We start from the raw sequence: 72,089 nt of genomic DNA on the forward strand, positions 1-72,089 counted from the left end.
CCGTGTATCTATTCCTATCCTGTGTGATACTGACTGCTGAGCCGTGTATCTAATCCTGTTCTGTGTGATACTGTCTGCTGAGCTGTGTATCTAGTCCTATCCTGTGTGATACTGACTGCTGAGCTGTGTATCTAATACTATCCTGTGATACTGACTGCTGAGCCGTGTATCTAATACTATTCTGTGTGATACTGTCTGCTGAGCTGTGTATCTAATCCTATCCTGTGTGATACTGACTGCTGAGCCGTGTATCTAATCCTATCTTGTGTGATACTGACTGCTGAGCCGTGTATCTAATACTATTCTGTGTGATACTGTCTGCTGAGCTGTGTATCTAATCCTATCCTGTGTGATACTGACTGCTGAGCCGTGTATCTAATACTATTCTGTGTGATACTGGGCTCCCCCTGCAGTCTGTGTCAGAGGGTGGTCTGTGTTGGCACGGTAACAAATTGTGTTATTTCCAGCTTTACAGAAGGATGATAACACCATAGAAATTATAAGAATAATAGGCAAAATTGTTTGGTGAACTGGAATGCGCGGGGTTAAAATTTCTCCTCACAACATAGTCTATGACACTGTGCAAAAATCTGTGGCTGTAGCTGTGACGGTGCGGATGCCAATCCCGGACATACACACATACACACCCACACACATTGAGCTTTATTTTATATATTAGATTAGGAAATCAACACAGATCCCATATAAACAGCTGTACATTATATTCCCTGAGCTTTATAGGTGGGGAATGAACATGAAATAAATGTAGATATTAGAGGAATTAGCACATATTCCATATAAGCAGGTGTATGTTATATTCCCCAGCGGTGGCGAGTGGGGTAATATTTGAGGGGTTGATGTTACCTTTGTATTGTCTGGTGACATCAACCCCACGGCTTAGTAATGGAGAGGCATCAATAAGGCACCCATCCATTACTAATCCTATGGTTGTATGGTAAATACACAGCCACAATAAAGTCCTTTGTTTGAAAAAAATGAGACTCCTTTATTACTCAATTAAACCATACTTACAAACTCGCCTAATCCCAGCGAAGCCCTTGATCTCCTGTAATAAAAAATAAAATAGCAACAATATACCATATCTGTCAGTCGTTGTGTCCCACGCCGTAATCCATGTCTGGGGGATATAGTTTTCAAACTGGACGGTGCCAAAATGTAACCGTCCCGGCTGAAAATCACTGGTGAATGAGCTGCTGGGAATGCAGCGTCAGTGACCAGGAGTGACAGCGGGAGGATGGTGTTTAGCAGGGGAGAGGAGGGACAGATGCCACAGCAATTCTATCCATCGGACTGGACCATCTGAATTTGCATACTTCATTGGAGCACTTTACTTCAAAATGTTTTTTTGGAGGGAATATACAGGGGAGTGCGGACATAATGTACAACTTCTGGAATGCAGCACAGGGGCTGAGGAAGGTGGTATTGGTTCATGCATGAAAACAATGGTGAGATTCCTTTTAACTTATAAAAGTGATTAATACTGAACCTAGGTCGGATTCTGTGCCCTCTGGACAACAAGTCCTATTCGTTTGCACATTTAGAGCTGCAGATATTGCAGACTTGACACATCCATACATGACGTGATATACTGAATGGCTACCATGCAGTGAGGTTATGAAAACATAGATATATATATATATATATACTGTAGTGCAGCGGTAGCACACTTATGCAGTGAGGAGGCAGTGACCCACAAAGTTCAAAGCAAAAAGTCTCTTTAATGTGTTACTTCACACAATACTAATGTCCAACTCATATAAATGCATAGCATTAATGTCCAGTTCACATAAACACAGCGCACGATATCCTCCGGATCCCAGCTGGGCACATATCTTCTTGATTAGTCACTAAACACGCTAGTCCTCCTTTGACTAGTTCCCGTGGGCGACTGCACCCCTGTGTTAATGTCTCTTCACTCACAGCATTTCACAGTACACAATATATTTCAGTTTAGTCACTAAACCACACTAGTCCTCCTCTGACCAGTTGTTGTGCTACTCCCAGCTTTCCACAGGACACAAAATCCTTCAGTTTAGTCACTAAACATGCTAGTCCTCCTCTGACCAATTGCCGTGGATGACTGCACCGCTGTGCAAGCTGTGGCTGTTTGGCTCCGCTGGCCTGTGTTGCCTCCCACAGGTGAAGCGCTGCAGAGCCGATTGCTCTGTCCTCCTCGAAACACCAGACTGACACTGACTCACCCAAACCCTTTCCTGCAGGGCTTTTAACAAAGAAACCTGTGGCCTTCAGCCACATAGAAAACCAGAGCCTGGAATTAAACTGACTGTATGACTACCATCCTGCAGTCTGTTTCACAACACAATATTTCAGAGCAGGTTTTCACTACATCTGCCTTGGACACTAGCATGTCCAAGACTAGCACTCACTTTTATTATTTCTAGTCTGCATTGCAGCCACCGCTACGCCCGTGACTGCCATGCACAACCATGGTCTTCATACGCCTCCATGCACAACCTGGGGAGAACAGTGACCCCTACCTGTGACACCGATCACTGCCTCACAATATGTGTTTTTGAAATAAGGTTTCATAGAAATATATATTCAGTTTCTACAATCTCTCTGTCACACAGAGGACAGTCAGTAACCCATATATTTCTTGTCATCTTCAAAGCCGATTTAAAAAAAGAACAAGTTTCTGCTAAGAGGTGGGATTTATTCAGCAAGTGGACAGTCAGTTCTTATGGTTGATGTGTTCGAAGATGGATAAATAAAAAGTTTAAGGATGTAAGCGACTTTGACAGAAGCAATCTTGGCATGAGTAGAGTTGTCAGAAGAATGGCGCACAGTGACAAAGCCAAGGCTCACTGATGTGCATGGGGCACAACGTCTGGCCCATCTCATCCAAACAGCTACGAGCAGAAATTGTTGTATATGGGACTGGGTAGCCACAGATCAGTGAGAATAGCCATGCCGACCTGTTTATCACCTACAATGGGTATGAGCATTATAATGAGCAATGGAAGGCGGTGGCTGTAGCATTCAACATGTTCAAATTCCACTTTTTTTTTTCTGGGTAATGACACAATTGAAAGGTCTTGGACAATCATTTTCTGATCTGAACAAAAATGTGTTAATCCTATATTAGCGTTCTTCTCCTGTAGCGGTCTAGAAGAGTTGTGTGCATCTCATGAAGAAACTCAATCCAGGCGCCATGAGCATTTTGCAGATCTCGCCGCTGCTCTCACATCCACGTTCGTGAGATTTGCTCGACAGCAAATCTTTTTCTTTAAGACTGAGAACAATCATTGTATAAAAGGAAGTAGTCCCCAAATTTCCAGTGAATAAAAAAGATAGTGCTAAGCTTAGCGCAAGGCCAGAATTGGTGATTGACTTCTATCTTGGTGTTTCAGTATCATGTACCACCCCATAATGCTGGGCATAAAGGCGCTCATACACAAGACATCGGTCATCTTAAATTGTGCAAATATCTAGTTCTCCAAAATACAATGATTTGGAAGTCTCTCATAGCCATATTCATGACAGTACACAAATCAGATGAACATAGGACATTTTTTCCATTTGAAAAAATTATGTCACTTAGAAATTGATGGCATCAACACATCTGAAAAATCTGGGACAGGCCCAGATATGACATTCTGTAGACTGGCCCATGTTTGGCTGTTGTAGGATTCTACCTGCTGAACTATCCTGGGTCTTCTCTACCGGATTTTTTGTTTTATGATTAAGTTTCCCAGTGGCTCAGTGGTTAGCACTGCAGCCTTGCAGCGCTGGGGTCCTGGGTTCAAATCCCTCCAAAGGCAACATCTGCAAGGAGTTTGTATGTTCTCCCCGTGTTTCCTCTCACATTCCAAAGACATACGGATAGGGAATTTAGATTGTGAGCCCCAATGCCAGTTTTTCACCTGAATCTTTTTTCTGCAAAGCCATGCTGGTGTAATTGCCTTGCTGAAATATGCATGTCCTTCTCTGAAAGACATTGTCTGAATATATGCTGTTTCTACGTATTGCACCCGCCCTTTTTGCGCTATTGCACCCGCCCTTTTTGCTCTGTGCCGAGCGCACAAAAATGCAACACAGTGCGTTTGGCACACGTAGGCGTAGCGCAAAAAGGGCGCATGTGCCGGCAAAAACATACCAGCGCACAGCCAGCGTACCCTATGCTAAATATAGGGTACGCAGGTCACATGCAGCGTCATGCGACAAGAGGAGCTGACCGGAGGGGGCGGAGCTTAGCGGCGGCCCTGCGCCTCCTAACGCAAGTCTGAACGTAGCCTTACCTGCGGTTATACAGTCATGTCACGTTGTTGAAAATTGACCTGCAGCTGTTTTTCACTAGTATCATTTACTTTTCCAGCCTTTTGTTAACCCTGTACCAATTTTTTTTTTTTTTAAATGTGTTTCCAACATCAGTTTCTAAAGGAGTTACTCTTCCAAAGAAACAGAAAAATGTCCCAACTTTCAACCTCTGATATGTTGTTATGAAGAAAATATGGCTGTAAGACTTTTTCCAGATTATTGCATTTTTGTTTTCTTTACACTCAACACAGCATCTCAACGTTTTTAGGAGTAGGGGTTATACTCACCTGCAATTTTTATTATTTTTGTTTTTAAATGGAAAAATGGCATAAGAAAACTGGCATTAGTCCAACTCCTGCAGGACCACAGAATCTGGCATGTTGAAATCCAACCCAATCTTTCCATCACCTCCTCCTCTGTCATTGGGGAGTCAGGAGAAAGATGAAAATACTGGTCAACCCATACAGCCATCTTCTTGATGTTTCTGGAATGCCCCTTTCAAGAAATTGCTCCTCTCAACTTAGGGTATGTTCACATGAATTTCTGCACCTATGGGATCCAAGAAGTATTGTTTCTCCTTGCAGAGATTGATATGCTAAGCATGCCGAGATGAGGAGACTTAAAGCCGCAATCGGCAAATTGAGATTCTGGTTTGGCTTTTATCAAAAGTCATGTGACAAGGCTCATAAAAGGGTCGACATTGACTTTTAGGATTGCTACTTCCAATAGGTGGCACTAGAGTTCTAGTCCTCTTCCTCTCTGAAGAGACAATTTGCATATTTCCCAGAGGAGCATTGCAGCTTTAAGTCTCCTCATCTCGGCATGCTTAGCATGTCAATCTCTGCAAGGAGAAACAATATGTGTGTGGCCTCTCTCACAAAGCCAATCCAGATCTCACACTTTGCACTGATGAGGGCCAGTACCCTGAAACACTCTGCAAATTGAGATTCTGGTTTGGCTTTTATCCAAAGTCATGTGACAAGGCTTGTTAAATGGTTGACATTGACTTTTAGGATTGCTACTTCCAACAGGTGGCACACATCCTATTTATGTGCTGCAGAACAATGATTTTTTCTTTATTTCCCCAGCTTATGTTACCCAAGAAACAAAGTTTTTGCTGAAATGTGCATTCGTTGGAACATTTGTTCACAATAATCGAGCAGTATTAATACAGCTTAAGTGAAATACCACTTATTACAGCTGTTTTTACTGATGTGTTAGCAGGAAAAAACACAGCATAAAATTCATGCATTTTTCCAATTGATTAAGGCCGGTTTCACACTAGCGCATTTTCAGCGCGCGCACGGCCGTGGGTAGCTCCGCCCCCGATCCGGCTCTCTGCCCGGCGTGCCCGCCCCTTCCTTGTAGCGCCGCCTCCTAGCGGACAGCGGCGCCTGCGATCGGCGCACCCTATCTTTAGCATAGGGTGCGCCGATCGTGCGCAGGCCGTGCGCTAGTTGCGCTTTGACCTGCGCTGCGCACTTTTGACGGTGCGCCGTGCGCGCCAAAATCAAACTTTTCGGATTTTGGCGCGCACGGCGCACCGTCAAAAGTGCGCAGCGCAGGTCAAAGCGCAACTAGCGCACGGCCTGCGCACGATCGGCGCACCCTATGCTAAAGATAGGGTGCGCCGATCGCAGGCGCCGCTGTCCGCTAGGAGGCGGCGCTACAAGGAAGGGGCGGGCACGCCGGGCAGAGAGCCGGCTCGGGGGCGGAGCTACCCCCGGCCGTGCGCGCGCTGAAAAAGCGCTAGTGTGAAACCGGCCTAATATGGGTAAAAGCTGCAGGAAAAAACACTGAAATAACTGGTGTAAGTTTGCAAGGAAAAGAAATAAGCAACATGTGCATGGGACTTCAGGAATCTCATTCACTTTGCTGGCATTAAAAAACCCTTGAGGTTTTGTGACAAAATCGCAATGTGCACACAGACCGTAACTTGTTATCGCTGATAACGTGCTGACCCGGTAGACTCATGGCGACAGGCCATTCTACTGCATAAATGAAACCCCCCCCAAAAAAATTAGCAGAATCACTTTTTTTCCCCCCTCTTCATTTCATCCCCCCTTGAAATTTTGTGCCCTGCTGTCACTCAAAACTACAACTCATCCTGCAAAAATGAAGTCCTGAACTGGCAAGAGATGGAAAAACAAATTTATGATTGTTGGGGGGGATTGGCTATATCCTAAAGAAGGTAAAGACCTCTTTAAGAACAGATGGGGTATTTTTGACAAGTCTCCATTATATCTTGTGACCAACATCTCTGGCCCAGATGTCACCTCTCTGCTGTCCAGAATCCCGGAGGGTCTATCAGCCATTTCCTCCGTTTTCACCTCTCGCTTTCTAAAACTCAATGTAGACAAAACTGAACTCCTCTTTCCTCCATCTCACGTATCTTCACTACCCGATCTATTACAGTAAACGGCATCACGCTCTCTCCCACACCTGAAATCCGCTGCCTCGGAGTAACTCTCGACTCTGCCCTGTCCTTCAAACCACAGGTCCAAACTCTTGTCAGCTCCTGTCGCCTCCAACTCAAAAATATTTCCAGAATCCGTCCCTTCCTCAGCCCTCAATCTACTAAAACTCTTGTACATGCCATCATCATCTCCCACCTTGACTACTGCGACACTCTCCTCTGTGGTCTCCCTGGTAACTCTCTTGCACCACTCCAGTCTGTCCTCAACTCTTCTGCCCGACTAATCCACCTCTCCCCTCTGCAAATCCCTCCACTGGCTCCCAATTCCCCAATGAATCCAGTTCAAACTACTAACACTGACCTACAAAGCCATCCACAACCTTTCCCCTCACTATATCTCTCAACTAATCTCCCAATATCTTCCCTCACATAATCTTCGATCCTCTCAAGACCTCCTACTCTCCTCCACACTTATTCGTTCCTCACACAACCGCCTCCAAGATTTCTCCCGAATATCCCCCATCCTCTGGAACTCCATGCCTCAACACGTCTGATTATCCACCACCCTCGGATCCTTCAAACGGAACCTGAAAACCCAACTTTTCAGGAAAGCTTACAGCCTGCAATAACCATTCTGCCTCCTCATCACCACCAGAGCTGCTGCACCCCCGACCTTCTGTCTCTTCCCCACTATCCCGTAGAATGTAAGTCCGCAAGGACAGAGTCCTCTCTCCTCTGTACCAGTCTGTCATTGTAAATTTGTTTATTGTTAACGATATCTATAATTTTGTATGTAACCCCTTCTCACGTACAGCACCATGGAATTAATGGTGCTATAGAAATAAATAATATCTCCCTCAGATCTCTGGGGGGGTGCAAGCTCTACAGCCAATTAGCAGGACGCCGATTGTCAGGCAAGTGCTAAAGAAAATGTTACACATGAGCCGGAGACCTGGCCTCACTGCAGGAAGTGGGTATAAGGTCCAAGTGTTGGACAACCCCTTTAAGGCCTCACGGCACCACGAACAGTGCCGTGGAGCTTCCTACTAAAGAGGCCATGTGCTTCTATAAAATATGTACCTTTGATCTATAAAGCTACAGTATGCAGGTGTAGTGATGTAAACCAGATCCATAATAAAACCATGTGCTCAAGGCTTAATGCCAAGACTTGCCAGATATACAAAGTACCACTGAAGTGTACCAATAAGTGATGAGCAAGCATGCTCGTAGCCCAACAAGAGTGTCTTTGGCGTGCTAGAATATAATTTTCTAATCCCAGCGTCTGCGTGTCTCACAGCTGTTCGACAGCCTCAACACATGCAGGGATTGTCTAGCCCAAAACGCGCAGAGACTAGACATAGCATTCGAGCGCACCAATGATACTGTTAGCACACGAGCATGCTCGCTCAGCACTAGTACTAATCAATGAATATTGACATTATGCCATATTTTTCCTCCAAAGTTTTCCAAGCAATCAAGAAAGATGCAAACATAACCAACAATGATCATTAAGAATTTCACGGTTCAGGGTTTCGTTTTTTCGTTTTTTTTAAATCTTTTAATTACACAGGAATATAATACTTCCCGTCCGTTCCCAAACAAGTCTCGTTTATCACCGAAGATAAAAATCCTTGAGAAATAAACCCGGTGAGGATTAATTCCTAGGCACCTTCTTGACAGAAAAGAAACAAAAACTAAACAAAAAAAAAACAAAAAAAACCCCATGGAATTAGAAATATCAGAGATATTGGTTTATCACATACAGGCTCAGATCATGTCACTTTTTTTTTTGTTTTTCTAATGAAAAAGTTTTACATGTTCAAATCGGAGAGTGATCGAAGCCCTCGACTTATTCAGAAACTTTATAAGGCGAACAGGAAAACAAAAAAAAAAAAGGAACCTATTAAAAATGGTCGATATTCACATGAATGTAAACAAAAAAGGGGACAAGAATTGCAGACAGTGTATACAATCTGAACAATATGAAAGCATCTTTTTTTTCAAAGGCTTCATCTGAAGGAAAATTAAAAAAGAAAAAAAAAAAAAAAAAAAAGAAAAATGTAACCTTCACAAACACAGTGTCACAAATTTTGTACAGTTAGATTTATAATACATCTCAAATCATTCTAGGAATGCACGCTAAAACTGCACACTACTTCAGTGAAAGAAAAAAGAAAATAGACTTTGTGCAATTTGCTGCCCAAAATGGCAGTGATCCCTGCATTGTATTTTTTTTTTTGTTTTTTATTATTTCAAAAGGATCTTAACCCCTTTCAAAGCCAAAAGGTGTAGGCTAGCAAGGCTTGGCTGTTCTCCTCAAGAGAGACCGGGTTAAGTAACAGTTACATGTACATATAAAAAAAAAATTAAAATAATGGAAAAAGGAAGGCAAAAATTGGCAAACATCCAGCATCTCTAGTATTTTTTTTTGTAAGTTTGTGTTGTAATCGGGTGGATGATAATGTCATGATTAAAAAAATGTTACTTTCTGTTGTTTTAATAAATATTCTGTTTCTGACATCTGCACTGACATGATTACAGAATGGTATCAAAGTAAACAACTGGGCCCGCAGCGGGCCGCCGGGTGCGTGTGAAGTCCTTCCTCTCATTGCGTTTGGTATCCAGCCATACGATAGCCTGTTTGGTTTGTGATCAAGGTCCCATTCTGACCGGGGGTAGGTTGCACGCCATAATTTGGTCCCATCCATGCTGTTGCAGATGATGGTGTTTGACTGCGAACAAGAAAGAGATTTTACATATGTGTAAGACATACTCACCTTCATTGTAAAATGTTATGTATGAAAACAAGTGTTAATGAAAGTGTTGGATTTGCCGACAGAAACCAGATTTGCATATGAATGCAGAAAGGAATTGATCTGTGTGGATGCGATGGATAGAAATGATCGTCAGTTTCTTTATTCGAGGCCCATTGCACATAATACGTTAAATTTTGCTTAGTCCAAGTGGGTATTATTAGAGAGTTTTCACTGGGAGTGTGCTCTTCTTCTCCCTCTATGATCTAGACCAATCATAAGCAGGCAGCAACACACTAGAGAAAGAACAAGTCCCCACCTCCAACAGCTTAGGTTTCACGGTGTGAGAGATGTAATGATACAACTTTGATCTCTTTGTTGAACCTCCGCCATGATTAGAAAGTGCTGGATGATTACAGCACACCTTTCAAATAGGGTTCCTACAGGGGAAGACAGTGCAGCTGAGTTTAGCTGTGTCACATTACAAACCCTTCTATCAGCTTGGTTTCTGACATAGCACTGTCAGCTCTGCTGCATTTCATCTCTCGCTACACTGTCTGTCCAAAGCGGAGTCACACTTATGTCTGCTGTGCTCACAGCATCTTGTAATTGCTCTGTAAAGAGTACAGAGCTGAGTGTCATTACATCTCACATAGGAGAAACTTGTGGCGTTCTCACTGCAAAGCAATTACAAGTTTCCCGTAGCGCAACAGACAAAAGTGTGATAATGACATTCCAGGCAAGCAGTTTCATGGGGTGAAGAGGCAGAGCGGATAGTGCTACTAGTGCACTTTTTAAATCATGCAGGTTAGACCAGGAGATCAGGGTTGTATCATTGCACCTCACACACTGAGAAACCTAAGCTACTGGGCAGCGTGTTCTTGCTCTATCATGTTGCTACCTGCTTATGATTGGACTGTATCATACAGGGAGAAGTACACCCCCCAGTGAAAGCTATCTGACTAGAGAGCTTTGAGCTTCTGGAGAATCTCAACATGACCCTTTAACCTAGTTTCACCTGTACAGCAGTGCTCAGGTCATCTAAGGAGACGCAGCCAGTAAAAGCGGTGTTGCTGCTGTTCATTCTCAGGACTAGTGGGGTCCCAGATTTAGAGGCCACTACATTATAAGATGTTAATAACCAATTTAAAAACACTTCAATAAACCTTTTGAAACTAGTAACAACCATTTTAAATCTTTGATGGATTTGGTTTGAGATGCGCAAAAACCTAATTATTTCTATATATGCACAAACATGCAAACATATGTAATTACATATGTATAACCCAAGTCTGAACACAACTATAAATCAGCCGTGATGGGCAGATTTTGTCCCCAACATGACTAATGGTTTGTGCACATGGCATCTTATAGGCTGTCGTTTTTTTTTTTTTTTAAGATTTTCAGATTTTTTTTTCCAGTCTTTTACTCTAAATTTTCAGGTATAAAAAGCGTGCGTCTTCAGCTTGTATGGTTTGGACACTTGACTGCTTCAGGGTTTCCAAACGTGACATAACATGAACCATGTGCACTTTAGTGGCTGTCATTCAGATTCCAAAAAGGAATCTGCCTGAAAAGGATGCCATGTGCGCATAAGCCTTAGTTGGCTGAGGGCAGGATATTCCTGCAGAGCAGAGTAAATGCACAGCAGCCGTTCACAGATGCTATTACACACTTACCTAAATCCCTGCTGATTCCACGCTTGGCCATATACTCCATAAGCAGGCACCTGCCAACCATTGGGCATATACTGGCCTATTTGCTGGGTACCACCATACCACTGCCCCCACTGTCCATAGGGAGGAGGAAAGCTAATTTGGCTTTGCTGAGGCAAAAAAAAATAAAAAAAAGTTTGAGAAATGCAGAACACAGTAAATTAATTTAACAATAGATGGTGCAGAAACCTGGGTAATCCCGCATGCAAGAAAACCAGGTTAAAGGGAATGGTCAGTAGGATAAATCCTCCTAAGCCGTTCATAATAACATGAAGATTATGGGAAGGTGAATGAAATGAAATGATATCTTAAAATCCACATTTTTCTTATATGTGAATGAGCGGTTACTATCTATGGGCCGGACACTGATCTGCAGGAGAATTTACCTCCAGAGATTACTTTATATAAATGGAGACATTACCCGTGTGAGACATGTAACACAGGAGAACTGAACTTTGTCTTTTTACAAACACGTTTGCTGCAGCTCTCACAGCTCTGCTGTATTACAACCCTATCAACCTGTGAGATAGAAGCTGAGAGGAACCTGCAGATGTGTCAGGTATAATCACACACAGCTCTGCAGTGAGATCATGAGAGGAGAGAGCGGCCATCACACTGGTAACTCCCCCTTCTGGAGGCAGAGTTATATTACGGGCATTGTCCTTCCCGTCGTGTGGAAGAGGTCATTTACATAAAGTGATAAATGAGGATTTATCCACAACAAGGCATCTGATGTGAGACACACAGGTAGGACTTATTTCAGCATTCTATAACCCATATTAATAGTTTAAATAGGTCAAATGTGGTGACAAGTTCCCTTTAAGGGCACCTTCACACATTCTGTATTTGTAAGCCAAAACCAGGAGTGGGTGATAAATACAGAAGTGGTGACGTGTTTCTATGATTGTTTCTCTCCTGGTTTTGGCTTACAAATACTGATGTAAAATACTGATCAAATACTGAGTGTGAACATGGCCTAATACCAGAACACACTGAGAAATGACCTTATAGTCAGCGGCCTTGAAACATAAGTAAAAAGACATTTGTAAACAGATTATATACATCTACAGTTCCAAAGGGTCCATAAAGCAGAGATAAGAGCAGCTACATAGTGTGGGCATCACACGGTACAGCGGTCATCTGTTCATGCAGAAGACACTGGTTACTGGAAGCTTTCTCTATCTAACAGCAGCCCCAGATCTGAGACCATCAGGCAAACCCCCCCCCCCCACTGTTTAATGCACCCTTTTCTCAGATAAAGGGGCTCTATAGCAATAGGTGGAAGAAAGATCTTGTAAATTGTAATCAGGGCTGTGGAGTCGGAGTCTAAGCCCATTTTGGTGGAGTCTGAGTCAAGAGTCGGTGCCATGGAAATTGAAGAGTCGGAGGTTTGGCTTACTGACTCCACAGCCCTGATTGTAATGGGACATTTTTTTATTCACCTTGAACCCCTTTAAGCTTTCTTTATACACTAGGCGATATTAAAGAAGCCCTCCTGACAAATCTGTGTAAACGTGTGTGTAGTTGCATTAAAATACTTACCAATTGTTGGTTCCCCGGTTTCCTGTAATCCTCATCTTCGCAGGTCCAGACAAGGACAAGTGTGGGGGTCAGTGCTAATTATGGTTGGAGCCTCAGTACGAGCCTCGAGTTACAGTACATTATAGAAATGACTTCTGGCCAACACACAAACCCACTGAGTGATCCGGCGAGAAAGAATTGAAGTCACGCGAGTCAGAAGAGGACAAGAGAAACCCTGGAAATCGGCAAACATTGTAATACAACTACACGAAGATTTAGAAATGTTTAAAGGGACCGTCAGCAGAGAATGACTGCTCAAACTAAGTTGGTGCTTCACAGCGTGGCCAATCATTTATACACACCTTCCCACCTGCTTGTTTTCCCTAAATCTCCATCTCCCCTCTTCTTTGTTCGACAGCTCTTGCTTCACAGCGCCAGAGAAGGGTGGAGATGGAGGGAAACAAAGCAGGAGGGAAGGTGCATTACAAATATTTGACCTCGCCATGAAGCACCGAGTGCCTGTACTTGGTCTGAAAGAGTCACTTTAAAGGAATAAAAGTTGTCAGGAGGGCTTCTATAATACGGTGTCAAGAAATGACAAATAGGGATTTTTGTGTACTCACCGTAAAATCCTTTTCTCCGAGCCAATCATTGGGGGACACAGACAGTGGGTGTTATGCTGCTGGCCACTAGGACGCTAAGTAAACCAGAAAAAACGTTAGCTCCTCCCCTGCAGTATACACCCTCTCGCTGGCTGAGATTTCTCCAGTTCGGTGAAAAAAGCAGTAGGAACATAAACAGTCAATAGTAAACCATAACTAAGTCAAAGCCTAAGAATGCTACAGTGAGCCCATAGGCTAAACAGGGTGGGTGCGGTGTCCCCCAATGATTGGCTCGGAGAAAAGGATTTTGTGAGTGGGTCTCTCCTGGAGGGAGAATGACCAACCCACGGGAAGTGTCCAAGATCATTCCTAAAAGGGAAATCTGCTGAGACGGTTTTTGGAAAGATTTTTCAAAGTTTATCTTCCACCCCAGGTGAGAAAGTTTATTTACTGTTATCCATGGATTCCTCGCAGGCTGGAAGGGACGAACCCTTGATGAGCAGGCCGTCCGGATACGGTAACACCACCACTCCCCGAGAGTGGAGAATGGCCATGACAGCCGCCATGACCTTGGTAAAGACCCTGGGGGCGGTGGCGAGTCCGAAGGGCAAGGCAACGAACTGGAAGTGTTCCTCGTGAATTGCAAAACGCAGGAACTGCTGGTGGGACGGGCAGATCGGAATGTGAAGGTAAGCGTCCTTGATGTCGATGGATGCTAGGAACTCTCCTTTTTCCATGGAAGCGACAACTGATCGGAGAGATTCCATTCGGAATCGCCGTACCTTGACAAACTGATTTCACAGTTTGAGATCCAGAATGGGTTGCATCGTCCCGTCCTTTTTTGGAACCACAAAAAGGTTTGAATATAATCCCCTGAATCTTTTGCGATGAGGGACCGGTGTTATGATGAGTCACCGAAGGAGGAAAAAACAAAATACCAGCTAAGTCCAGAAAAACCAGAGAGGTTGGCAGCTATCGGATTGCAGACCCCTGAACCTATCACAACAACTAGCAGTAGCCGTGGGGGGTTCCTACGGTGCCCTAGACCCCTCGATCACAGCCGGAGAACTATATAGCCTAAAGACAGAAAGGGGAAAAACTAAACTGCCCCAGAGCAGACCCCAAAGCAATAGGCAGCCCCCAACATATAATGACGGTGAAGCAAGATAAAAACACTAACACAGATAGAAAGATAGGTTGAGCAAATGATGGGGCCCAAGCTAACTACATAGGACAGGATAGGAAAGCTGCTGTCTGCCATCCGCAAAAACCCTATCAAAATGAGCCAACCGACTGATAGGAAAAACAGGCCCTGAAGTTGCTAGGCTTCAAAAGACTATATCAGCACTCAGGTATATTCTGAAGACAGAGCAAAATATCAACAGATCAGAGACAAAAATGGAATTCAGCTCACCCCCGGCCAGGGATGGCAGAACTCCCAAAAAACAAGGCAAAACAAAAACAAAACTTAGCTTTGAGATGCAGGAATCAGACTGGTCTCCAAGAATCCAGCAGGAAAATCACCAGCCAGGAAGAAGGGCGTCGGCAGCCTTATATCCAGTCCTCAATTCCAGCCACCCAGTCATCATCTAGCTGCCCAGGTGTTTGGTAATCAGTCTCACTACCTTCCTTCACTAGAGGAGGGAGTTCATCAGACCTCAATGGTGAAGGGAAAAATGAACTCACAACAGACCGGAATGATGACTCCGTCCCTTAGCAGAGCCTGAACAGCCCGAAGGAAGGCTCTTGTCTTTTTCTTGGTGGGAGAGAAAAGGAAAAACAGAGTTGGAGGGGGAGAAGATAATTCTGTCTTGTATCCGGAGGACACCAGCTCCCTGACCCACTTGTCGTCATTGGGTAGATCTATGAGATCTGGCTCCCCTACATCCAGAAGCCCTAGGCCTGGGTTTCCAAGAGCGGTTAGGTCTGTATGAGACCTTGGAGCCTCTGTCTCCGCACGGGGACCGACCTGATCCAGAAGAGAAGGTAGAGGAGGACCAACCAGAACTGTTGCGAGAAGATCGAAAACGCGTTGGCTGTTAGTTGCGAAACGGCCGAACAGCTTCTTTTGTTGAGGAAGGAATTTACTTTTTCCCCCGGTAGTATCAGAAATGAGCTGGTCCGGTTTTTCTCCAAAAAGATGACCCATTTGAAAGGGGAGAGAAGTCAATGATCTTTTAGGTGTGGCATCCGCCCGTCAGCCGCGGAGCCATAGAACTCTTCTAATGGAGATCGCATTAGCGGCAGTTTGAGCGGCGCAATTGGCGGCATCAAAAAAAGCATCTACTACAAAGTCCGCTGTGTGAACTATCTGCCTGGCGACAGTGGTTGCCTCCGGAGGAAGATTAGTGCCCTGGAAGGAAGTAATCAAGACTTCTGCCCAAGCGGCCATTGCCTTAGTGACCCAAATTGCTGCGAAAGATGGTAAAAGCGCTGCTCCTGAAGCTTCAAAAAAACTGAACGGGCAAGGTAGTCAATTTGACGATCGGAGGGGTTTCTGACTGAGGAACCCTCAGAAAGAGATAGGAGCGTTTTAGAAGCAAGACGCGATACAGGAGGGTCCACCGGAGGGGACTGTAACCAATCCTACATTAGATCTGGATGAGAAGGATATTTAGCCTGAGTAGACTTTTGACCTGTGAACCGCTTATGTGGCCGATCCCTATGTTTCTGGACGGCTGGTAAATAACCTGCGCACACGCTAGGTTTTCTTAAATGAGATAAGAGTGTGCTGGAACGGGAATGTTTTCCTCATCCAACCTCAGAATCCTGTTGACTGATTCTGTAAGAGAATCAAGCGACTCTTGATCAGTTGGGGGATTCTGAGGGGCAGACGAGTCAGATTCGAAATCAGAGTCGTGCTCGCTGTGAACCTCAGGAGAGGGAGAGCGAGACAGGAGTTGCCGATGCTGACGGGCGAACGTGACTAGGGGACGCGTCATGGGTCCGCTTTCTAGAGTCCTGACCATCCCTTGGACGAGTATGGCCCCTGCTGATGGACGGTTCCCGGCCGACGCCAGAGCCCCCCTCGGGAGGTAAGGACGCTTTCTGACGTAAAGAGTCCTCCCGGAGGGAGAATATAGCCTGGGTCACCGACCATGACAGGGACACAGCCCCCTCAAGGGTACTAAACGCAGGAGACCCGTCAGCAGCGGCGGCGGATGTTGGAGCGCAGGACAGGGCGCAGTCCAGGTCACAGTCTGTGCATAATGGATTAGTCTGTGCACTGGGTAAGGCAGACTTGAAAGTGCTACACACGGTAAAAAACGCAGTGTGCTTCTTAACAGCCCGTTTAGCCTCCTTCGATTGAGGCATAACGCTCCTGAAAGGGTTAGCAGCAGAGTGTCTGCAGCTGCAGGGAATGTGCCGGGAAGGCGTTAAGCTTTAATCTGAGGGCAGATGCAGCTTACCCACGGTCCTGTGCTGTGTCCCCCGGGAGGAAAAACAGTGGCCCTGTGGTGTCACCCGGTATCAGGCTGTCCAGAGCAGGCATGGCGCTCCTGAAAGGGTTAACGGCATTTGAAGACATGGCCGCACAACATTAGAATTGCGCGTCTCGTAAGTAAAGAGAAGCGCCAAGAGGAGGGGGCGGCGACGTTAGCTCAGGCGGCGCTGTTCAAATTGCAGCCTAGTGGGCTGGAAAAGCCGGGGACTAAATTTTTGGCCTACCCGAGCGCGCGGTGGTGGGTGGGGTCCGCGATGGGGCGCCGATGCACCGCCGCTGACGTTAAGGGCAGGTCCCGACCCCATACCTCCAACTCCTGCTCTCAGGCGGATCGTCGCTGTCCGGGGTCTTCCAGCTGCAGGTGTGTGTCTCATCCTCCGGGCGATGTAGCAGAGCTGAAGGAGGTCTTAAAGGGGTATTGCTCAATCAATCCACCCTGTGGTAGGGGGATGGAGAGCTCTGGGGCTGATTCAGGGCATCCAAAAAAGCGCTGCTCAAGTCCTTTTCCATGCACTCCTGTGCTACGTCCTATTGCGCTTGCCCTCGTATCCGTGGAGTACCGACTGTAAGGGAACCATCGTCAGAGGAATCAGCCCCATTCGTCGCAGGAAAGCGTACGGGGAGGTATACTCCGCATGCCTGCCTGTTGTTGGTTCGGGGGAGAGCAGGCCGTAGAAAGGAACTGTCGCCCCCTTCACTCCGTTAATTAAAAAATAAAAATTTACAGAAAATTCAAAAATAAAATAAAAACGGTGGGGTTTGAAACCCAAGTGCCTCCTACAGACACTAAGCAAAGAACTGGAGAAATCTAAGCCAGCGAGAGGGTGTATACTGCAGGGGAGGAGCTAACTTTTTTTCTGGTTTACTTAGTGTCCTCCTAGTGGCCAGCAGCATAACACCCACTGTCTCTGTGTCCCCCAATGAGGTGTAGGAGAAATTAATGATAGGTATGCCATTTTTACTAGCTAGCCAGAGACATTTAGGAAATGTCAATGCAGTAAAACTGGTTTATGCTACCGGTGGAAGGTATACTGGGGAGATGCCAGGAGTGAAACAGAACTGTGCCCATGTAAGCCTACGTTCACATGTCCAGAAATCATCCTTTAGAACAGATCCAGCAGCAATCCGTTATCTTTACAGACAACTTTTTTTTGTCCAACAGAAAACTGAATATGACAGGATGTTTTTAAAAATTCACGTCTATGGATAACAACCACTAAATTGCCATCCTTTTTTCTCCATTTGTACCAGACCGTTTATTTTTTTGCTTAGAATGGATGGTTGCCTGACATTTCACATGTCCAGTAATCATCTGTTTGAAACTGATCCATAGACTTAAAAAAAAAACCACAACAGATCCAGTAGAAATCAGTTTTTTAGCCAGACAAGAAAATTGTTTCTGTAAAGATAATGGATTGGTGCTGGATCTGTTTCAAAGGCATGATTACTGGCAGTGTTAACTCCGCCTAACAGATCATAGTCCTGGAGCAGGTCCGGGTGTCAGTAAGCGGGTAGGTCTGATCCATATGAATACCCAGATCTTACTCTCCCTATGTGCCTAGATTTACACACGTGGTCAAAATTGTTGGTATCCCTCGTTTAATGACAGAAAAACCCACAATGGTCACAGAAATAAAGTGTGTCTGACAAAATTAATAAATCAAAAACACATCACAGGTGTCTACAATCTTGGAGTCAGTGAGTGGGCCTGTGTAGAGGGCTACAAACACTCACTGTGCTGTTTGGGGACATGGTGTGTATCACACTCAACATGAACCAGAGAAAGCGAAGGAAAGAGTTGTTTCAGGAGATTAGAAAGAAAATTATAGACAAACATGTTAAAGGTAAAAGTTATAAAGACAATCTCCAAGCAACTTAATGTTCCTGTGACTACAGATGCACATATTACTCAGAAATTTAAGCTCCATGGGATTGTAGCCAACCTCCCTGGATGGATAATACGAATGGTAACAAAAGCGCCCAAAAAAAACTTCTAAACAGCTTAAAGGTGAACTTCAAGCTCAAGGAACATCAGGGTCAGATCACCACCTGTCGTATGAGCCAAAGTGGGAGACAACCAAGGAGGACACCATTGTTGAAAAAGAAAAAAAATCAAAAAAGCCAGACTGGAATTTGCCAAACTACATGTTGACAACCCATAAAGCTTCTGGGAGAATGTGCTGTGGACAGATGAGACAAAAATGGAACTTTTTGGCAAGGCACATCAGCTCTATGTTCACAGATGGAAAAATGAAGCATATCAAGAAAAGAACACTGTCCCTACTGTACTGTGAAACACGGAGGAGGCTCTGTTATGTTCTGGGGCTCCTTTGCTGCATCTGTCACAGGGTATGTAGAATCTGTGCAGGGAACAATGAATTCTCAAGACTATCAAGGGATTCTAGAGAGAAATGTGCTGCCCAATCTCAGAAAGCTTGGTCTCAGTCGCAGGTCATGGGTCTTGCAACAGGGATAATGACACAAAACACACAGCTAAAAACACCCAAGAATGGCTAAGAGGATAATATTGTATTCTGAAGTGGCCTTCTATGAGCCCTGACCCAAATCCTATTGAGCATCTTTGGAAAGAGCTGAAACATGCCGTCTGGAAAAGGCAACCTTCAAACACGAGACAACTGGAGCAGTTTGCTCTTGAGGAGTGGGCCAAAATACCTGTTGAGAGGTGCAGAAGTCTCATTGACAGTTACAGGAATCGTTTGATTGCAGTGATTGCCTCAAAAGGTTGTGCAACAAAATATTAAGTTAAAGGGTACCTTCATTTCTGACCAGGCCTATTTCATGAATTTTATTTTTTTTTTAATTCTGTGGAAGCATGGTTGAAAAGCAATGTCTGACTTCACTTGTTCATTTTCATTTCATTTTTTTTTATTTATTATTACTTTTGTCAGATTCAAGTTACTTCTTGAACCATTGTGGGGCACCAACAATTTTGACCACGTGTGTACATTTCAGGATCAACACTTTTAAATCTGTTGTAATGTGAGCGGGGCGAAAGAGTAACCATGTGAGTATCCAAGCCATTTGCTACATGCCCTGTACACGGCAGTCCCATAACTCATAAATGAGAGAAAATCTTACCTGTTGCACAGTATTCAGCATGTCAGGCGTCTCTTTGCCCCAGTAACATTTTACCACGTGGCCTTCAATGGTGGTCCCATTCACACTGACTATAGCATGAGCTGCACTTTCATGAGCATTAAACCTATAGACACAAGATTTGCTTAATTACACCCAGTATTCTGTGTGACCAGCGTGACAAAAACAGCAAAAAAAGAAACCCCACAAAATCATTTAATTTTATTTTTTTTTTTACATGTGGTGGGCTTTGAAGAAGATTATAATGTTAAATTACTGTCTATGTCACACAGGTTTGACTAATTCACAATTGTGGAAATGGATGGCACGGTATTTGGGGTTGCAGGGTAATGGCGGATAAAAAGGAGATTTTTGTGTACTCACCGTAAAATCTCTCTCTTAGCCTCTAATTGGGGGGACACAGAACCATGGGTGTTATGCTGCTGTCCACTAGGAGGCGACACTATGCATCTGAAAAAGATTAACTATGGCTCCTCCTCTGCAGTATACACCCCTGGACGGCGTCAGCCTTCTCCAGTTTTATGCAAAAGCATTAGGAGGAACGTAACAGAAATAACATAACCATGCCTGTAAGAAGGCTACTATGCACGAGCTCAAAGAACAATATGAGAACTCAACCATAAACAACGGCCCGTAAAGGCAAGAGGGTGGGAGCTGTGTCCCCAATTAGAGGCTAAGAGAAAGAGATTTTATGGTGAGTACACAAAAATCTCCTTTACTCTGTGCCTCATTGGGGGACACCGAACCATGGGACGTCCCAAAGCAGTCCCTGGGTGGGAAGCAATGGACGAATATCGTGCTAGCAGGTCCCTAAACTTGAGGCACTGCCGCCTGGAGAACCCTTCTACCCAGGCTCGCATCCACTGAGGACTGGGTATGAACACTGCAGTGTCTCGTAAACGTGTGTAGGCTAGTCCAAGTGGCCGCCTTACACACTTGTTGTGCCGAAGCCTGGTGCAGAATGGCCCAGGAGACCCCTACTGCCCACGTAGAGTGTGCCATGATACCGGCCGGAAGAAGGGAACTGTTAAGTCGATAGGCCTCATGTATGGTGGACTTGATCCACCTGGCAAGGGTAGCCTTGGAAGCCGGCAGGCCCTTGTGACGCCTTCCGGAAGAATGAAGAGGGAATCAGACTTCCGGAATGGTGCAGTCCTGGACACGTAAATCCGCAATGCTCTGACGAGGTCAAGCGTATGCAGAGCCTTTGCCACTATGAACCGGACAAAGGGATGGCAGTGAGATTTCCTCATTAAGGTGAAAGGTGGACACAACCTTCGGAAGGAAGGATGGTACAGTACAGAGAACCACCCTGTCCTGGTGAAAAGCTAGGAAAGGCCGTGTGCAGGAAGTGCTGACAATTCCGACACTCTGCGTAGCGAGGTGATTGCCACTAGAAAAACCACTTTCTGTGACAGAATGCAGAGTGGAACTTCTTTAAGGGGTTCGAAGGGTGGTGCCTGCAATGCTGTCAGGACCAGGTTGAGGTCCCACATTTCCAGTGGACGTCTGTAGGGGGGAACCAATTGGGAAACTCCCTGGAGGAAAGTCCTTACTTGCGGTTTGGTAGCAATGCGCCTTTGAAAAAGGACTGAAAGCGCTGACACCTGACTCTTAAGCGAGCCTAGGGATAGATTGGCGTCTAGGCCCGATTGAAGGAAACCTAGTACCTTCGGGAGGGAATAAGGGAGTGGGACTTGTCCATGAGATTCGCACCAGGAAAAGAAAGCTCTCCAGGTACGATAATAAATCTTGGCGGAGGCTGGCTTCCTCGCCCTGATCATGGTCGCAATGACATCCGGTGAGAACCTTGCCTGGGTTAGAATCCAGGTTTCAAGGGCCATGCCGTCAAATTGAGAGCCCCTGAATTCTGATGGTAGAACGGACCTTCTGACAGAAGGTCGTGACGGTTGGGGAGACGCCAGGGGGCGTCTGCTGAAAGTTGTACGATGTCGGCGTACCATGTACGTCTGTGCCAGTCCAGCGCGATCAGGATGGTTGGAACTCCCTCTTGTTTGATCTTCCTCACGACCCTGGAGATCAGGGGGAGGGGTGTAAAGATGTACAGGAGCTGGAACTGGGTCCAGTCCTGGACCAGGGCATCCGCTCCGAGCGACCGCGGGTCGTGTGTCCTGGCCATGAAATTGGAGACCTTGGCATTGAGATGGGATGCCATTAGGTCCACATCCGGGGTTCCCCAGCGTTGACAGATCTGGTAAAAAATTTCGGGGTGGAGAGACCACTCCCCCGAGTCCATTCCTTGCCTGCTGAGGAAGTCGGCTTCCCAGTTTTCCACACCCGGAATGTGGACCGCAGAGTACTGACCTCGTGTCTTCCGCCCAGTGGAGGATATGTGCCATTCTCTCATCGCCTGAGCGCTGCGGGTCCCGCCTTGGTGATTCATATGCCACCGCCGTGGCATTGTCCGACTGTATCCGTATGTGCGAGGCTGCAAGCAAGTGATGAAAGGCTCTCAGTGCCAGGAAGATGGCCCGGATTTCCAGGATATTGATGGGCAAGGTCGCTTCCATTGGTGACCACTTGCCTCGTGCCCTGTGATGTAGGTGCACCGCACCCCAACCTGTCAGGCTTGCATCGGTGGTCAGGACCTTCCATTGACCTGAGAGAAAGGGATTTCCTCGTGCAAGCGCAGTTGGCTTGAGCCACCAATGTAGGGACCTCCTGGTTGACGATGTCAACCGGAACTCCCTGTCGAGGGAGAAGGGATTCCTGTCCCAAGATCTGAGGATGGCTAGTTGAAGAGGCCTTAGGTGAAACTGGGCAAATGGCACTGCCTCCATTGTTGATGCCATCCTGCCGAGGACTCTCATGGCAAACTGGAGAGATCGGGGAGGATTGCGGAGGAGCGTGCAAACTCCCAGACGGAGGGCCAGTGTCTTGTCCTTGGGAAGGAGCACCAGACCCCTGGAGGTGTTGAATAACATTCCCAGGAAGGTTAGAGTCGGACTCGGGGTAGTCGATTTCTGTAGGTTGACTAACCATCCCAGACGACTCAGTGTGTCTATTGTGATTGAGACACTGACCTCGCAGTCCTTGAAGGTGGAAGACTTGATGAGAAGGTCGTCCAGGTACGGAACGACTAGAATGCCTCTGGAGTGTAGAACGTCCATGGTGGCTGCCATGACCTTGGTAAACGTTCTTGGAGCTGTGGAGAGTCCGAACGGGAGGGCAACAAACTGGTAGTGGTTTTGGTTGACCGCGAACATGAGAAACCTTTGATGGGCGGGAGCAACTGGTATGTGCAGATATGCGTCTTGTATGTCTATGGAGGCAAGGTATTCTCCCTGCTCCATGGATGTTATGATGGATCGGAGGGACTCCATGCGGAAATGACGGACCCGTACATATTTGTTGAGCTGTTTTAAGTCTAGTATGGGCCAGACGCTGCCTCCTTTCTTGGGAACTACAAATAGATTGGAGTAGAACCCTCGGAATCTTTCGTTCACGGGAACCGGCACCACGACTCCTGCTTGAAGGAGAGGGGAGACCGCTTGGTGGAAGGCACGAGCCTTGTCTGATGGTGTTGGTGGAACAGAGAGGAAGAACCGGTTCGGTGGACTGGAAGTGAACTCTATCTTGTATCCGGAAGACACCCTGACCCACCTGTCTTCTGTAATAGGCAGCCAGACTTGCTGAAAGAGTAAAAGTCGCCCGCCTACTGGTGGGATGTCTTCTGGAGTTCGTGAGTCATGATGAAGCGAAGTTCTGAGGCTTTCCTCCCTTGGGTTTCGCTTGGCCTACTTTCGACTGCCAAGTCCTGTCCGGTCTCTGCGCCGTCCGTGGGTTGTCCCTGCATGGAGAGCGGTTACGATTTTGCGCTAGGCTCGAGACGGACCAGCCTGAAGAGTTCCGAAAGGATCGGAATCGTGTCTGGTTTCTCCGTTTAAACGTGCGTTTAGGTTTCAGTTGAGGAAGAGAGGTACTCTTACCCCCAGTGGCATTGGATATCATTGTGTCCAACTTTTCGCCGAAATGCCTTCCACTAAGGTACGGAAGATGCGTGAGGGACATCTTTGAGGCCGCATCCGCTTTCCATTCTCGCAGCCAGAGGATACACCGAATCGTAATGTTGTTTGCCGCTATCACCGCTAGACCTCTTGCTGAGTCTAGGGCTGCATGAAGCATGTAGTCTGCTACCACTGCTATCTGAACCGCTTGGTCCGAGAGCCCGGTATTTGAAGCTTGAAGACCCTCCTGCAGTTTTTGGGCCCAAGCCAGGATGGTCTTGGCCGCCCAAACTGAAGCGAACGCAGGCTGCGAAAACTGCTTAGTAAGTATCTTCTGAAACTCATGGTGATTAAGGAAGACCTTAGGTGGTTTCAGAACACTTTCGAAGCAAATCTTATATTCTGGGGCTTCCGGGGCTGGCTCCGAAATTTCCAGCACCCGATGGATGGCAGAGATTATGTCCTCAACTAGCGCTGTATTGCTAGGGGGAGATGGTACCACGGACCTCTCCGTTTCGTTGTCTGAGTCGGAGTCACAGATGCCTTCCGAATCCTGTGTATCGCTAAGGTGTTCCCTGGAGGGCGATCTGGGGCGGAGGTCTTCTGTGGTGGGGGATCTGTGTGGTGAACTGCATTGTCTGTCTCTGACAGGGGACTGCCTAGGAGACCTGGAATGACTGTCTCTCCCTGGGGTGGGGGGGGATGACCTTGTGCTATAGGCTGACTCAGGTGATCGAGACCTGTGGGTCCGCTTACGTCTGTGCGAGTCGGAAGCAGCATGTTCCTGAGACAAGCTGTCCGTTTGCTGGGTAACGTTCATAGCTGGGACACGACCCTGCAGCAATGTAGCGGTTAAGTTATCTATGGACTGTGTCATAGACTGCGACATCTGAGTAGCCCATTCCGGCGTGGTATCTGACACTGAAGCGTTGGTAGGGGCTCCCTGGAGTTCTGACCCAGAGTTCTGGATGCAATCCCGGCAGTGCGGATACGTGCTGCCACTGGGGAGCGACGCTTTGCAGGCTGTGCAGAATGCATAGAAACATTCCTGCCTGGTTCTCTTTCTTTAGTCCGGCATAGTGCACAGAGGCTGGCTATCAGGGATCCTACAGGGGTGGCTACGCAGAGGGAAACCACAGAGAGCCTTATAGCTAGAATGGATTCACAGCTGAGTAAAGAGAACCCAGCTGTGAACTTACCCCACCAGTGTGCCCCTAGGTACAGCGCAGACAAATCCCAGTTCTGTGCCCCCCGGAGACTGCTGTGGTTCTCCTTCTTGCTGGAGGCGTCCGTTGTCAGGATGTCTGCAGCCAAAAAAAAAAAAATGGCCACGGGACGCTGAGGAGAGGGAGGAGAGGGCGGAGAGCTGAAAAGGGCGCGCTGGGCTATGTAGAAAAGCGCCCTTTCTGCCTCGATCCGCCCCTTCTATGACACTATAGTGTCATTTTAGTCATCCGGGGGGCGGGCCGGGGGGCAGAGAAAAGGCGGCGGTTTCAGCTAGGCCGAAGACGCGGTCTCAAGTAGAGAACTGATGCCCAGGAGGGCTCTAGAGCGGCGCAGTAGTCCGGGAGGGGGTCGGATTTGTACCAGACCCCCCCAGAATGGGCGACTGGCTAGCGGTGGGGGCAGCAGGGGTAGCGGTTCCTGTTTGGGGGGTCCCTGTGGAGCGCTTTGGAGCCGCTGCAGAGACAGGGGCGCAGAAAGCCCTGTCTCTGCTGTGCCATGTCTGCCTGCACCCTCCCCCGGCCCCAGCAGGATCCCACAGCTGGTCTTGGGTCCCTGGTGCAGAGTGCCATCTATTCACCGACCCTACCTGAGGTGTCTCAACCTAATGCCCCCTGAGGGGGATTAGGGAGGGTGGTCTGTCACCGCCAGGGGGTCTTCATCCTCGCCTCGACCTCAACCCAGACCCCAAAGGGGTTGGGGAAGGAGGGGGGGGGGTCTCAACTTCGGACCAGTACCCGAGGGACTGGGGAAGGAGCGACATGGGGAATAGCCATCTCCACTTCAACTGGGCACCCCTAAAAAGGGGGCCAAGGAAGGAGTCATGCCGGGAGTATCGCTGGAGACCCACTTTTCTTCATCTGTATTCCAGACGAAAAAGGAAATAAACGGACGAAAAAAAAGGTGTGCCTCCTTGCGACACTAAGCAAAAACTGGAGAAGGCTGACGCCGTCCAGGGGTGTATACTGCAGAGGAGGAGCCATAGTTAATCTTTTTCAGATTATGCATAGTGTCGCCTCCTAGTGGACAGCAGCATAACACCCATGGTTCTGTGTCCCCCAATGAGGCGACAGAGTAATAAAGATAATAAGTTGGAACGTTAGGGGGTTGGCGTCCGGAGTAAAAAGACAGGCAATGTTTACGTTCTTGCTCAATGCCAAACCTGCAGTTGTATGCTTGCAAGAAACCCACTTGATAGAGAGTAGAACGCATCTTCTTAAAAAAGTTGGCTGCAGGCGGGGTATCATGCAACATATTCCTCATACTCACGGGAGGGGGTCAGTGTTCTTGTTCGCACAGGTATGCCTTTTGAATAGTGTAAAGTGATTATAGACCCGCTGGAACGGTTCGTATGCTTGCTATGTAAATTGTCTGGTATACTGATCTCGATATATATCCCTCCGCCGTATTGTGGGAAATTGCTGTACAAGGTCATGGAGGTAGTGGGCGATTTCCCGGGGATTCCCTTTCTGATAATTGGCGACTTCAACAATGTTCCTGATGCCCATTGGGACAGGGGTCGTTGGGAGGTGCGGAGACCAGGTGGTAACGGCACCCCCTTTGGGGCGGTTCTGAAGGAGACTGCACTAATAGACATATGGAGAATCCATCACCCCGAAACCTATAAGTACTCCTGCTTCTCGCAAGCCTCTGCCTCGCTGTCCAGGATTGATCTGGCTCTGGGGAATGGTCCGATGTTAAGTCTAGTGGGTGAGGTAACTTATTTGGCTACACCTCTGTCGGATCACTCGCCTATGTGTGTGGTGCTTCAGGGGCAGGGCTCCGAGTTTTCCAGGAGACCCCTGTGGAGGCTAAATCCATTCTGGCTTCAGCTGATTGATCTGGACGGCCATGTGGGGGCTGACCTGACAGAGTTCTTTAAAATTAATATGGGCTCAGCCTCGGTATTAATGGTATGGGAAACCATGAAGGCCTACCTTAGAGGGCTGTGCATTAAAGTCATATCGCTAGTTAAGACCGAGACGGGCAGGAGAGACCAGGAATTGATTAGGTCATTAGAGGAAGCAGAGGCGGCACTAATTGAGGAGCAAACCCCCTGAGGCCCGGGACCATTTGAGATCAGCGCTGAGAGAGGTTTGTAATATGACTATGAAAACTGCGGAGAGGAAAAGGCTGTTCTGCACAATGAAGTTTTCGAGGAGGGAGAGAGAGTGGGTCACCTTCTGTTCAGGGTGGTGGCGGCCCAAAGGGAATCGGCGTATATTGCTAAATTAAAGGGGAAAGACGGATGTGAGCATACAGGCAGTAGGGCCATACTGGAGGTGATGATGGGATTTTACTCCAATCTGTACCAGTCACATGTGCAGCCATCGGAGGAGGAAATTGATAACTTTTTAGTGGGGGTGCAGCTTCCACGACTCTCACTAGCGGAGCAGAGGCTTCTTGAGGAGCCCTTTGATATGGAGGAACTTGAGGCAGCTCTGGCCTCTGTCCCTAGTGACAGGGCCCCGGGGGGGGGGGATGGTATCCCAGGGGAAGTCTACGAAAAATACAAGGAGGTGTTGCTTCCCAAGTTGATGGAGGTTTACTCTTCGGGTTTAGCGGGGGGGAAGAGCTGCTCCGGTCCATGCGAGAGGCGATAATTGTTGTCCTAGCAAAGCAGGGAAAAGATTTGACGGACCCAGCTTCATATCGTCCGATCTCCTTGTTGACCACTGACATTAAGTTATTGGCCAAAATGCTGGCGAACCGACTTAACAAGGTCATCGAATCCCTAATTCACCAAGACCAGTCAGGGTTTATGCCCAATAAATCCACAGCTATAAATCTCCGGCGATTATACTTAAAACATGCAGGCGAGGGCGGATAATGTGGGACAGAGGGTAATGGTTTCCCTAGATGCCGCTAAGGCGTTCGACAGTGTGGAGTGGAGGTATTTGTGGGCGGTAATGAGAAACATGGGATTTGGTGATCAGTCTGAGTTGGGTGCGTTTGCTATATACATCCCCTAGTGCTAAAATACGGGTTAATGGTTTGCTGTCTGAGAGTTTCTCCTTATATAGGGGAACGAGGCAGGGGTGTCCCCTGTCCCCCCTGCTGTTTGCGATTGCGGTAGAGCCGTTAGCGGCAAAGATTCGGGGTACTACGGATATCCGGGGATTCCAATATGGCTGCCACGTAGAGAAAGTGGCTTTATACGCGGATGATGTACTGCTGTTTCTGGCTGACCCGAGCGACTCCCTGAGTTCGGCTATGGCAGTTATTGGTAAATTCGGCTCTATTTCTGGACTATCAACTGGGATAAATCCGTGTTGCTTCCCGTGGAATCGGCTGCTCCCCTAACGCTAGACCCTGGGTGGGACCCCTTTGAGGGTGGTTAGGGAGTTTAAATATTTGGGCACTGTGGTCTCGGCTAAATTGGAGGAATATGAACGGCTCAATCTTACCCCCCTTATCAATAAGTTTCAACAAAAAAATTGGAGCATGGAAGAAACTATTCCTGTCTGTGGCAGGTAGAGCAAATTTATTAAAAATGATCCTCATGCCCCAGCTCCTATATATACTTCATAATACGCCTGTCTGGTTGGCGCAAAATAAATTCTACCGGATCGATTCTCTTTTCCGGGACTTGATCTGGAAGGGTAGTAGGGCACGCATTAAACTTGAACATCTACAGAGGTCAAAAGAGGAGGGGGGCCTGGCAATCCCAAACCCGTGGGTTTATTATGTGTCATCCCAATGTCAGCATATGGTGGGGTGGGGGGAGCTAACTCAATCTACGTCGGCCGGGAAGGTCCTTGAGTTTATAGCGGGCAGAGGTCCGCTGCTGGCTAGTCTAGAGGTTGGTAGGTTCCGGGTGAACCCTAAAAGGCTCCCGACGATCGCTACGGTGGACAAGATTTGGCAAAGAGTTAGACAATGGGCATTACGGAGTTCACGCGCTTTTCGTCGGTTTGGTTAGACCCGAGACTGGGGGAGTTAATACGTCTGAGGGGATTTGCTCAATGGAGAAGGGTTGGGATATGGTTTGTGTCACAACTGTTGGTTGACGGCATGCTTAAGATTTTTGACGAGATCAGGTGGGAGTTCCCTCTGAGTCAATCCCTCTTCTTTCTCTTCTTTCAATATCTGCAGCTGCGGCATGCAGTCAATCGAAAGCTTGAAACATCAAGAACAGTGGTGCAATCAGATGTGATGGTGAATCTTATTGGGTCACTGAGGGGCACTAAGGGTTTCATCTCCCTCGTATATAGAGGTTTTTTGGATTCATTCCTAGTAAGGCACCCGGCTAAGTCCAGAGAAAAATGGGAAGAAGATGTGGGACCAATCTCGGACTCTCAGTGGGAGAGCGTATTACAATTCATCCCCAAGGTCTCTATGAGTGAAGCCAGGAGAGTCTCACAACTCTACCTAACACATAGGGTATACAGGACCCCGGTCTGGATGAAGAGGGCGGGCCTGAGGGGAGATTCTTGCTGCCCACGTTGCTCTGAGGATGGGGCAGATCTCCTACATATGATGTGGTCCTGCCCTGCCCGACAACTTTTGGGTACAAACACTTAATTTGACTCAGGAGGTAATGGGAGTGGATCTTATAAGGAACCCGCTGACGTGTGTATTGGGATGCATGGAGGATATTGCAGTGGATGAGTGGGGGAAGCTAACCATAGCCAGAAAGCTCATTGCGGCCCACTGGTTAGATGACAAACCGCCAGTTAGACAGGAACTGATTAATAAGGTTAACTTTATTGTTTTGATGGAACAGAACATATGTGTAAAATGAGGTCAACACATGCAGTTTGAGAATGTGTGGGGTGGCTGGATGGAGCACCCAGGCCTGGTTTCGGAGGCTCTTATGAGAGAAAGAATGCGTCTACCTACGCGCCCTTGACCCTCTGTGTTGGTACTCTAAACAGGGATCTTAAGTGGCTGTTTCGAAAAAAGATTCAAAATGTGACATGGTGTGTGATAAGTGCAATGATTTAAAGGGATGGGGTTAGGGTGGATGTGGGGGGAGGGGGATTTGGGTAGGGGATTTAGGATGCAAGTACAGTTATATCGCCTGTCAGGTTGAACATAGTTTATATTATATGCTAAAGTTGTCAAAGTTTCATGCTGACTAATTTTTAAATAAAAATCATCTGATTTAAAAAAAAAAAAATTCAGAATGAAAAGAGTTTTTTTGCCAGTATGTCATCAAAATACCGACTGACTTCCCCAATCTCCAATAATTTTGTATCCTGTTATGGCACGCAGTAGGAAACAGCAACTGGACTGATAAGTAAATGTCAAATTTTGCTTTAAAATCAGCTTAAGAATAATTGTCTGAACTTACCGTACAAACGAGTACCCTTTATCTGGAAAAACACGGACCTCCATTATTTGGCCGAAAGGAGAGAAGGTCTGACGCATGAGTTGTTCTAGGACAGGGACATAAGGTTAGATTAATAACCCTCTTACACAAACCACATAGATCAGGAATCACATATCGGGCGCCTACCTGTTAACCCGGATGTAACGCCTCCACAGTACACGGTGCAGTTGCTTGGGCTGGACTGGTTCACCACTTCTTCATAGGACAACTGTTTTGTATTGGCTGAAAGGGAAGCAGGTATTTTTTGTTTTGTTTTATACAAAATTAAAAGGAACATGGCAGGCGATTCATGGTTCCCAAACTGTGGGCAGCATGAGCCGCAGCATGACTGCAGGATTGCAATCAGGTGTATGACCTCTGAATTCAACCGGCATGTCAGAGAAAATATAATTTGAAGATCTGACCAGAGACCAGAAACCAAGACTACAGAAACCAAACCAGTCTAGTTTTTCTCCACAATGCTGGTACTGTAAAACGCCTCAGATCTTATGACACCTGGAAAAATTCATACCCCATGCCGTCTCCGATACGGACACTTACATTCATAGGTGCTCTTTGGAGCTGGTGGTTTTCTTGTGGCCCAGTTAGTTCTTATCTGTCGACCTCCAAGCCACTGCCCTCCCATTTGTGCAATGGCGTTTTCTGCATCCTGTGGACATAATGGAAAATGGGGTGATAATGACTATCTTTGCTAGAGATGAGAAAACCCCGAAGACTGCTGCAACGGACAGAGCGGGGCCAAGACAGAGCGGGGCCAAGACAGAGCGGGGCCAAGACAGAGCGGGGCCAAGACAGAGCGGGGCCAAGACAGAGCGGGGCCAAGACAGAGCGGGGCCAAGACAGAGCGGGGCCAAGACAGAGCGGGGCCAAGACAGAGCGGGGCCAAGACAGAGCGGGGCCAAGACAGAGCGGGGCCAAGACAGAGCGGGGCCAAGACAGAGCGGGGCCAAGACAGAGCGGGGCCAAGACAGAGCGGGGCCAAGACAGAGCGGGGCCAAGACAGAGCGGGGCCAAGACAGAGCGGGGCCAAGACAGAGCGGGGCCAAGACAGAGCGGGGCCAAGACAGAGCGGGGCCAAGACAGAGCGGGGCCAAGACAGAGCGGGGCCAAGACAGAGCGGGGCCAAGACAGAGCGGGGCCAAGACAGAGCGGGGCCAAGACAGAGCGGGGCCAAGACAGAGCGGGGCCAAGACAGAGCGGGGCCAAGACAGAGCGGGGCCAAGACAGAGCGGGGCCAAGACAGAGCGGGGCCAAGACAGAGCGGGGCCAAGACAGAGCGGGGCCAAGACAGAGCGGGGCCAAGACAGAGCGGGGCCAAGACAGAGCGGGGCCAAGACAGAGCGGGGCCAAGACAGAGCGGGGCCAAGACAGAGCGGGGCCAAGACAGAGCGGGGCCAAGACAGAGCGGGGCCAAGACAGAGCGGGGCCAAGACAGAGCGGGGCCAAGACAGAGCGGGGCCAAGACAGAGCGGGGCCAAGACAGAGCGGGGCCAAGACAGAGCGGGGCCAAGACAGAGCGGGGCCAAGACAGAGCGGGGCCAAGACAGAGCGGGGCCAAGACAGAGCGGGGCCAAGACAGAGCGGGGCCAAGACAGAGCGGGGCCAAGACAGAGCGGGGCCAAGACAGAGCGGGGCCAAGACAGAGCGGGGCCAAGACAGAGCGGGGCCAAGACAGAGCGGGGCCAAGACAGAGCGGGGCCAAGACAGAGCGGGGCCAAGACAGAGCGGGGCCAAGACAGAGCGTTTTCCAGCTCAGTCGAGTTCCCATTCTTTTCAATGGGGTTCTGGTACAGTTCTGGTACCAGAAACCGAACTTTCATGGTTCCTTTCATCCCTAGCCTTTACAGCTTATGGCAAGACCACTGGATAAAAATAAGAAAAATGAAAACGTACCCATTTATTGAAAAAGGACACAAAGCCGTAGCCTTTAGATTTTCCTGTTGTCATGTCTTTTACCACCCGCGCATCTCTGAAATAAAGAATAACTTTCGTTTAATGAGGAAACCAAGACTAGAGAAACATATAGATAAAAGGGAAGCAAAATCACAACAGACCACACAGTGCCCCCGAAATTACTCTTCCATCTTTTATGACGTAGCCAAAGAAGGAAGTGTCAGCAAATGAAAAATTGTAAAGCGGTCCTTTTAACTCTCTCTCTGTGGAAGCTGAGACTAAACGCTTCTAATTAAAGCAAGAGGAGGGGGATCAATGACACAATCAGGTGTACATGCAAATCAACCAGGTCTAAGGACACACGGACACATACTACAGCTTCTCCCACTCACAACATGGCTACTTCCACATCAAGCATGGTCTAAATCAAGCGGCTGAAAATCAGGTCTTATTTTAAGCCTAGTTTGTACACCTCCGGAGTCACATGACTTCTATTTTAACTCTTTCAGTGCAGAAGAGACCTGCAACAATGGTGCTCTGCAGACCACCCCAGCTGTGAAAAAGCTAAACCATGCAATTTTCATCCTGCTCATCGCAAACACATTCTAAAATTACTCAATGGAAATAATAAAACGGAAACTAGGAAAAATGATATATATAGATAAATATATGTATGTAAAAAAATAGGAATTAAAAAAAAGGGCATACGTGGCCTGTTAACTGAATTCTCAGGTCAATGCGTTAACCCCCTTTTTGGTCTGTGGCCAGCTGTAAATTTTGAGAAATTAAATATTAAAAGCCAGTTATCAGTAAGAAAAGAAAAAAAATGCAATAGTGAAAATTATTTTTCAGAGAGGTTTGGAGAACGCAGTATGTAAGCTAGAGGAAATTCAAGTTGCACAGTAAAGGCTGGGCTCGGGGGTTGTTACTTACGATATTCTCCCAAAGGGTCCAAAGGCTGCTTTTATGTCATCGGTTGTTATCTCGGGGCTCAAATCACCAACAAAAACATGGAAATGATCTTGTTGGGAAAAGGAGATGGGAACAGGGTGAAAGAGGAAAACAACACATTTACAAGTCTGACACATGACATCTATTCAGCTGATCTCACATTAGCTGCAGTAACACTACATGTATGACACAAGGTGAGGATTTAGCAGAGCCAGCAAGAAAACCGGCAAAAATAAAGATACTAGCCCCAAATTAGATACCAGATGTATCGCATCTTACTAACCACAGCCCCAATACAAGATGTTATAAGGACAGGAGATAGGAGAGGGAAAAGCTGGGAACTGCCCCAGAAGAACAGGTGTGTGCTACACAGTGGCAGAGCAATGCCTCGCTGTAGAGCTCTGCAGAAGGATGAAGGGTCACGGATTATATCTCAAGACTAAAAGCCATGTCAAAGTAATAGTGCTGTAAGTGCCATGACGAAGGATGCCAAGTGCTATGTTATGATGGCTGCACCTTGGAGCAGAAGGAATGAACATGGTAACCGATTACTACTCTCAGCATTACCATCTACAGTGCTGGCAAGTCAGATGGAGAGAAGCAATACGGCAGCCCTCTGCTTACTGCATTCAGCTACACAGCACTGGCTGTTAGACTTCCCAAGGCTACTAACCAGCAATCCACTGTATCAATAAAGGGAAAGCATTTTCCACTATTCGTAGGGTAGGGCTCAGATATGACACTCCCACATTCAGGTGGCATATATCCAGCCACCGCTGGAGCAGTGTATGGAGGGCAAGATCTCCAGCTCCGTCACACCGTTTAGTGGCCGCTGCAGATCAGGATAGGTTATCGCTGATCAAGTACATGGAAACATTGCTACGTTTTCATGATTCACCAAGGAATATAACATTTAAAGGGAATCTGTCAGCAGGTTTTTGCTATGTAATCTAAGGACAGCATGACACAAGTGTTAAAACATTGAATTCAAAGATGTGTCACTTATCAGGCTGTGCGCTGTTCACTTACTATGAAGGTTTTATCACTAGGTCATGATCATTGCTGTGATTAGTGCCAAGTCGTCCGACTCTGCTCTCTCCTGTGATAAGCAGCTCACTGTCTATATACTATGTACATACAGAGCATGGTGTGGGCAGTGGCAGCTTTCTGAGCTCTGCTGCACGCTACATCTAAGATGAGCTAGCAAAAACCTGGTGACAGATCTTCTTTTAAACAAACGCTGTCAATATTTTTTTTTCTTAACTAAACCAGTGTAAATGTTTAATGTAATGTAGTGTAAGTGTGTTACTATACTCACCGATCAAGGTCTTCCCCAGTTTCCCGGGCTGCTCTGCTCCTCTTCTTTCATTCTGACTTGCCGGTTCTCATGTGCGAGCCGGAAGTCGCTTTTACAATGAAATGAATGCATCACAGACTTACACCGCAAAAGCGACTTCCAGCTCGCACATGGGAACCGGCAAGTCAAAATGAAAGAGGAGCAGAGCAACGCTGGAAACCAGGGAAGACAGCGATCGGTGAGTATATTCACACACTTACAAGGGTTTAGCAAATAAAAAAAAAAAAATTATTTGGAGTGATTCTTTAAAAGGTGAGACATGCCCTATAAGCTAATTTTCCTTACATGGTAACTGAGGTATTTTAACCTCGGAATTTAGGGCGCTTTGTAATAATTTATCTCCTTAATACATTGAAGTGGCTCCAAAGGTAGCGCTTAATTTTCTGTAAACCCCCAGGACATTCTCATTTGCTTCCGTATTAATGCGTTACTCATTAGATGATCATCTTTCCCCTCTGTTCTTGCAGTAACTGAAATCAGATATCCATGTACTGCCTTTATGAGGAATGAATGCACATACGTAGCGGACAATTGATATTGCCCAAAATATAAATATGAAATATTAAATCTGCATGAATATACCTTCTGCTTCAGGGACAGGCTTTATTTACGAATTTGGAATTGTGCCTCCTAGCACCTTACAGCACCCCATAGCCTCAATAGGTTAGAGGAGCACGTGAACACCTGCTCTTTCCATAGACGCTCCACAACTGTGGCGTAATATGGCACCATATGTAGATTATTAATCCAGGGACACCAATGTTAAGGCAGTGTAAGAGGTGAGCTAGGGTTACAGGACTCGCTGGGTCCATTGAATGTACTCAATGATCCCGCTGCACCCAAAGTAACTGAGAAGAAAGTAAGCAGCTCAGGTGGGTGCTTGCAGATGAGAGGAGTGGAAAAAAAGAGCCTGACTTTTGCTGGTCACCCGAAAAAGAATTTTTATCTGTAAGAAGACACAATTACCTTGAGAACGCAGTGCGCTGACAACCGAACTACCTGATGACAAAGATTAGATTTGTTCTTAAATATATTATAGCACAAACACGGCAAAACAAGTCATCTACGGCAGCGTTTCTCAACCCTCTTGTTTTCTACCAAGTGCCTCCATTCTGGTCCCTTCTTTTATTTTTCTTTCAACGCAAGTCAATGAAGCTAGGAATGACTACCCAGGATGTTTCCTAGATACGGGACTACTATGCATGGGTTGAGAAACGCTGATCTGATCATTATCAAAGCTTTGAGCTAATAAATAAGTAAAATAAATGCACTCTGTAGAGTTAGGAGGTGCAGGCTGAAGTTGGAAAAAGTCCAAAATAGTAACCAGAGAAGAAAACAGCTGCACTCAAGAACTGTCCATATTTGCAAAAAGTATCTATTTATTACATGTACAAAAATCACCACAGAGCAACACTTTTTGCAAATATAGACATTTCTTGAGTGCCGCCGGTTTCTTCTCTTGAGCTAATAAATGACATTTCTTCGATAGTTACTTTTACTTGCTACGGTAATGTACGACAGGTAGAAGAGGGAAACTTACTGTTTGCGTCTTTCTTCTGGCTGCTAGGAGTGGTTGCCCAGTTGACCTTGACTTCCTATGGGAATGGGATGAATACAGAAATTATGGATCATCAGAAAATAATGGATCTGTAGCAGAAATATTACAGATATAACGCGCTTACCTTGCCCATTATTTTGCGACCGTTCATAGCAGCTAGAGATGCAGCAGCATGGCGGTGTTCAAAGAACTCCACAAAACAGTAAGGGTCGTTACCAGCAGTCTGTAGAGTAAGGAAAAAACAACAAAAAAAACCATTAGAAGCAGAAACCATAGAAAACTGCAGTGTTCACAGAGTGGCATGATGCATGATTAAAGGGGTTCACCAGGACTTAGCTGCCATCAATATCACCTTTATGGGGGTCTGATCCCAGTGTCTCTGCTACTGCGATGGCTGGTGGTACACAGGGCAGCACACCTCCACCCCCTACACTGAGTAGTGGGCATTATCAGGCCTGCAGTTCAGCCGCCATTGAAATGAAAGGGATTGACCAATGTCTAAGTTCTTGACCGCTTCTGTAAGGAAGGTCTACCACGAACTTTCAGCATCAGATCCAGCACGACAACTATACTAGTAAATAAAATTATATCAAGCATAACTTCCCCCAGCTCCATATGCCTCTCAATTCTCTGGAGGCTCGAGGTGTATAACATGATCCTTTTCAGATGGCTAAGGCTGGTTTCACATTAGCGCTTTTTAAGCGCACGCACGGCCGGGGGTAGCTCCGCCCCCAAGCCGGCTTTCTGCCCGGCGTGCCCGCCCCTTGCTTGTAGCGCCGCCTCCTAGCGCACAGCGGCGCCTGCGATCGGCGCACCCTATCTTTAGCATAGGGTGCGCAGATCGTGCGCAGGCCGTGCGCTAGTTGCGCTTTGACCTGCGCTGCGCACTTTTGACGGTGCGCCGTGCGCGCCAAAATCAAACTTTTCGGATTTTGATAGGGTGCGCCGATCGCAGGCGCCGCTGTGCGCTAGGAGGCGGCGCTACAAGCAAGGGGCGGGCACGCCGGGCAGAGAGCCGGCTCGGGGGCGGAGCTACCCCCGGCCGTGCGTGCGCTTAAAAAGCGCTAATTTGAAACCAGCCTAACAGGAAAAGATCATGAGTGTTTGGAGAGCTCCCTGAGGAGTAGACAGAGGGTTCCTTATCAGAAACCTAGAGCAGATATTCACTATACAAGTACTATGAGAGCTGCTGTAACTGGCTACTAATCTCAGAGCTCACAGCGTCACTGAAAAAGAGGGATTTTTGGTACTCATCGTAAAATCTCTTTCTTGGAGCATTCAATGGGGGACACAGGTAACCATGGGTGTGTGCTGCTGTCGCTAGGAGGCTGACACTAGGCAAAATAGTAAAATAGCTCCACCCCAGCAGTAAATATCCACCAGTGGCACAAAGCACCTCAGTTATGTGTTAAAGCAGGAGAAGCAACCAAAACTCAACCAACCCAACAGAGGCACGTAGGCTCAATAGAGGTAAATTAGGGAGGGTGCTGTGTCGCCCAATGAATGCTCAAAGAAAGATTTTACAGTGCGTACCAAAAATCTATCTTTCTTTATCACTTCATTAGGGGACATTCCAAAGCAGTTTCAAGGGTGGGAAAAGAAAGAATACAAAGAAAAACAAACTCAGGTTGGCCACTTCGTAACTGCCGCCCTGCAGCACCTTCCTTCCCAGGCCTGCATCAGACGAGGAGTGGGTATGAACCCTGTAAAACCTTGCAAAGGTGTGCAGAGAAGACCAGGTCACGGCCTTACAAATCTGTAAAGCGGAGGCCTGGTGACGACCTGCCCAGGAAGCTTCCCCCTTCCCCTAGTAGAGTGAGTCTTCACCCCCGGAGGAGGCTGTTTGTCCTGAACGCGGTATGCCTCCAATACTGCCGAACGAATCCAACGGGCAATAGTAGACTTGGAAGCTGGGAGCCCCTTACGACGACCTTCGGAGATGACAAATAGGGCATCAGAGTGATGAAAAGGAGCAGTACTTGAGAGGTAGACTCTGATAGCTCTGACCAGATCCAACATGTGGAGCTACTTCTCCAGGGGATGGACCGGAGTGGGACATAGAGAAGGAAGGACGATATCTTCATTAATGTGAAATGAAGAGACCATCTTAGGCAAGAAGGAAGGAACTGATCTGAGAACTACCTTGCCCTGATGTAGAATCAGAAACGGAGAACAATGCCGCTAAGAAACTCTCCTGATGGACGTAATGGCAACTAAGGCGGCAAATTCCATGACTAAGGGTGCGTTGTCACCAGAAACACGTTGAACGCAAGCCTGTACTATGCTGGCATTTTAACCTCGTCTGTATCACATGAATTAGAGTGAATAAAAGAATAGTATATTTTCACCACATCGCAGAGCTGGACAATTGATTCATTTCTCAAGTCTGAAGCTACCAGCATTAAGGGAATCCCTTCCACCTTTATCTTCTTCACGACTCTCGGAATCAAAAGGAGAGGCGGAAAAAGGTAAGACAGTTGGAATTGTGACCACAGGATTACTAGAGCATCACAAATTATGGCTAGTGGATCCCGGGACCTGGCTACGTACTGAGGAACCCTGTGATTCATCTGAAACGCCATCAGGTCGATGTCCGGTGCGCCCCATTTCTGGCATAACTGGTTGAAAACGGCAGGGTTGAGAGACCACTTGCCTGATGCAAAACCCTGACGGCTCAGAAAATTGGCTGCCCAATTTTCCACCCCAGGAATGTGCACGGCTGATATGGCGGAAACGTGACGTTCCGTCCATCGCAGAATCCTTGCTACCTCTACCATAACCTGTTTGCTGCGGGTCCCGCCTTGATCGTTTATGTAAGCCACGGCAGTGGCGTTGTCAGACTCTATGCAGACTGGCTGGCCTGCAAAGAGGGTCTGCCAGCGGTGAAAGGCAAAGAAAATTGCCCTGATCTCCAGGAGATTGATGGGAAGGGCGGCATCTTGGATGTTCCAGCGACCCTGCGCTGTGTGATGAAGATCGCTCCCCATCCGAGGACACTGGCGTTGGAGGAGATGACCTGCCACTGGAGAGGACGGAAGGACTTCCCGCGCAGGACTGATGCCGATAGCGTCCACCAGGTCAGGGACTGCCTCACCTTGAGAGGCAGAAGCACGGGCCGGTTCAGGGAAACTGTCCTCTTGTCCCAAGCCGACAAGAGGGCCAGCTGAAGAGGACGGGTATGGAAGTGGGCAAAAGGCACAGCTTCCATGGCTGCAATCATCTTCCCCAGAACTCTCGAGAGCAGGACCATGGGGAGAGAGGAGATGGTCGCTTTAGAGTGCAGATCTCCTGGTAGAGGGAGAAAAACTCCTTCAGAAGGAAGACACAGGCTTGGGCTGTGTCAAACCTCATGCCCAGAAAGACCAGGTGCTGTGATGGGGTCAGGGAGGACGGCTCCTTGTTGACTATCCAGCCGAGACGGACCAGAGCGTCTACAGTAATCTGAAGACTCTGGTAGCAGTTTCGGCGGAACGACCCCTAGATCAGAAGATCGACCAAGTAAGGGATTATGAGAAACCCCTTGGAACGAAGGGTGTCCATGACCGCTGCAATGACCTTAGTGAATACTCAGGGGGCAGAGGCCAGACCCGAAGGGAAGAGCTATGTACTGATAGTGGTCCACCTGGATTGCAAACCGTAGGAATATTTGATGCTGAACACACACAGGAATGTGAAGATAAGCATCCTGAATGTCTACAGAGCAAAGAAATTCTCCCGGTTCCCTGGTTTGAAGGACGGCTTCTTCCTTCCACATGGGCGGAAGAGCAGTCCTGTTGGAAGGAAGTCCCCGAAGAGAAGGGCCGAAAGGAATGAAATCGAAGCAACCTTTTCCTATTGAAAGGACGTTTAGGCTTGGACTGGGGAAGATAGGTAGTTTTCCTGCCAGTAGCATCCAAACTTATTTGATCCAGCTTGGACCCAAAAAGTCCAGAGCCTTAAAAGAGAAGGTAAGTGAGGGACTTTTTAAATAGTGGATCTGTATTCCACGCTTCCAACCAGAGAAGGCAGCGTATAGCAATGATGTTGCTGGTATCCCTTGCGGAACAACCAGCTGCATCCAAGGAGACGGTCAGAAGATATTTGCGAGCATGGACAAGTCTAGTCTGCCATCTGATCCAGAGGAGTTGCCAAAGCATTCTTGCCCACGCAGACATGGCCTCTGCCACCCAGTTGGAGGCAAAAATGGGGCCGAGGGAGGCGCCAGCTGCTTCAAAGGCTGAATCCTTGGCTAAGTCAATCTGTCTATCCGTAGTGTCCCTAATAGATACGCCATCTGGTAGAGACAAGACTGTCTTAGAAGACAGGCGAGAAACCGGCAGGTCCGCCTTAGGGGACTCTGCCCATCTAACAACGAGGACTGGGCTTAAAGGATAAAGAATTTTTACCTGCTTCCTTCCCGGGAAGCGCTTTTCAGGGTGTTCCCAGTTTTTAGACATAATCGCTTTAAATTCCCTATGAGTGGAAAAATTATGGGAAGGGAGTTTTACCAGTTTGAAGGAAACAGTGATCTTGAACAGGTGCCTCGTTCTTCTTTAGGTTAAGAGTTTGGGTAATTGCCTAGATAAGGCTATTGACCATATACTGCATTCTTGAGACCAGGTCCGTATCACTCAGACTGGGAATCCGCATCCGACCCTAAAGCCGCCTCCGATGAGGGGGCATGGGGTGAGGAATGCATCCTGGAGGATGCCAAGGGACCCTGAGAACTGAAGGAAGAACTGGATAAAGCCCACTTTCTTTGCTTTGTACTCGATCTGTCCCTTCGAAGGTCGTGGTCAGGTGCGTGTGAATCCCCGTAAGAGGCGTTCGGAGCACTGGTGGCTGCAGACAAATGTGGAAGTCGCTCCAGGACCTAAAACAGGGACTGTGATACTTTTGTCAGATCGGAGACCGACTGACATAGCAACAGACCACTCCGGAGGGAGGGGTGTGCTCTCATCCTGGGCGTTAGGGGGCTCCTGTTGGGCCGACATACTGGAAAGACTGCAGGACAGGCAGAAAGGGAGGGGGAAGGCTGACCTGAAGACCACATTCTTTTGCAAAGGGTACAGGCGTAGTGAATTACAATAGGCTTATAGGGGCAGAAAAAAAAGACTCTGAAGGGTTGGGCATAAGTCAAGCCTTGAGAATACTGTTGTGGAGGAGAGATCAAGAGAGATAGAGCAGAGCCTACCCGATGCCAGCGACAACCAGCAGCAAAAAATTTGGATGGCTGTCCCCCGTGTGCAGGTATCTGCAGGCCATGCAGAGAGTGCAGGTTATGGCGATATAATATTAAGGACCACCAGCTGAAGCGGCACAGAAGCAGCATCAGCTTGTGTCACCGCACGTCCATGCATTGCGGAGGGCGTGTGGTATGCCGGCCGGTAAAAAATGAAAGTAAACATCCGATTAGCTGACAAGCCAAGGGCGTGAACAGCCAGGAAGATTTGATGGCCGGTGAAAACGAAAGTCCCCCTCCGATTAGCTGACACGCCGAGGACATAAACTGCCAGAAAGGGGAAGCTCCATGACAGGAGCGAAAAAAAGAGCCGAACAAGAGCGCACTGCTGGGGGGCGTGTCAAGAGAAGAGACCGCCTATTGGTTATAAAGAGCGTGCGATTCAAAAGCGCAACGGTAACTGGCCATCGAAAGCTAGGAAGAAGTGAGGCCAGCAAAAAGAGGGGATGTTCCCCGTAAGCTCTGAGACCGGCCATGAAAGAAATGGCCGCGGGGGTGCTGGCTTTCTACTAACGCCGCCTTGTCCCGTGTGACATGAAGAGACAGTGCTCCTTGATTGACACCTGCAGAGAAAGGAGGGAAATGGAAATATACCTGTGTGGCGAGTCCCGGTCCCTCTGCAGCAATGAGCATAACTTCAGGATCCCTCGGGAGGGTGAGGGTCACTGGAATCAGGAATCCTCCATCCCTCACCCTCTCCAGACGGTGCAGAAGTTGGCAACAACATACAAGAAGGGGAAAGGCCACCGCTGGTGACCACCGCCTTCCTCTCAGCCCTCTCTGAGGAGAGAGGTGGGGTGGGGAAAAGGCAAGGACCGGCCACCAGGAATCACCCTGAACACCCGTGACGGTGACAGGGGATTAGGTCCTGCCTTGCGGGTCCGAGAGAGCGCGATATGGGCAACACCACACTGCTCTCTTGGTCGCATAAGTGTGGGAAACCAGGGTGAGAAGATACACCCCGTTACCCTAAGAGAAAGGAACCTCAAAAACAAAAGGAAAATACTTTAATAAAAACAAAACAGGAAACCTGAAAAGGAAAACTGAGCATCTGGGATCAGATCCAGGTCCGCCTCCTACAGACACTAAGCTTAAACTGAGGTGCTTTGTGCCACTCGGTGGGTATAAACTGCTGGGGAGGTGCTATTTTCCTTTTTTTGCCTAGTGTCAGCAGCATACACCCATGGTCACCTGTGTCCCCCAATGAAGCAATAAAGAAACGTGGCCATTAACGAGGGCACTTAAAGTCAAATGAAAGTCAAAGAATGGTCAAAAAACTCGGCACAAAAAATTTGGCCCAAAAACCAATATGTTGGGGAGCAGCCCTTAACGGCCATCTATGTTTTCCCCCGGACGAGTTGTGCACATTGATACCCATGTAACATGCCGCACATGGAGCCACAGGGGTAGCCACTGCCTATATAATGCTGGTCACGCACCCTTGGCTTAGGTTTCTATCTCCAGTTAAAGTTTACTACAAAAGTGTTAACCCCTTAATGCACCATTCTCAACTTTTCTTCTGGAGTGCACTGCTCCCCAGCCACCTGCGTACTGGGCTCTTGAATGCTGACCATTCAGAGAGACACGTTTGTGCCATGCTCTCAGGGCTACAGGCAGGGGAGCAGTGAAGCAGGCAGGATCCAGAGCAGGACGTGCAACAGAAAGGCGCTCATGAGCACTGTGCTCCTTGCCTAGGAAACGCGCAGCCTCTGAGGAACCGCAGAGGTGGCCGGTGACCAAGGCAGCGTGCAGTGAACAATAAAATCATAAGAAATCCCTACGGTTTTGAGAACACAGGATTTTTAACAAGTAAACAGCAAAGTTGCTGGTCTTTACAATTTCACCCAATTACGATGCTGGTAAGTCCACTTTTGTGTATTTTCACTGCTCTACTCAAAGTCAGCTCTGCTGGGGCCGCAAGTGAGTGATCTCTAGGGTGGAAGAGCAGGGCGATATTTACTCCAGGTGTCACGTGGACCCATGTCTCCAGCATGTGTGCTGCACTCGGCCAATGTCAACTACATGGACCAACAGACTAAAAAGGCCTTACGCAGGTTCATGAAAAATGGTTATTCTTGACGAGATACTCTGTTGTAACTGACCGTCCTGTACGCTTATCTACTTGGTAGAGAGGCAGAAACTCACATCCATGATCATCTTGCAGCTTTTGCACTGACCAATCTGGCTGAACACTTGAAGAATCAGAGCCTCGGTAACATCCCTAGACAGGTTCCCCACGTAACTAGAGGAAAAAAAGAAAAAATGGACAATTACCCACAAAGAATGACAAATCCTACAACAAGCAGTCATGTAATAATATATACTAAATCACTGTATATAATCAAATAATGCACTGATGGACACCCGTCCGCATCCCCCGGAGAGCTGGAGATATAGGGTTTCTCATGACACATACAGTATCAGGGCTGGGACAGTATACGGTACATCATAGCTACTTTCTGTGTAATAAAGGTGTGATCATGTCAGGTTACCCAATAAAACGTATTACCACCATCATATAGGTTTGTCTTTATAAACCTCAAAAGTATTTAACATCGACACTATTATTGTTTCCAGGACAGATGGATCTAACACACACCCTGCAGTCACTGGATATGTACGATCACACAATATAATGTCATAGTACGATAGTATAAAACACAATTACATCATGCTAAAAGAAAATCCCTTTACAAGATTAAGAAGTATTGTTACAGGGAACCTGTCAAAAAAAAAAAAAACACTATTAACTTGCAGAAATGGATTCTGTTGGGAAGAATAATGTTAATTTCCTCCCGGCAGCGGGGCTTTCAGAGCAGACGCTGGGCAGCTTCGGAACACTATTACTTGCAGATTAACCCTCATATTTGCAGGTCAATAGTGTTTTTCTACATGACGGGTTCGTTTAAAAATTCAAGTCAAGCAATGAACAACGTACAAAAGAAAATGATTAAAAGAGAACGTGTACACAGAAAATTACGGTACCTATTATTTAAAGGGGACATCAGATACTCTATATCTGATATGTAGTGGTGTGCCACCCGACCCCCCCCCCCCCACTGATCAGCTATTCTCGGCGCAGCTGGCAACCAAAAGGGGTCAGCTGCGGTGTGAGCTACACAGCGCCATCATCTGAATAGTGGCCACAGTGAGGTACTGCAGATCCAGTCATACTTGCGCTCTGCAGCCAATATGCCATGATGTGGCCAGCTTCACAGGCTCAAACTGATGAAAGGTTTTTTTTTTTTTTTTTTTATTATTCTTGGTGTTCAGAAATGTGTATTTTTTTTTTTATTGTCAGTCTGCCATATAGGTTCAGAGATATGGGCCTTTTTATCTAGTCTTTACCAAGGACGCCTGTTTTCAGATCTGCTCCTAGAACCCTTTGGTGGATTTGAAAAAAAAAAATAATCTGAACTCTCAGGGGAACATCGGGAATAAAATAACAGACTACCCACTTCTGACCTAGTTACCGGCCCTCTTTACATTTTTTTCTAATTATGGCAATGTTTGTAGTTTCCATATCACAATCTGGATTAAACATAGAAAATAGAAATCTTGGAAATTACAAACTGACCCTGAGGCTATTTTAGACTACGGTAACTTCCTGTTTCAGGAAACCCAAACTATGTTACCAGCAATGGACGGACTCTAATCCTATCTTTTGTATTGAAGCATATAATGAGTGTGTAAAGGACATTGTGATTGGGGGAGCAGGGCCAGCTGTGACGTCGCCTACCGCGGTTGGGGGAGCAGGGCCAGCTGTGACGTCGCCTACCGCGGTTGGGGGAGCAGGGCCAGCTGTGACGTCGCCTACCGCGGTTGGGGGAGCAGGGCCAGCTGTGACGTCGCCTACCGCGGTTGGGGGAGCAGGGCCAGCTGTGACGTCGCCTACCGCGGTTGGGGGAGCAGGGCCAGCTGTGACGTCGCCTACCGCGGTTGGGGGAGCAGGGCCAGCTGTGACGTCGCCTACCGCGGTTGGGGGAGCAGGGCCAGCTGTGACGTCGCCTACCGCGGTTGGGGGAGCAGGGCCAGCTGTGACGTCGCCTACCGCGGTTGGGGGAGCAGGGCCAGCTGTGACGTCGCCTACCGCGGTTGGGGGAGCAGGGCCAGCTGTGACGTCGCCTACCGCGGTTGGGGGAGCAGGGCCAGCTGTGACGTCGCCTACCGCGGTTGGGGGAGCAGGGCCAGCTGTGACGTCGCCTACCGCGGTTGGGGGAGCAGGGCCAGCTGTGACGTCGCCTACCGCGGTTGGGGAAGCAGGGCCAGCTGTGACGTCGCCTACCGCGGTTGGGGGAGCAGGGCCAGCTGTGACGTCGCCTACCGCGGTTGGGGGAGCAGGGCCAGCTGTGACGTCGCCTACCGCGGTTGGGGGAGCAGGGCCAGCTGTGACGTCGCCTACCGCGGTTGGGGGAGCAGGGCCAGCTGTGACGTCGCCTACCGCGGTTGGGGGAGCAGGGCCAGCTGTGACGTCGCCTACCGCGGTTGGGGGAGCAGGGCCAGCTGTGACGTCGCCTACCGCGGTTGGGGGAGCAGGGCCAGCTGTGACGACGCCTACCGTGGTTGGGGGAGCAGGGCCAGCTGTGACGACGCCTATCGCGGTTGGGGGAGCAGGGCCAGCTGTGACGTCACCTATGGCAATTGTTGGAGCAGGGCCAGCTGTGACGCCACCTATCGCAATTGGGGGAGCAGGGCCAGCTGTGACAGCGCCTATCGCTATTGAGGGAGCAGGGCCAGTTGTGACGGCGCCTATCGCTATTGGGGGAGCAGGGCCAGCTGTGACATCGCCTATCGCAATTGGTGGAGCAGGACCAGCTGTGACGTCGCCTATCGCAATTGGTGGAGCAGGGCCAGCTGTGACATCGCCTATCGCAATTGGTGGAGCAGGGCCAGCTGTGACATCGCCTATCGCAATTGGTGGAGCAGGGCCAGCTGTGACATCGCCTATCGCAATTGGTGGAGCAGGGCCTGCTGTGACGTCGCCTATCGCAATTGGTGGAGCAGGGCCAGCTGTGACGTCGCCTATCGCAATTGGTGGAGCAGGGCCAGCTGTGACGGCGCCTATCGCAATTGGTGGAGCAGGGCCAGCTGTGACATCACCTATCGCAATTGGTGGAGCAGGGCCAGCTGTGACGGCACCTATCGCTATTGGGGGAGCAGGGCCAGCTGTGACGGCACCTATCGCTATTGGGGGAGCAGGGCCAGCTGTGACGGCACCTATCGCTATTGGGGGAGCAGGGCCAGCTGTGACGGCACCTATCGCTATTGGGGGAGCAGGGCCAGCTGTGACGTCGCCTATCGCAATTGGTGGAGCAGGGCCAGCTGTGACGTCGCAGAAGTTTCTGTTGCAATATTTCCAATTTAGCGCTTGTTTACATGTTGCAAAATTACTGTAGCTTAGCGGAAGAATATATGCATTTTACAGCACCAGAAAAAAGTGAATGAGATCTCTGAAGTCTCAGGCACACGCTGCTTAGTTTTCCCTTGTAGATATGAACTTTCAAAGCGTTTTTTTTTTCATATTTCTATTATGTAAATTCTGTTAGCATTTTTGCTGTATCTTACTCATTTAAATGAATGGAAAAACAAGTTAAAAACGGAGCATTTTTCTGGTCAACAGTTGGATTTTTTTGCAGCAGAAAAATCTGCTGCAAATAGTAAAGGTACTGTCACACTTAGGCCTCTTTCACACATCCGGTTTTCAGCATCAGGCGCGATGCGGCGAAAAGTGTAAAAACCGGATCCGGCGCCGGTTGCCACCGGATCCGGTTTTTCCCCCATTCAGTTTCATTATTGCCGCATCGCGCCGGATACCTATGCGGCGTATCCGGTTTTTGCCTGATCCGGCAAAAACAGCCTGTCCGGCGTCTGGAAAAAACGTTCCATGTAACGTTTTTTTGCAGCGCCGGACCGGCTTTTTCCACAGCGCATGCCCGGACTCTGTGAATGTTAACCCCACAAGTGCCCGGCGAGAGAGAGAGATCTCTCTCTGTCACCCGGACACTTGAGAGATCTCTCTCGCCGGGCACTTGTGGGGTTAACACTCACAGTGTCTGGGTGAGAGAGAGAGATCTCTCTGTGGGGTTAACCCCACAAGTGCCCAGCAAGAGAGAGAGATTCTCTTGCCTGGACACTAATGTTAACCCCCATGTCTCTCTCTCTCCACCCCCTCCCCTCTCCTCCCCTCTCCTATCCTCTCCTCCCCTCACCTCCCTTTCAGCAGCTGTCTCATTGGCTGCCTCTGTCCTGCGGCTCCTTTAATAATGTCCGAGCCGTATCATCTCGCCGCACACACATCCGGTGTCACGGCTGCAGGCCGGATCCGGCGGCCCGGCTTTTCGCCGCACGCCGCCGGACCCCACACACCGGATGTGTGAAAGTAGCCTTAGCGATGTACCAGCGATCCCGACCAGCGATATGACGCGGTCAGGATCGCTGGTACATCGCTAAGTGGTCGCTAGTGAGCTGCCACACAGGCAGATCTCACTAGCGACATCACTAGGGATGGGGGTCGCTACTTACCTGTCACACCAGGCGATCCTGCGTCCTCCTGCCCGGCTCCACGCGTCGCTCGTCGTCACAGCAGGAAGTGCCGCAGGAAGCCCAGCAGGAAGTGCCGCAGGAAGCTGACGACGAGAAACAGTCCAGCCTGTTCTCACGCGATCAGCGATAACCAGCAGCAGAGCGGGTCGGAGGTAAGTATCACACACAGCGATATCGCTAGCAATATCGCTATAACGTCACGCCCTTAAGGCTGTGTTCACACGTGACGTTTCTGCCTTTTTTTGTTCAATAGTCAAAACCTTCACTCTTGGTAGTAAAACTGTAGCAGATGGATTACATGTCCCATTTGTCTACAGTACATCTTCATAAAGTTAGTATTATTCACCAAAAACAGCACAAATGTAGCACGAAGGTTATGCTGCGGTTTTTGCATTCTCTCACTTCTTTCTATGGGTGAAAAAAAAAATGCTGAACGTATTGACCTGCTGCAGATTTACAAAAACACTGCAGTGATCAAATTCAGTCAGGGAAAGAAAAAAAAAAATAAAAAAAAAAAAATAGGAAAACGGGTGTGCCTAATACTCCTAAAATCACAAAGCTTTGAGCTGGTACTGTAAAAAAAAAAAAAAAAAAAAAAAAAAAAGGGTTTACGGTATGTTCTGCAGAATAAAAAAAAACAAAAGCGCTGCAAAAGAACAAAACACCACTCGAGAACCCATCCTAAATGTTGAGCACACATACCCATAGGACGGTTTGGTCCTGGAGGGGTTAATGCCTGCAGCCATCCTTCGCTTGTAAAATATTTGCATTGGTATCTAATGTCTGTTTCCCACCATACAATTATAATACAAAGAGCTTGTCGTTACCTTAACTCCTTCCTGGTCACAGACCAATTATTTTCGATTTTGCGCTTTCATTTTTTTCCTCCTATCCCAGAGAGCACAACTACCCTCACCCCATTGACGGAGCCGAGAGAGAGCTCAGCTTCTGTGGAGTAAGCGGACGTTTTCGGTACATTTATTATTATTGCGTTTTAATCCAATTTTGCTATTTCTTGACGCGCGTCACAGATGTGGAGACAGTAAATATGGGTCATTTCTTGCTTTTCATACTGGGAGATTGTATAATTTTTATTTTCTTCCCATTCCAATACCTTCCTAAACTGCCTTAAGGGGGTTTTACACATAGCGATATCGCTAGCAATATCGCTAAAACGTCACTGATTTCGTGACGCTATAGAGATATTGCTAGCGATATCGCTATGTGTGATACTTACCTCCGACAGGCTCCCCCGCTGTCCATTGCTGATCGCGCGAGATCGGGCGGTTCCATTTCTCGTCGTCTGCTTCCTGCTGTGACGACGAGAGACGCTGGCGGGAGGACGTCAGGATCACTGTGTGAAAGGTGAGTATCGTGCGCTGCGTCGCTGCTGCATCGCTGTGAGATCTTCCTGTGTGGCAGCTCACTAGCGATCATTTAGCGATGCACCAGCGATCCTGACCGGGTCGGATCGCTGGTGCATCGCTAAATGTAAAAGGGCCTTTACACCCATCTGAAGGTCATTGCTTGTGCAGTAACCTGTCTGCACCCCACAACTGGGGCGAGTAAATGTCAAACCATTGGAATGCCTTGGAAGACAATCAGCACACCGTTACCTTGTATAAGCTTTGGAGAAATACAGCAAAAAAAAGAAAAAATTAAAAACAAAACACATTGTTTGTTAATAGTCCATTTCGCAAGCCCCATTCGTGAACGGAGGTTCTTCAACACAGATTTGGTTCCAAAACCCCAAACACCACGTCCCCACAAAGAGCTTTTGACACTGCAGAATTTCTGCACCTATTTACATTAGGATGCTTGCGGTTTCTCATTGAGTTTGTGTGTGCGCTTTTAATCCCGGTATTTGTCTACTTTGGGTATGTCATGCTTTAAATAAAACATTTGTTTTTGATACTTCCTGGTATTTGCATTTGACAAAACTATATTGATAAACATAGCTGCGAATTACATGCGTTTCTGAAGCGGAAACGCACTAAAAACACATTTGTGTAAATTATTACCTGTGGATTTTCTGCATCCAATGCAAGTCTATGAGGAAATCAGTGTGTGGACCGTGCGCGCGTTACGCCGTCAGCGCGTGGACCGTGCGCGCGTTACGCCGTCTGCGCGTGAACCGTGCGCGCGTTACGCCGTCTGCGCGTGAACCGTGTGTCTGTTATACCACCAGTATCAGTGTTTTTCACGTATGGATAACTTAGAAAGCTTCTTCTAGCCTTTGCGACGTTAAATATAGACATCATACGGACTGTACACTGACGCCATTGGTGTGATGTAGGTATTTTTCATGGACCCATAGACTTGTATTGGCCTTTTTCATCTGTGATACCAGAGAAAAATGCACATGTCGCCACGGTCCATGAAAAAACACGGGACATGTGAACAACACCATAGATTTTAATGGATGTGTTGTATCCTTGAAAAAAACCTGAGAGAACACGTACACCGCAGATGTCTGAATGAGGCGGAGGTGCACAAGCTCGATCACTGCGCCATACAGATGGGAGATCTTCAGAACTGCACTCGGGATTTATCGGCGTCCCAGAAGTTGGACCTCCAGCAATTGGGAATAACTTCCAAATTTGGCAGAACCCCTATAGTGGGGCTAATCTATTTGCTACTTGCCGCAGTTTCCAGGCAGAGGTTCTTATGTTGGAAAAACATGTGACTGCACAAGCAACAATGTGGTTTTCCTACTAAAGGGCCCGATTCATTATTGCATTTGCGCCCATTTTATATCGTTTTAACCCCATATTCATCTTTCGCCTCTTTTAAAATCTCTTTTTTAATATGCTCATCTGCGTTTTGTATTTCAGGTCGCCTCTGTGAGCGGAGTGTAAAATTTCCAGGTGATTTAATATTTGCAGCTTTTTGAACTCTCAAAATTAGGCACAAATGTGCTGAGGCCCACCTCCTCGCCCCCAGCCAGGAGTGATTTTATGTACGCCTGAAACTTTTTTCAAATTTTGGGTCAATTTAGAGGAACATGCAACTTGTTATGCTAAAATTTTGCAATACAGGTTAAAGACAAACAAATACTTCTTTTTATTTTGCGCAAAATCTTTGCACTGCATGTGTAATATTTTTTGCGCCCAATTAATATCAGGGAATACAACAAAAGAGAGAAAAAGAAAAAGACTGTAAATGAGAAATCGTCCCAATGAGTTGAATTTTGTAGGCACAAAAAACACACGTTTTCTGCCCAGAAAGTCTATTTGTATATAACCTAAGAAACACTTTGCATTAACGCTGCTGGAGAAGCAGAACGTCGCCACATTTCACTCTCCTACTACTCTGACAAGTGTCCGCTGGGCGGTGCTTCAGCTATTAAGTGTCCTGAACCTTCCCCCATGAAACCTTCCCCTCTGGTCTGGATTGAGAGCTCTGGCGCTCTTCTGCTTCTATATATCTGGAAGATACAGGGTACCGCCAAGTTGTCATTCAAGACCAAAGGGGGAGAATTTATGGGCAAATCTCTAGACACTTCCTGCAATAACTGTCACCCGACAGAGAAGAATTTCATTTTTGCCACTGTGACAACATAAGAATGTTTAGAGAATAACTAAACTGAAATATTTGGTATATTGAAGCCTCTCCTGCCCTGTTAGGCTATGTTCACATGTTGTCTTTTTGCTGCTTTTTTTTATGCAAATTGTAAGATGTGTTTTGAAGTACAAGCAAAAGCTATGAGATTTCAGAAACCTCATGCGCACATATTTTTCTTCCTTACTGAATTGGTAAACTGCAGCATGTCACTTCATTCAGTGTTTTTGCAGCGTTTTTCACCCATAAAGAGGAATAGGTAAGTGCAAAAATGCAGCAAAAAACCCCCAAAAATGCAGGTATCAGGTATTGCTACGTTTTTGGTGCAAAAAAACAAAGGAAGTTGCATCATGTTTTTTGGGGGGCACTAAACAATAAGCGTGCACAAGAGACAATAAAAACGCAGCAAAACCTGCTTTTTGTAAGCAGTTCCTTCACTGCCAAGAGCGCAGGTTTTGCCCGTGGGAAAAAGGCACCAAAAACTGGGCTGTGGAGTCGGATTCCATTTTCTCTGAGTCAGTGTAAAAAACAGACCAACTCCGACTCCTAAAATATATAATAAATTGTGTACAGTAGTTCAATAAGGTAAATGTTTTCATCATAACTTAGGAACGTTCTGAAATGCTGCTCCTGATCTCAGGATCTGGGCTTTTAGCTGAGATGAATCTGTGCTGCACTGTATGCACATGCTCAGTAGGGGGCAGTGCTGTGGGGTCATAGCTGAGATGAATCTGTGCTGCACTTTATGTACATACTCAGTAGGGGGCAGTGCTGTGGGGTCATAGATGAGATGAATCTGTGCTGCACTGTATGCACATGCTCAGTAGTGACCAGTGCTGTGGAGTCATAGATGAGATGAATCTGTGCTGCACTTTATGTACATGCTCAGTAGGGGGCAGTGCTGTGGAGTTATAGATGAGATGAATCTGTGCTGCACTTTATGTCCATGCTCAGTAGTGACCAGTGCTGTGGAGTTATAGATGAGATGAATCTGTGCTGCACTTTATGTACATGCTCAGTAGGGGGCAGTGCTGTGGAGTCATAGTGGAGATGAATCTGTGCTGCCCTTTATGTACATGCTCAGTAGGGGGCAGGGCTGTGGGGTAGTAGTGGAGATGAATCTGTGCTGCACTATATGCACATGCTCAGTAGTGACCGATGCTGTGGGGTCGTAGTGGAGATGAATCTGTGCTGCACTTTATGTGCATGCTCAGTAGGGGGCAGTGCTGTGGAGTTGTAGATGAGATGAATCTGTGCTGCACTTTATGCACATGCTCAGTAGTAACCGGTGCTGTGGGGTCGTAGTGGAGATGAATCTGTGTTGCCCTTTATGTACATGCTCAGTAGTGACCGATGCTGTGGGGTCGTAGTGGAGATGAATCTGTGCTGCACTTTATGTACATGCTCAGTAGGGGGCAGTGCTGTGGAGTTGTAGATGAGATGAATCTCTGCTGCACTTTATGTACATGCTCAGTAGTGACCGGTGCTGTGGGGTCGTAGATGAGATGAATCTGTGTTGCCCTTTATGTACATGCTCAGTAGTGACCAGTGCTGTGGGGTTGTAGCTGAGATGAATCTGTGCTGCACTTTATGTACATGCTCAGTAGTGACCAGTGCTGTGGGGTCGTAGATGAGATGAATCTGTGCTGCACTTTATGTACATGCTCAGTAGGGGGCAGTGCTGTGGGGTCGTAGATGAGATGAATCTGTGCTGAACTTTATGTACATGCTCAGTAGGGGGCAGTGCTGTGGGGTCAGGGAAATTGAGGAGTTGGAGATTTAGCTTTCCGACTCCACAGCCCTGGCAAAAACACAACATGTGAACATAGCCTTAATTGGTGAAGGATCAGGGACCCCCACTATTCACTGACACCAGGGGTGGGAAATGCTCAGCTTATTCTTCAGGTTGTGAGACTGGGGTCTCCGGACTTCACCTCGGCATCTTTGAAGCTAGTGAGGTCGGACAGGGAGACCCCACAGTCTGTACATCACGGCCCGTACTTGATCCGTGACCCTCGGGTGCGTGGGGCCGGCCATAGACTTACTACTGAGTCTGATCTACACTCTGTTTGCCCTCGGGAATAAGCGGAGCACTTCTGCCCCTTAGTTTGCAGACTCGTTGAGGGTCTCAAAACCCGGACCCCAGCAATCATCACTGCCCAAGAATATTTAATAGTGAAAAACCTGCTGTGACGGAGTGAGGAGAACGACAGACGAAGATGGAGGACACACGTGCAGATTTACAAGGGGAAAGCACAGAGGATGGAACAGTAAGATGGGGCTTTCCATCCGCTCCGCCATCAGTGTGTCATCTGTGGGCACAGCACAAGCGCTGAGGTGTAGGGTCAGCACTAGTGTTACTGAGAAAGGCACAAGGCCCCATCCTCCTGGGTAACGTGATCTGATGCCACGGACAGGAAGTCCTGACCACATCCCCCTGGGGGCGCTACAGCATCCAACAGACAGAGCCTGGAGCATCAGCCAATCACGGCCTAGCTTACATCCTCCGCACACAGGTCACACAATGAAAGCGGCGATGCTATTGGTCGCGCTCTATAACATATGCTCTATCTACAAGCGCCCCGGCGGCCATCGTCAGTGACCAGGACACCGCATCCGGGCACTGGCCGCATCGGGGAAAAGTGGCGCTGAGGCCTGGGGAACTCACAGGGTCCTGGGCATCTCGTCCTCCATGGCTCCAGGCTCCGGGTCCCTCTCTACTCTAAGGGACCCGGCGGGAAAGTAAACCTTACGGTTCAAGTCCGAGCTGGACCGGTGAATGTAGGCGGCAATAAAGGACACCAGGCGCCGTTGTCTGCCGCTTTGTGTAGCCGCTCTCCACTGCCTCTCACCGCCCCGGCCTGGAACAATGCAAGAGAAACCGTCACCACAAGATGGCGGCGGAGGAGAGAGGCGCATGCGCGGAGCAAGGACCCCGGAAAAGGCTGTCCCCTGTGAACGCCTCCTTGTTCTCAAAAATGTGTACAAAACAGATGGAAATAACGGAAGACGGCCGGGATACACGGGCGTGCGGGACTGCGGCGAGCTGCCGTGGAGTGGCCGCGCTAAAATACACGGAAGTGGGAAAAAAAAAGAGAGGAGCGCCGCCCGGGAATGGAGGCCGGGTCGCAAGAATGGGAATCTTGCATAATACCACTACACCAGCGGCGCGGCCGGGCAGGCGGCTCTCACTGCTCTAGTGTCAGCTGATGGCGCCATCTACACGCATGTGCTGCGCCATCAGTCAGAGCTCGGCTTCTTTGTCTTAAAGGGGCTGTCCATGTATAAGCGATAGTTGCAGGGCCGACCCCTGGGATCGGGAGCGTGCACGGTGGTCCGCCGCTGCGTACATGCCCTCTGGGGCAGCGCCATAGACCCCCTAAGGAACTTATCTAGATGTGTGGTGAGCACCTTGAACCCCCAAGTGCTTCACAAAAGTTTATGACGCAGAGCCGTGAAAATAAAAAAAAAAAATTTTTCCCTCAAAAAATTATTTTTTAGTGCGCAATTTTTTATTTTCGCAAGGGTACCAGGATAAACTAGACCCCAAAATAATTTGTTGTCCAGTTTGTCCTGAGTAAGCTGGTACCCCACATGTGGGGGGGAACCACTGTTTGGGCACACATCGGGGCTCGGAAGGGAAGTAGTGACATTTTGAAATGCTGACTTTGATGGAATGATCTGCGGGTGTCATGTTACATTTGCAGAGCCCCTGATGTACCTAAACTGTGGAACCCCCCCACAAGTGACCCCATTTTGGAAACTAGACCCCCCCCCAAGAAACTTATCTAGATGTGTGATGAGCACCTTGAACCCCCAAGTGCTTCACAGAAGTTTATAATGCAGAGACGGGAAAATAAAAAAAAAATTTTTTTCCTAAAAAAAAAATGATTTTTAGCCAGCAATTTTTTTTTTCACAAGGGTAGCAGGATAAATTGGACCCCAAAAGTTGTTGTACAGTTTGTCCTGAGTACGCTGGTGCCCCATATATGGGGGGGAACTATTGTTTGGGCACACGTCAGGGCTCGGAATGGAAGTAGTGGTGTTTTGAAATGCAGACTTTGATGGAATGGTCTGCGGTCATTACATTTGCAGAGCCCCTGATGTGCCTAAACAATAGAAATCCCCCACAAGTGACCACATTTTGGAAACTAGACCTCCCAAGTAACTTATCTAGATGCCTGGTGAGCACTTTGGACCCCCAAGTGCTTCACAGAAGTTTATAACGCAGAGACGTGAAAATAAAAAATTTCCACAAAAATATTTTTTTAGCCCCCAATTTTTTATTTTCCCAAGGGTACCAGGAGAAATTATACCCCCAAAGTTGTTGGGCAATTTTTCCTGAGTACGCTGATACCCCATATGTTGGGGTAAACCACTGTTTGGGCACACGTCGGGGCTTGGAAAGGAGGGAGCACCGTTTAACTTTTTGAACGCAAAATTGGCTGGAATCAATGGTTGCACCATGTCGCGTTTGGAGACCCCCTGATGTGCCTAAACAGTGGAAACCCCTCAATTCTAACTCCAGCCCTAACCCCAACACATCCCTAACCCTAATTATAACCCTAACTAGAGTTGAGCGACTTTGGTCGGATCGGGTTTCGTGAAACCCGAATGAAACAAAATAAGTTTCAGATGAAACTCGTCCGACTAGAGCAAAAAAAGTCTGAGTTTCGTCCGACTTTTATTTCCCATTGACTTGCATTGGGGTCGGGTTTCGGACGAAACTCCGACTTTGTTTTGCTCTAGTCGGACGAGTTTCATCTGAAACTTATTTTGTTTCATTCGGGTTTCACGAAACCCGATCCGACCAAAGTCGCTCAACTCTAACCCTAACCCCAACATACCCCTAATCCCAACCCTAACCACAAGCCTAACCCTCTTTCCAACCCTAACCCTCTTTCCAACCCTAACCCTCTTTTCAACCCTAACCCTCTTTTCAACCCTAACCCTAATGGAAAAATAAAAATATTTTCTTTATTTTATTAGTCTGCCTACCTATGGGGGGTGATAATCGGGGGGTTTATTTACTTTTTCTTTCATTTTGATCACTGTGAGAGTGATCAAAATGAAAGAATGGAATCTGCAGCCGGCAGATTCGGGCGGGCGCACTGCGCATGCGCCCACCGTTTTCCAAGATGGCGGCGCCCATCATCCGGACCCGAGGGACACCGGGAGGGACGGGGGGACTCAGGAGGTACCGGGGGGGTGAGGGGGGGATCGGAGGCTGGCGGGGGAGCAGAGGGAATGGGAGGGGGGCAGATCGCCGCTGTCATTCAGTTGCGGGGGGGGCGATCGCTGGTGGGGGGGTGGAATCGGTGTCTCCAGCCATGTCCGATGCTACAGCAGCGTCGGACATGGCTGGATTGTATTATTTCATCAATTTTCATTGATGAAATATTACTATCGCTCTGATTGGCTGTTAAAAGTGAAACAGCCAATCAGAGCGATCGTAGCCACGTGGGGGCGAAGCAACGCCCCCTGTGGTGAATTACAAAGCCCCCTGTATCTGCGGGTCGGGTGACCTTTCAGTGACCCCGGTCACCCGACCCGCAGGGGGGCTTTAAAGTCATGACGCCACATAGGCGTCACTGGTCAGATTTGAACCAGGTTTCATGACGCCTATGTGGCGTCATTGGTCGTGAAGGGGTTAAACGGATCCGTTTTTTTCGGCGGACTCGCTAGATGGCTCCATCTAAAAAACTGATCAGTTGCATCTGTTTCACACTTCAGTTTTCTGGCGTATGCCGGGATTTTGATCCAAGGGTCAATAGTGGCAAGTAGAGTTGAGCGAAACGGGTCGAAAAAATTCAAAAGTCGCCGACTTTTGGCAAAGTCGGGTTTCATGAAACGAAACCCGACCCTAGGATGAGGTCGGCCACGAGGTCGGCGACTTACGTGCCAAAGTCGCGTTTCAAAAGTTTGTTTTGCGCTCTTTTTCAGCCAATCAGGATCCACGGACACTGTGGGCAACGTGATGACATAGGCATGGGTCATCACCATCTTTCAGAAGGGCATTCAAGTGATTAGCTTGCTTTGGTGGGCGTCACAGGGGGTATAAAAGGGCGTGCACGCCGACCGCCATCTTACTTCTGCCGATCTTAGTATAGGGAGAGGTTGCTGCTGATTCTGTAGGGAGAGCGTTAGGCAGGGAAGAAGACAAAAAAACTGCTGCTGCTAGCGATTTGGCCTGCACAACACACAAGTCACTGTGTGCAGTGCAAGGGGAGGCTATATTGTGGTGTATCAGTGGTGTTGGTTGTTGGGCTGCCTTTTAAGGCTTCCTGACACGCTGGCATTGCTGTTTACCCACTGCTCCGCAAACTGCTTTTTTAAAAGCAATCCAATCTCCCTTATCCTCTCGTCACTTTGGTCACAGGCAGCTGTGCCATCGAGCGTGTCACATAGCGCTCAGATATCAGTGGGCCGCACACAATCCACAAGTGTCCACTGTCCACAAGTGTACGCAGAGATTCAAAATCTCCATTATCCTCTCGTCACTTTGGTCACAGGCAGCTGTGCCATCGAGCGTGTCACATAGCGCTCAGATATCAGTGGGCCGCACACAATCCACAAGTGTCCACTGTCCAAAAGTGTACGCAGAGATTCAAAATCTCCATTATCCTCTCGTCACTTTGGTCACAGGCAGCTGTGCCATCGAGCGTGTCACATAGCGCTCAGATATCAGTGGGCCGCACACAATCCACAAGTGTCCAGTGTCCAAAAGTGTACGCAGAGATTCAAAATCTCCATTATCCTCTCGTCACTTTGGTCACAGGCAGCTGTGCCATCGAGCATGTCACATAGCGCTCAGATATCAGTGGGCCGCACACAATCCACAAGTGTCCACTGTCCACAAGTGTACGCAGAGATTCAAAATCTCCATTATCCTCTCGTCACTTTGGTCACAGGCAGCTGTGCCATCGAGCGTGTCACATAGCGCTCAGATATCAGTGGGCCGCACACAATCCACAAGTGTCCAGTGTCCAAAAGTGTACGCAGAGATTCAAAATCTCCATTATCCTCTCGTCACTTTGGTCACAGGCAGCTGTGCCATCGAGCGTGTCACATAGCGCTCAGATATCAGTGGGCCGCACACAATCCACAAGTGTCCACTGTCCAAAAGTGTACGCAGAGATTCAAAATCTCCATTATCCTCTCGTCACTTTGGTCACAGGCAGCTGTGCCATCGAGCGTGTCACATAGCACTCAGATATCAGTGGGCCGCACACAATCCACAAGTGTCCAGTGTCCAAAAGTGTACGCAGAGATTCAAAATCTCCATTATCCTCTCGTCACTTTGGTCACAGGCAGCTGTGCCATCGAGCGTGTCACATAGCGCTCAGATATCAGTGGGCCGCACACAATCCACAAGTGTCCACTGTCCACAAGTGTACGCAGAGATTCAAAATCTCCTTTATCCTCTCGTCACTTTGGTCACAGGCAGCTGTGCCATCGAGCGTGTCACATAGCGCTCAGATATCAGTGGGCCGCACACAATCCACAAGTGTCCACTGTCCAAAAGTGTACGCAGAGATTCAAAATCTCCATTATCCTCTCGTCACTTTGGTCACAGGCAGCTGTGCCATCGAGCGTGTCTCATAGCGCTCAGATATCAGTGGGCCGCACACAATCCACAAGTGTCCACTGTCCAAAAGTGTACGCAGAGATTCAAAATCTCCATTATCCTCTCGTCACTTTGGTCACAGGCAGCTGTGCCATCGAGCGTGTCACATAGCGCTCAGATATCAGTGGGCCTCACACAATCCACAAGTGTACGCAGAGATTCAAAATCTCCATTATCCTCTCGTCACTTTGGTCACAGGCAGCTGTGCCATCGAGCGTGTCACATAGCGCTCAGATATCAGTGGGCCGCACACAATCCACAAGTGTCCACTGTCCACAAGTGTGTGCAGAAATTCTAAAACTCCCCTGTCCTATAGACACCTTGTACCTTGTTTTACATTACTATATAGTTTGTTGGATTTTGTCTACATTTCTACCAAAAATGAGGAAGGCTGGTGGAAGAGGCCGTGGAATTGGGCGGGGGTTGGCAGCTGGTAATGATGGTGTTGGTGGTGGATCTGATGGTAGTGGCAAGAGCAAAATAGGACCGAATGCAGGAGGTGCTGACCCTGCGTCATCGTCTGGCTACATAAGGTCTCGAACGCTTAGTTTTCTAGGAGTTGGCAAACCGCTTTTAAAGGCAGAGCATCAGGAAAAAGTTTTGTCTTACATTGCTGACTCAGCCTCCAGCTCTATCGCCTCCTTTTCTTCAGTTGTAAAAAGTAAAAGCACTGAGTCGTCATTGGAGGCTCATGTTCATGAACCACACCTTTCCTTGTGTCCTTCACCCCAACCAAGATTGAAGGATGACGCAGGCCATACTACTGATTACTCCATGGAGCTGTTTTCACATACCATGCCTGGATTATCAAGTCAAATGGTGAATTACCCAGGCCAAGATGAATCTGACATGGAGTGCACTGATGCACAGCCGCTGATGGATGATTCTGCTGGTACATTCACTCAGAGCACTACATTGTCCTCGCAGTGTACAGAGCCAGATTTTTACCCTGATGAGACTCAGGTGCCCCTTCCCGCACACTATACCACCATACACGGTGACACAGAGAAAGGTGCACATGACATAGAAGAGGAGGTGATGGATGACCCAGTTGTTGACCCAGATTGGCATCCATTGGGGGAAGAGGGTGCTGCTTCCAATAGCTCAGATGAGGAGCATCCACAGCAGACATCGACATCGCAACAGCTGTTATCTGGCAGGCCCGGAGCACTCCAAAGACAGGTTCCAAACATCAAAAGAGTTGCTGGACAGCTTGTCCAGAGGGTCAAAAGATCACAGCGTGCTAGGCCACAAAATGTCTGCCAAAGTAGGAAGATTGGAGTGTGGCACTTTTTTGAACAAAATCCTCATGATCAGGCCAAGGTTATCTGTAAGAAGTGCGCAAAGACCTTTAGCTGAGGGAAAAATCTGAAAAATTTGAATACCAGTTGCATGCTTAGCCATTTAACCAGCATGCACTTGCAAGCGTGGACACAACACCAAACCTCAAGTGCCACATGTGCAACTGATCACAACGAAGGTAGTCAGCAACGCTACATTGTTTCCCCCACTGTAAGCCCACCGGTTAGCACAGCAGCAAATGTTGAGGTGTCGTTGCAAGGCCACAGCAGTCAGGGAATCCCACTGTTATATCAACGAAAGACTGATTCTAGGCCATCAGAAAGAACACCAACTCCATCACCATCATCAACCCTCTCTCAGTCCGCCCTGTCCACCGCTACTTCCACCATATGCAGCTCTCAAGTCCAGCTCACCCTCCCAGACACTATGAGTAGGTCAAGAAAGTACTCAGTCTCTCATCCGCGTACACTGGGTTTGAACGCCCACATTGCCAAACTAATCTCGTTTGAGATGATGCCCTTTCGGTTGGTGGAAAGCACAGCTTTCCGCGAACTCATGGCCTATGCAGTACCACGCTATGACCTACCCAGTCGCCACTTCTTCTCTCGCAAAGCCATCCCAGCCCTCCACCATCATGTGAAAGACCGCATTGTCCATGCACTCAAGCAGTCAGTGAGCGGAAAGGTGCACCTCACAACTGATGCATGGTCCAGTCGGCATGGCCAGGGCCGTTACGTGTCCATCACTGCGCACTGGGTTAATGTGGTGGATGCAGGGTCCACAGGGGACAGAGGTGGTGGGACAGTGCTGCCTAGCCCACGGTATAGGAAACAGTTGGCTGTAGGCGTTCGACCCTCCTCCTCCTCCAGAAGCGACAGCTCGTCCACAGAGCGCAGTCGTACGAGCACTCCATCTGCAGCTGCCACTGTTGCACACAATGTGTCCCCCTATCGAGCAGCTAGTGGAAAGCGTCAGCAGGCTGTGTTGCAGATGATGTGTTTGGGCGACAGACACACCGCCGAGGTGCTGGCCGAGTACTTGAAGCGACAAACTGAGTCATGGCTGGGCAGTGTACATCTTGAGGCAGGCAAGGTAGTTAGTGATAATGGCCGTAATTTTGTGGCAGCCATAGCCCTTTCAAAACTCAGCCACATACCTTGCTTGGCTCACACCTTGAACCTGGTGGTGCAGTGCTTCCTCAAAAATTATCTGGAGTTAACAGCCCTGCTCCAGAAGGTGCGAAGACTGTGCGCGCACATCCGCCGGTCGCCTGTACACTCCGTTCGTATGCAGAAGCTGCAGCGATTGCTCCACCTTCCCAACCACCGCCTCATTATCGACATTGCAACAAGGTGGAACTCCACCCTGCACATGGTGGAGCGGCTGTGCGAGCAGAGGCAGGCCATAATGCATTTGTGGGAGGATACACGGCCAGGCACTTTGAGAGCAGACATGGAGTTGACAGGCGTGCAGTGGTCGAAGCTGAAAGACCTTTGTAAAGTCCTTCAGTGTTTTGAGGAATGCACACGGCTGGTAAGCGCAGACGACGCCATCCTAAGCATGAGCATCCCACTTATGCGTCTGCTCATGCAAACTTTGACGCACCTTAAGGAGCAGGCGTCTGCAGCCAATGTTGATGAGGAGGAAGAGGAGGAGGGAATCCTTGATGACATTCAGCCATTGTCTGCTCAGGGACCTCTCCTGGACGAGGTGGAGGAAGAAGAGGAGGAGGAGGATGATGGGGATGATTACTTAGGGGAGGAGGATGCATCTCGTGGGGCAAGTGAAAATGTTGGCGTGGCAAGGTCTGGTACAGGGTTTGTGCGTGACTGGAGGGATGTGGATTTGCCAGAAAGTGCTCCTCCACCCAGCACTCGCAGTGTATCATTGACACCGGGAACATTGGCCCACATGTCAGATTATGCCTTGCGGATCCTAAAAAGGGACCCCCGCATTGCCAAAATGATGAACGATGACGACTACTGGTTGGCCAGCATCCTGGATCCACGCTATAAAGGCAAATTACAAAACATCATGCCACAGGAGAACCTTGACCTAATATTGGCTAATAAACAAGCAACTCTGGTAAATCGGTTGCTTGAGGCATTCCCAGCACACAGCAGCGGTGATGGTTCTCACACGAGCCGTACGGGCCGGGGGCAGCTTGGCAGAGGTGTTTGTGGTGCACACAGCAGAAGTGGCGTTGGAGACAGGGGTTTCATGACAATGTTGTGGACTGATTTTTCAAATACCGCTCACACAACTGGTAATACTGCATCGATGGAAAGTGACAGGAGACAGCAGTTGTCAACTATGGTTACAAACTACTTTTCCTCCCATATCGATGTTCTCCCACACAGGTCATTCCCCTTTGACTATTGGGCCGCTAAACTGGACACCTGGCCTGAATTGGCCCAATATGCCTTACAGGAGCTCGCTTGCCCACCTGCAAGTGTGCTATCGGAAAGAGTCTTCAGTGCAGCTGGATCAATCCTGACAGAAAAAAGGACCCGTCTGTCAACCCAAAATGTGGATGATCTAACCTTCATTAAAATGAACCACGCATGGGTTTCCAAGGATTTTGTCCCACCTTCCCCTGATGACACATAGGGTGACAGAAAAATGGCTTGCTTTGGTCCACCTCTTCCTGGTACTTCACCTATTTCGCCTTTTGCATCAGTTGAATGTCCAACATCAACATATGCCACTTTCTAAAACTCCCTAACTGTGCTGCCTCCCCCCCCATGGCCGGGGTCACCACCTAGCGCACGACACCGTGCGAGTGCCGTTGCCCTGGACAGGTGGGTAGGCCGACTCTTGGGCGCGGGCACTGGCACAGGGTCCCTCATAGTGCAATCAAGTGTCTCTGACGGCGGTGGTGCACACCCGCCGTCAGACACACCTCTGTACTATGAGGGGCCCAGTGCCAGTACCGACGCCCACGAGTGGGCCCCCCTTGCTTGGGCAGGGCCCCAGCATTTGCAATCTTTACCTCTCCCTGCTCCTCCGCTGTGTAATCTGGGCCGTCAAATCCATACTGTGCCTGACACCGTCTGAGCCTGCCTCCTGAGACATATATTTTGAATGTGTACGCTATCCATACATGTTATCCGGGGATACGGTACCCCTTCTAACCTTTGTGCAATGACGTGCAATCCATACTGGGCCTAACACCGTCTGAGCCTGCCTCATGCTGTATAGACATATATTTTGAATGTGTACGCTATCCATACATGTTATCCAGGGATACGGTACCCTTTCTAACCTTTGTGCAATGACGTGCAATCCATACTGGGCCTAACACCGTCTGAGCCTGCCTCATGCTGTATAGACATATATTTTGAATGTGTACGCTATCCATACATGTTATCCGGGGATACGGTACCCTTTCTAACCTTTGTGCAATGACGTGCAATCCATACTGGGCCTAACACTGTCTGAGCCTGCCTCATGCTGTATAGACATATATTTTGAATGTGTACGCTATCCATACATGTTATCCGGGGATACGGTACCCCTTCTAATCTTTGTGCAATGACGTGCAATCCATACTGGGCCTAACACCGTCTGAGCCTGCCTCATGCTGTATAGACATATATTTTGAATGTGTACGCTATCCATACATGTTATCCGGGGATACGGTACCCCTTCTAACCTTTGTGCAATGACGTGCAATCCATACTGGGCCTAACACCGTCTGAGCCTGCCTCATGCTGTATAGACATATATTTTGAATGTGTACACTATCCATACATGTTATCCAGGGATACGGTACCCTTTCTAACCTTTGTGCAATGACGTGCAATCCATACTGGGCCTAACACCGTCTGAGCCTGCCTCATGCTGTATAGATATATATTTTGAATGTGTACGCTATCCATACATGTTATCCGGGGATACGGTACCCCTTCTAACCTTTGTGCAATGACGTGCAATCCATACTGGGCCTAACACCGTCTGAGCCTGCCTCATGCTGTATAGACATATATTTTGAATGTGTACGCTATACATACATGTTATCCGGGGATACGGTACCCCTTCTAACCTTTGTGCAATGACGTGCAATCCATACTGGGCCTAACACCGTCTGAGCCTGCCTCATGCTGTATAGACATATATTTTGAATGTTTACGCTATCCATACATGTTATCCAGGGATACGGTACCCTTTCTAACCTTTGTGCAATGACGTGCAATCCATACTGGGCCTAACACCGTCTGAGCCTGCCTCATGCTGTATAGACATATATTTTGAATGTGTACACTATCCATACATGTTATCCGGGGATACGGTACCCCTTCTAACCTTTGTGCAATGACGTGCAATCCATACTGGGCCTAACACCATCTGAGCCTGCCTCATGCTGTATAGACATATATTTTGAATGTGTACGCTATCCATACATGTTATCCAGGGATACGGTACCCTTTCTAACCTTTGTGCAATGACGTGCAATCCATACTGGGCCTAACACCGTCTGAGCCTGCCTCATGCTGTATAGACATATATTTTGAATGTGTACGCTATCCATACATGTTATCCAGGGATACGGTACCCTTTCTAACCTTTGTGCAATCACGTGCAATCCATACTGGGCGTGAGAACGGCTGGCGAGCTGTTAAGCAAGCTACAGCACCTGTCCAGACAAGTACAGGGATTCCCTAGCGAGGAGACTTATTTTATTGTTTTCTATGTTGGGACAGCAATTTTTGGGGAGCACTATACTCTGGAGAATGATGGGGCCCACCATACACTGGAACATTCCAAAGGTGGACATCAGACACTGGAGCAGCATTTACAGGGCCCATTATACACTAGAGCAGTAGAAATGGGGCCCATTATGTTTGGAGCATTATTTGGGCCCATAAGACAGTGGAGCTTCATCCATGGGGACCAACATATACTGTAGCATTATGTGGAGCTCATCATATACTGTTTCAAACATTATATGGGACCAATGATTTTGTATGGAGAAATAGATGGGCCTCGTCATGAGATGTAAAAAGTGAGGTATTTTTCATTGTACTATACCGCTATTTCTCTGCCGTATCGGAGCATGATGAGTTGTGGTATGTGTTAAAGGGGCGCTCTTTCGCCCAGGGCACATGAAAACCTGCAGCCAGCCCTCCCCCCCCACAAATTTAGCCAAATAACCCCCATTTTTCAGTGCGTAACTTGTATTATGAAGTTAATTAAGGTTGACAAGCTTAAGTAAGAAGAATTGATGCTTTTGGCATTCAAATGGGCACTGTAGGTGTGTTTCCTGTCCTCCTCTCACTGCCGACTTTTATTCCCCATTGACTTACATTGGGTTTCGTGTTTCGGGACGACCCCGACTTTTCCCTATAATCGGACGATCTTGCTCGACCCGACTTTTGGAAAAGTCGGGTTTCACGAAACGAAACGCGACCCTAAAAAAGCAAAAGTCGCTCAACTCTAGTGGCAAGGCAAGTATATGGCTCGTGGAAAAATAAATCAGTCCGCACTCGGATGGCATCCATGTGCCGATTTTCACAGAGTGTTAGGCTAGAGTCATACTAAACGATAAAAAAATCGGTCCAATTTTGACGGACCGAAATCGCACAAATGTTTCTTCACCAGGGATCCGTCTGTCAGCCGAATTTCGTGTGATGATGCGATTTTACTCGCATCTAAGCATCCGTTTGACATCCGTCTGGCGAGATTTTCTTGCAGGCTAGCAAAATGGACATCTAATGGAGCCAGATGACAGGTTTTCCAACACAAACTAAAGAATAGATCCAGACACATATATATATACACACATGTCATATAGACACATTTATATATATATATTTCTAATTCATACAGTTCTTCATAGCAGTATAGCCGCTGAAGCATTTGCCGGCTTTTGGAAAATCATTCTCCTACTGGACCTGAAATGACACATGGTTTACATAGAGTTAGACATCTTAAAAAAAACATGAAATGAAATGGTTATCACTAGTAATTAGATGAGGGTTTGTGGGTTAAATTTTGGAGTTGTAGGGGTTAATTAAAGGGGTTAATTCGTTGTTAAAAATTGCGGGGACTCCCGCTGACGTCACTGAGGCTACAGGGAGTCCCCGCAATTTTATACAACGAATTAACCCCTTTAATTAACCCCTACAACTCCAAAATTTAACCCACAAACCCTCACCTAATTACTAGTGATAGACATCTTAAAAAAAACATGAAATGGTTAACTCTATGTAAACCATGTGTCATTTCATGTTGGGCAGGAGAATGATTTTCCAAAAGCTGGCAAATGTTTCAGCGGCTATTCTGCTATGAAGAACTGTATGAATTAGAAATATATATATATAAATGTGTCTATATGACATGTGTATATATATATATGTGTGTCTAGATCTATTCTTTCGTTTCTTTATTTAACCGATCTCTGTGATTTTACTGTATGGTAAAAAGATTTGCCGGCTTTTGGTAAAGGACGCCGGGTGCGATTTTATCGCAACTCACACATCTGGTCCGTTTGTCATCTGATTTTTTCTCACCCCCATTGACTTGCATTGGCGAGTCCAATCCGAAAATCGGTGAGAATCACAGCATGCTGCGATTGTCTCGGTCCGAGGAACGGATCCGACAAAAAAACGCATGATGGGAGCTGCCCCATAGAATAACATTGGGACAATGCAATGCGATTTTTTTATCGCATTGCATTCGTCCGATTTAATCGCTAGTGTGACTCCGGCCTTAGGGCACGTTCCGTATTTGGTCAGTATTTTACCTCGGTGTCTATAAGCCAAAACCAGGAGTGGGTGATAAATCCAGAAGTGGTGACGGGTTCCTCTTATACTTTTCCTCTGACTGTTCCTCTCCTGGTTTTGTCTTACAAATACTGAAGTAAAAAAATTCACCAAATACTGATTGTGTGAACGAAGAAGGCAGAGAAATTATTTTTTCTTCTCCACGTACTGAAAAAAAAAATTACACTCGGACCAAAGTCTGAACAAACTAATTGGTACGCGTTTTTCATGCGTCTGAGGCCTTAGGCCGGGGTCACCCTAGCGTTGACTCACATAGCACTTGGACCACTGTTAATCTTTGGGGCAGCTCCCATCACCGTGTTACACTAGTGCTACCTGTATGCCTCATATTATTGGTTTTGCTGTGGAGAAATGTTATATTCTTTATGTTAATAATTTCTTCCAGGCTCCTGTCTTAATTATAAGGCCATGTGCACACGATGCATTTTTCCTGCGGATCTGCAAAGTGATTTACAGTACAATGTAAATCAATTAAAAAAAAAACCCGCTGTGCAGACGCTGCGTTTTTTTCCGCGCGGTTTTTGTGCGGTACAAAAAATGCAGCATGTCACTTTTGTGCGGTTTTCCACCTGCTCCATTCTCCAAATCCACAGGGGGAAAACCGCAGGGGAAAACCGCACAAAAACAGGAAGAAATCCGCAGGAAAAATGCAGGTCATTTGACCTGTGGATTTCTTCAAATCTGCACGGAAAAATCCGCAGGAGGAAAATCTACATGTGCACTTAGCCTAATACCCCCTCCCATGCACGTCAGTTATGGCCCCGGAATCCTGCGCCCTGCACTCCCTCAGAAATACGTACCTTATCCTCTCTTCTATCGGCCCTGCACTCGGGGATCTTCTGCGCCAGCGAGCCACTGTGACCTCCGGAGTGCACACAGACAAGATGCTCTCCCCACTTCCTCCCTGCACAGTCATTGCTAGGAACCAGTTGTACATGGCAATGACCATGCAGGGAGGAAGTGGGGAGAGCACCTTACCAGCGCGCACACCGGAGGTCACTGGAGCGGAAGTCGCCAATGCAGGAGATCCCTGAATGCAGCGCTCTTAGAAGGGAGGAAGAGGTACGTATAGTGGAGGGAGTGCAGGGCGCAGGATTAAGGGGGCCATAACTGATGCTGATGGGAGGGGGTAGTATTACAATTAAGACCGGAAGCAGGGATTTCTTCCAGGCACCGCACACCCTGGAGCCTGGAAGAATAACATCTCAGCAACAAGACCATTAATATGAGGCATACAGGTAGGACTCATGTAACATTTCTATTACCTGTGTGCCCATATTAAATAGGTCATATATGTCCCGGGGGGTGACATATATATTCCCTTTAAAACAAGTGCAGCGGATCAGATTTTCAACCATTTGTATTAGATGCAGACCTGATTTGACAGTGAGGGTGATCAATGAGTGGAACAGGCTGCCACAAGAGGTGGTGAGTTCTCTTTCAATGGAAGTCTTCAAACAGAAGCTGGACAGACAACTATCTGGGATGATTTAGTGAATCCTGCATTGAGCAGGGGGTTGGACCAGATGACCCAGGAGGTCCTTTCCAATTCTACCATTCTATGATGGAAAAACCTGTTTTCTTCTATGCAAAAAAAAAAAATAATAATAATTCCAAGCTGCTCCTGCTCAAGACGGCCAGCGCTTGGATGACACATAGATGACTTCTGAGTGCTGTCCATTTTATTTTAGGAATCCATTCATTAAATGAGTAATTTTTATTCTGTAATTTAAAGACATTTAACATCATGATTCTTGTTTTTTGTTTGAGAACAGAGAACAAGAGAGATGTAATGTATGTAGACATGTTAATATGTCTAATTGGATAGTAGGGAAGAGTAATATATACTGTACTATCTGTCTAAATAAATACATATACAGTATATCAGCCAGACCTAATATGGCCCAGACCAATTAGTGATATCAGGGAACAGTATTAATCAACAAAAAGAAAATCCTGTCATACTGACCTTCATATATTTATATAAGTAGTGTGACTGAGTCAGAGTCAGGTTTCATCCTAGGCGTTAGTAGAGATGACCTATTGCATCACAATGCCTTTTAATAGGCCGTACCAATGATTTCTCTTGGATAAACCCTTATTCAGAAACCTCAGCATCCTCAGTATGGAAATCTATTAAAGTGGAACAGTTTCTTCTCAATTTGAGAAACTATAAGATTATTGAGGTGGGAGAGTCATCATCCTACCTCTTGCTCTGGGTTACGTAAAGATTGAAGTCCTCCGGGAACCATCTAAGTTCCTAGCGATAGTAACGTCCAAGAACTGTAAAATAATGCTTATCCTGTAAAATACTCAGGACTAGTTACCAGATAAAAATATAGTGGTTTATTTGGATTTCTCCATCAAAGAAAAGATTATTACAGAAAAATATAAAAATAGGTAAAAGAGAGATTGTCCATTAGTTCATTGCAAAAGCTTTTCATCTTCATTCTCTGAGATCCCACATGGCAACTGGCCTCTGTCTCTCTTAGGCTTCTTCGTAGTAAAGTAACATACCAGCTGTTCAGTTATGTCATCTTGCGTCTGTGTCTCATGATGGTGAGGTAAGGATCCAGCGACCTCTACAGTTAGCCATGAATTATATACGTCTCTTGAAGCACGTGATCCTGGTATATATGGAGTTGTCCTGTACCATGAGCCATGCTTACAAAAATAGCCTATGTCGTTGTCAGCAATGTACAGAACTGAGTGTAATAAGAATACAACTCCATAACTAATATATATATCCATAACTAATATAAATCCATAACTAATAATATTTAACAATTCCCCCTTTTGAGGGAGACAGACATTAATTGGAACCCTCAAAATATAATGAGATCTTTTTTCTTCTTTTCTTCTTCTTTGACAAAATAATTTAATATCAATAATAATAATAATATCAGATTACCGTTATAAGTACTCAATGACATAATTGATGTGAATTCATGTTATGGTAAGCCGTGAACAATATTCATATAAAATATGTATAATTATAATTCCCTAAGTCTAAATTGAAGTATTTCAGGTCCAGTCATCATCATCTGGTGTCATCTGGTCTTCATTTTGATGTCTTCTGTCTTCTTCTTGGTTCTTTTAAAACCACAGTTTTTCTCTAGCATATAGATGTTGTAGAAATCGTGTTGTGTATAAAATCAAAGTTCATAAATTCAAATTTTGATAAGAAACAAAGTCTATCAATGAAATGCAGCTTTAATATCTGTGCAGTGTCACCTTTAAAACCCTGGGCTTACATTGGCTCGCCTTGGATATTCTGGAATCCTCCATCGGTACTGGTCTTTGAACAGGTGTGACGTCTTTGGTCAGCAAAGCAAGGGTTAAAATGACTCTTCCTTGCTAAACATAGCACCATAACCAGTCCTTGTCCTAATGCACAGGACATATGTCAGGGTTTTAGCTTCCTGACAATTACCTTATTGTTCACCAGCCTTCATCGAAGCTTTACAGGTGATTGGAAACCTCTGGAACTTGGTAAGACCGTGATAACACAGTTCATTTCAGCGTCATAGGAGCATCGTCCTCTGGTTGTCAGGTTAGACACTTTAATTGTGACTGTCAGTGGTGGATACTGCACTTCTGATTGTCAGTGGTGAATACTGCACTTGTTATTTTACTCAGTCTATTACTCAGTAATCATAGCTTTGTTACCTTCTGGGACTTCTGGATAGCGGCATTCTTCTTCTTGCAACTGGTAAGAATCAATAAAGTTTAGAAATATGAAAAGTCTTTATTCATCTCAATATCTTGCTTGAAGTCTTCATTCCCTATTCTATACCAAATCTGGTAATTTTCCTATCCTATAATATCACAGCGTACCATAGCAATCAGTAATATCCATATAATTATTATCAGAATTTGTACCATATATGGATTTCAATGTTTGAAATAATAAACCAATAATAAGTGATAATACATTATTATCCATATTTTTTTCATGTGATAGAACATTTTTTATGTCTTAGGTGTAATTACCTTTTTCAACCCATAGGTGTCACTGTGTTTTATGTAACCAGTGTTTTCATCTTTATTAATAAGGAATATATTTATTATACTAATATGTAGGAATGTATAGCCATGAACCAAAATAAGAATATATGAGTGAGCGAATGAATGAATAAAAGAATTGTTGCATATAAGTCAGAAGTGAAACATTTTCCTTAGTAAAAGAACCATATAATTGCTATATTTAATGAAGCAATATTCTCAGTAGATATTACTTTACTAAATATTGGTGAAAGAATTAAAAATAATGAAAAATAAGAATAAAAATAAAAATAAGGCCTTTATGTTGATGCAGAGTAGTTATGTCTTCAGTAACATATACCCTTAATATTTCCATGATCTGGACTATTTCATAATTGTCATAAACTTGTGTTACCAAAATATTCAAATTATGCAACTTTGCATGTATTACTCCTCTTACTGTAAAAAAATGACTCTTTATAATACTTAATGTTATTATACCCAATACTTATACCATTGTACCTTATTTCTATTTGTTCTTTATTAAAATGTGTGAAGAAGAGGTATTAATCAAATGTGATGATGTAGTCAGGATCAAAAACATATTTTCCCCCTTAATACCAAAAAATATTGTTTCATGAAATAATTCATTTATCAAAACCAAAATTAAAAATAATTAATTTATAAATTGTGAATTTATACTTGCTTATACCATTATTTGTCTGAAGATGTGTAACCATTAAAATTAATTTGAATATCATAAAATTATCCTTTGGAAAAATTAATTTAAATGTAGATTTTCTTCATAAACCATTTTGATGTGCGATTGCACTTATCCACAATTAACTAAATCAAGAAATAATTACTAAAGAACTATAGAAATATATGTTGTGTAGATAATATTTCATTATG

General features: G+C 47.2%; 1 protein-coding gene across 1 annotated transcript; it reads right to left on the reverse strand.

The window, feature by feature from the left end:
- Window positions 1–9,196: 9,196 nt before the first annotated feature.
- Window positions 9,197–54,510, reverse strand: TIA1 (TIA1 cytotoxic granule associated RNA binding protein). Its single transcript, XM_073569085.1, has 13 exons — window positions 54,148–54,510; window positions 43,521–43,617; window positions 36,279–36,377; window positions 36,137–36,191; window positions 35,563–35,595; window positions 33,222–33,309; window positions 32,289–32,364; window positions 30,936–31,044; window positions 30,522–30,617; window positions 30,357–30,441; window positions 19,851–19,974; window positions 11,148–11,293; window positions 9,197–9,447 (listed from the first exon to the last, which is right to left on the reverse strand). Exons 1-13 carry the CDS (start codon window positions 54,396–54,398, stop codon window positions 9,321–9,323), a joined length of 1,386 nt encoding a protein of 461 aa, XP_073425186.1. The 5' UTR covers window positions 54,399–54,510; the 3' UTR covers window positions 9,197–9,320.
- Window positions 54,511–72,089: the final 17,579 nt, after the last annotated feature.

Source organism: Dendrobates tinctorius, unplaced genomic scaffold (assembly GCF_039654945.1).
Source record: "Dendrobates tinctorius isolate UK_male_01 unplaced genomic scaffold, ASM3965494v1 ptg000022l, whole genome shotgun sequence".
Taxonomy (NCBI): Eukaryota; Metazoa; Chordata; class Amphibia; order Anura; family Dendrobatidae; genus Dendrobates; species Dendrobates tinctorius.

Coding starts and splice junctions, on each gene's coding strand:
- TIA1 (XM_073569085.1), bottom strand. CDS start 54,398: ATGCGCCTCTCTCCTCCGCCGCCATCTTGTGGTGACGGTTTCTCTTGC. Junction 36,378..43,520: donor GCTGCAAGATGATCATGGAT/GTGAGTTTCTGC, acceptor CTTACTCTACAG/ACTGCTGGTAACGACCCTTA. Junction 30,618..30,935: donor TCCAAAGAGCACCTATGAAT/GTAAGTGTCCGT, acceptor CTTCCCTTTCAG/CCAATACAAAACAGTTGTCC.